Source organism: Rutidosis leptorrhynchoides, chromosome 3 (genome assembly GCF_046630445.1).
Source record: "Rutidosis leptorrhynchoides isolate AG116_Rl617_1_P2 chromosome 3, CSIRO_AGI_Rlap_v1, whole genome shotgun sequence".
Lineage (NCBI taxonomy): Eukaryota > Viridiplantae > Streptophyta > Magnoliopsida > Asterales > Asteraceae > Rutidosis > Rutidosis leptorrhynchoides.
The window spans coordinates 56182908-56246488 of record NC_092335.1 but is presented as its reverse complement, the minus strand read 5'-3'; the positions used below and the strand labels follow the sequence as shown (position 1 = coordinate 56246488).

Genomic DNA, 63581 nt, shown 5'->3' with positions numbered 1-63581 from the left:
CATGGTGGAATACCTATCTAGAGCAAGTGGGACAAGACGATGCGTACGCACTACCGTGGTCAGCATTCAAGCACTTGATGAACGAGAAGTACTGTCCCAGAACCGAGGTCAATAAGCTCAAGACAGAACTTAGAGGGTTACGAACCCAAGGATTTGATATTACCACGTACGAAAGACGATTCACAGAATTGTGCCTATTGTGTCCGGGAGCATTCGAAGATGAGGAAGAGAAGATCGACGCGTTTGTGAAAGGATTACCGGAAAGAATCCAAGAAGATATAAGTTCACACGAGCCCGCCTCCATACAACAGGCATGTAGAATGGCTCACAAACTAGTGAACCAGATTGAAGAAAGAATTAAAGAACAGACTGCTGAAGAGGCCAATGTGAAGCAAGTCAAAAGAAAGTGGGAGGAAAACGGTGATAAGAATCACCAATACAACAACAACAATAATCGCAACAATTATCCCAACAATCGCAACATCAATCGCAACTACAACAAACGGCCCAACAACAACATCAACAACAACAACAATAGCAACTACAACAATCATCCAAACAACAATAATAACCGCAACAACAACAACAATCAGAAGCAGCTATGCCAAAGGTGTGAAAAGTATCACTCGGGGTTCTGCCCCAAATTTTGCAACAAGTGTAAAAGAAATGGTCATAGCGCGGCGAAGTGTGAGGTCTACGGACCAGGGGTTAATAGAACGAAAGGAACAAATGGTGTCGGAACGAGTAATGGCGGAGCAAGTAGTGTCGGAGCAAGTTATGCCAATGTAGTTTGTTATAAATGTGGAAAACCGGGCCACATTATTAGAAATTGCCCGAACCAGGAGAACACGAATGGACAAGGCCGCGGAAGAGTTTTCAATATTAATGCGGCAGAGGCACAGGAAGACCCGGAGCTTGTTACGGGTACGTTTCTTATTGACAATAAATCTGCTTACGTTTTATTTGATTCGGGTGCGGATAGAAGCTATATGAGTAGAGATTTTTGTGCTAAATTAAGTTGTCCATTGACGCCTTTGGATAGTAAATTTTTACTCGAATTAGCAAATGGTAAATTAATTTCAGCAGATAATATATGTCGGAATCGAGAAATTAAACTGGTTAGCGAAACATTTAAGATTGATTTGATACCAGTAGAGTTAGGGAGTTTTGATGTGATAATCGGTATGGACTGGTTGAAAGAAGTGAAAGCAGAGATCGTTTGTTACAAAAATGCAATTCGCATTATACGAGAAAAAGGAAAACCCTTAATGGTGTACGGAGAAAAGGGCAACACGAAGCTACATCTTATTAGTAATTTGAAGGCACAAAAACTAATAAGAAAAGGTTGCTATGCTGTTCTAGCACACGTCGAGAAAGTACAAACTGAAGAAAAGAGCATCAATGATGTTCCCATTGCAAAAGAATTTCCCGATGTATTTCCGAAAGAATTACCGGGATTACCCCCACATCGATCCGTTGAATTTCAAATAGATCTTGTACCAGGAGCTGCACCAATAGCTCGTGCTCCTTACAGACTCGCACCCAGCGAGATGAAAGAACTGCAAAGCCAATTACAAGAACTTTTAGAGCGTGGTTTCATTCGACCAAGCACATCACCGTGGGGAGCTCCTGTTTTGTTTGTCAAGAAGAAAGATGGTACATTCAGGTTGTGTATCGACTACCGAGAGTTGAATAAAACTTACCATCAAGAATCGCTACCCACTGCCGATAATCGACGACTTATTTGATCAACTACAAGGCTCGTCTGTTTATTCAAAGATTGACTTACGTTCCGGGTATCATCAAATGCGGGTGAAAGAAGATGATATTCCAAAGACTGCTTTCAGAACACGTTACGGTCATTACGAGTTTATGGTCATGCCATTTGGTTTAACTAATGCACCAGCTGTGTTCATGGACCTTATGAACCGAGTGTGTGGACCATACCTTGACAAGTTTGTCATTGTTTTCATTGATGACATACTTATTTACTCAAAGAATGACCAAGAACACGGTGAACATTTGAGAAAGGTGTTAGAAGTATTGAGGAAGGAAGAATTGTACGCTAAGTTTTCAAAGTGTGCATTTTGGTTGGAAGAAGTTCAATTCCTCGGTCACATAGTGAACAAAGAAGGTATTAAGGTGGATCCGGCAAAGATAGAAACTGTTGAAAAGTGGGAAACCCCGAAAACTCCGAAACACATACGCCAGTTTTTAGGACTAGCTGGTTACTACAGAAGGTTCATCCAAGACTTTTCCAGAATAGCAAAACCCTTGACTGCATTAACGCATAAAGGGAAGAAATTTGAATGGAAGGATGAACAAGAGAAAGCGTTTCAGTTATTGAAGAAAAAGCTAACTACGGCACCTATATTGTCATTGCCTGAAGGGAATGATGATTTTGTGATTTATTGTGACGCATCAAAGCAAGGTCTCGGTTGTGTATTAATGCAACGAACGAAGGTGATTGCTTATGCGTCTAGACAATTGAAGATTCACGAGCAAAATTATACGACGCATGATTTGGAATTAGGCGCGGTTGTTTTTGCATTAAAGACTTGGAGGCACTACTTATATGGGGTCAAAAGTATTATATATACCGACCACAAAAGTCTTCAACACATATTTAATCAGACACAACTGAATATGAGGCAGCGTAGGTGGATTGAATTGTTGAATGATTACGACTTTGAGATTCTTTACCACCCGGAGAAGGCAAATGTGGTAGCCGATGCCTTGAGCAGGAAGGACAGAGAACCCATTCGAGTAAAATCTATGAATATAATGATTCATAATAACCTTACTACTCAAATAAAGGAGGCGCAACAAGGAGTTTTAAAAGAGGGAAATTTAAAGGATGAAATACCCAAAGGATCGGAGAAGCATCTTAATATTCGGGAAGACGGAACCCGGTATAGGGCTGAAAGGATTTGGGTACCAAAATTTGGAGATATGAGAGAAATGGTACTTAGAGAAGCTCATAAAACCAGATACTCAATACATCCTGGAACGGGGAAGATGTACAAGGATCTCAAGAAACATTTTTGGTGGCCGGGTATGAAAACCGATGTTGCTAAATACGTAGGAGAATGTTTGACGTGTTCTAAGGTCAAAGCTGAGCATCAGAAACCATCAGGTCTACTTCAACAACCCGAAATCCCGGAATGGAAATGGGAAAACATTACAATGGATTTCATCACTAAATTGCCAAGGACTGCAAGTGGTTTTGATACTATTTGGGTAATAGTTGATCGTCTCACCAAATCAGCACACTTCCTACCAATAAGAGAAGATGACAAGATGGAGAAGTTAGCACGACTGTATTTGAAGGAAGTCATCTCCAGACATGGAATACCAATCTCTATTATCTCTGATAGGGATGGCAGATTTATTTCAAGATTCTGGCAGACATTACATCAAGCATTAGGAACTCGTCTAGACATGAGTACTGCCTAACATCCACAAACTGATGGGCAGAGCGAAAGGACGATACAAACGCTTGAAGACATGCTACGAGCATGTGTTATTGATTTCGGAAACAGTTGGGATCGACATCTACCGTTAGCAGAATTTTCCTACAACAACAGCTACCATTCAAGCATTGAGATGGCGCCGTTTGAAGCACTTTATGGTAGAAAGTGCAGGTCTCCGATTTGTTGGAGTGAAGTGGGGGATAGACAGATTACGGGTCCGGAGATTATACAAGAAACTACCGAGAAGATCATCCAAATTCAACAATGGTTAAAAACCGCCCAAAGTCGACAAAAGAGCTATGCTGACATTAAAAGAAAAGATATAGAATTTGAAATTGGAGAGATGGTCATGCTTAAAGTTGCACCTTGGAAAGGCGTTGTTCGATTTGGTAAACGAGGGAAATTAAATCCAAGGTATATTGGACCATTCAAGATTATTGATCGTGTCGGACCAGTAGCTTACCGACTTGAGTTACCTCAACAACTCGCAGCTGTACATAATACTTTCCACGTCTCGAATTTGAAGAAATGTTTTGCTAAAGAAGATCTCACTATTCCGTTAGATGAAATCCAAATCAACGAAAAACTTCAATTCATCGAAGAACCCGTCGAAATAATGGATCGTGAGGTTAAAAGACTTAAGCAAAACAAGATACCAATTGTTAAGGTTCGATGGAATGCTCGTAGAGGACCCGAGTTCACCTGGGAGCGTGAAGATCAGATGAAGAAGAAATACCCGCATCTATTTCCAGAAGATTCATCAACACCTTCAACAGCTTAAAATTTCGGGACGAAATTTATTTAACGGGTAGGTACTGTAGTGACCCGAACTTTTCCATGTTTATATAAATTAATTAAGATTGATTACATGATTAAATGTTTCCAACATGTTAAGCAATCAAACTTGTTAAGACTTGATTAATTGAAATATGTTTCATATAGACAATTGACCACCCAAGTTGACCGGTGATTCACGAACGTTAAAACTTATAAAAACTATACGATGACATATATATGGTTATATATATAGTTAACATGTTTTTATTATAAGTATGTATCTCATTAGGTATTTTAACAATGAGTTATATACATAAAAATGAGACTATTAATTTAAGAAACTCGAAAACGATATATATAACGATTATCGTTATAACAACGTCTTACTAGGTACATATGAATCATATTAAGATATTGATACACTTGGTTAATTATGTTAAATGATAAGTAAATATATTATTAAGTGTATTAACAATGAAATACATATGTAAAAATAAGGCTACTAACTTAATGATTTCGAAACGAGACATATATGTAACGATTATCGTTGTAACGACATTTAACTGTATATACATCATACTAAGATATATTATATATCATAATATCATGATAATATAATAATTTAACATCTCATTTGTTATAATAAACAATGGGTTAACAACATTCAACAAGATCGTTAACCTAAAGGTTTCAAAACAACATTTACATGTAACGACTAACGATGACTTAACGACTCAGTTAAAATGTATATACATGTAGTGTTTTAATATGTATTCATACACTTTTGAAAGACTTCAAGACACTTATCAAAATACTTCTACTTAACAAAAATGCTTACAATTACATCCTCATTCAGTTTCATCAACAATTCTACTCGTATGCACCCGTATTCGTACTCGTACAATACACAGCTTTTAGATGTATGTACTATTGGTATATACACTCCAATGATCAGCTCTTAGCAGCCCATGTGAGTCACCTAACACATGTGGGAACCATCATTTGGCAACTAGCATGAAATATCTCATAAAATTACAAAAATATGAGTAATCATTCATGACTTATTTACATGAAAACAAAATTACATATCCTTTATATCTAATCCATACACCAAAGACCAAAAACACCTACAAACACTTTCATTCTTCAATTTTCTTCATCTAATTGATCTCTCTCAAGTTCTATCTTCAAGTTCTAAGTGTTCTTCATAAATTCCAAAAGTTCTAGTTTCATAAAATCAAGAATACTTTCAAGTTTGCTAGCTCACTTCCAATCTTGTAAGGTGATCATCCAACCTCAAGAAATCTTTGTTTCTTACAGTAGGTTATCATTCTAATACAAGGTAATAATCATATTCAAACTTTGGTTCAATTTCTATAACTATAACAATCTTATTTCAAGTGATGATCTTACTTGAACTTGTTTTCGTGTCATGATTCTGCTTCAAGAACTTCGAGCCATCCAAGGATCCATTGAAGCTAGATCTATTTTTCTCTTTTCCAGTAGGTTTATCCAAGGAACTTAAGGTAGTAATGATGTTCATAACATCATTCGATTCATACATATAAAGCTATCTTATTCGAAGGTTTAAATTTGTAATCACTAGAACATAGTTTAGTTAATTCTAAACTTGTTCGCAAACAAAAGTTAATCCTTCTAACTTGACTTTTAAAATCAACTAAACACATGTTCTATATCTATATGATATGCTAACTTAATGATTTAAAACCTGGAAACACGAAAAACACCGTAAAACCGGATTTACGCCGCCGTAGTAACACCGCGGGCTGTTTTGGATTAGTTAATTAAAAACTATGATAAACTTTGATTTAAAAGTTGTTATTCTGAGAAAATGATTTTTATTATGAACATGAAACTATATCCAAAAATTATGGTTAAACTCAAAGTGGAAGTATGTTTTCTAAAATGGTCATCTAGACGTCGTTCTTTCGACTGAAATGACTACCTTTACAAAAATGACTTGTAACTTATTTTTCCGACTATAAACCTATACTTTTTCTATTTAGATTCATAAAATAGAGTACAATATGAAACCATAGCAATTTTATTCACTCAAAACGGATTTAAAATGAAGAAGTTATGGATAAACAAGATTGGATAATTTTTCTCATTTTAGCTACGTGAAAATTGGTAACAAATCTATTCCAACCATAACTTAATCAAATTGTATTGTATATTATGTAATCTTGAGATACCATAGACACGTATACAATGTTTCGACCTATCATGTCGACACATCTATATATATTTTGGAACAACCATAGACACTCTATATGTGAATGTTGGAGTTAGCTATACAGGGTTGAGGTTGATTCCAAAATATATATAGTTTGAGTTGTGATCAATACTGAGATACGTATACACTGGGTCGTGGATTGATTCAAGATAATATTTATCGATTTATTTCTGTACATCTAACTGTGGACAACTAGTTGTAAGTTACTAACGAGGACAGCTGACTTAATAAACGTAAAACATCAAAATATATTAAAAGTGTTGTAAATATATTTTGAACATACTTTGATATATATGTATATATTGTTATAGGTTCGTGAATCAACCAGTGGCCAAGTCTTACTTCCCGACGAAGTAAAAAAATCTGTGAAAGTGAGTTATAGTCCCACTTTTAAAATCTAATATTTTTGGGATGAGAATACATGCAGGTTTTATAAATGATTTACAAAATAGACACAAGTACGTGAAACTACATTCTATGGTTGAATTATCGAAATCGAATATGCCCCTTTTTATTAAGTCTGGTAATCTAAGAATTAGGGAACAGACACCCTAATTGACGCGAATCCTAAAGATAGATCTATCGGGCCCAACAAGCCCCATCCAAAGTACCGGATGTTTTAGTACTTCGAAATTTATATCATATCCGAAGGGTGTCCCGGAATGATGGGGATATTCTTATATATGCATCTTGTTAATGTCGGTTACCAGGTGTTCACCATATGAATGATTTTTATCTCTATGTATGGGATGTGTATTGAAATATGAAATCTTGTGGTCTATTATTATGATTTGATATATATAGGTTAAACCTATAACTCACCAACATTTTTGTTGACGTTTTAAGCATGTTTATTCTCAGGTGATTATTAAGAGCTTCCGCTGTTGCATACTAAAATAAGGACAAGATTTGGAGTCCATGCTTGTATGATATTGTGTAAAAACTGCATTCAAGAAACTTATTTTGTTGTAACATATTTGTATTGTAAACCATTATGTAATGGTCGTGTGTAAACAGGATATTTTAGATTATCATTATTTGATAATCTACGTAAAGCTTTTTAAACCTTTATTGATGAAATAAAGGTTATGGTTTGTTTTAAAATGAATGCAGTCTTTGAAAAACGTCTCATATAGAGGTCAAAACCTCGCAACGAAATTAATTAATATGGAACGTTTTTAATCAATAAGAACGGGACATTTCAATAGTTGTATTCGTGTGGTGTAATATATGTAATATAGTGTGCTTATGCTTTATGATATATGTAAAAATTGCTTGTATTAATAAGTATTTTTTTTATGAATCTAACTCTTGTCTATTTTACAGTATAAAAATACAAAATGGATAGACAACCCAATATTTTAAGAGACCTACCCGGAGACATGATTGATGAAATCTTGTCTAGAGTCGGTCAGAATTCCTCGGCACAACTATTTAAGGCGAGATCAGTTTGTAAGACATTCGAAGAACGTTACAAGAATGTCTTGGTTTATAAAAGACTTTCGTTTGAAAGATGGGGGATATCACACTGGGAAATCCATAAGTTACGATGTGTTTACTTTGACGCATATATTGCGGGGAACCCAAATGCTATTTTACGTAACGGGTTAAGAAATTATTTTGACTCAATATATCCGAATATAGGATTTTGTGATTTAGAAAAAGCGGCTAACATGCAACATAAAGAATCATGTTATGCTTACGGGTTAGTAATGTTCGCTTCTCACCAAAGTGAGAACAAGAACATCGGGCTACAACTATTAAACAAAACATTCCCACAAGTGACGGAGTCGGTAATTGGGGTAAGAAATGAGGTTTTTAGGTTATTACGAGACTGTTGGTCATTACGTAACCTTCATCCTTTTGACGACGTTACAACACATTGTCTTACTATCGGTCACAACAGTTATGTTCCACAAAACCAAGGATGGGAAGTGGTATTAGTAAAACCAGAATGCATGACTTGTTTCTGGACGTATGAAGTGTCTTTATTGCCTTTGCTGAACGCCTTATTTATTAACTAGAATTATCTTTGCAACTACTTTGTATCAAAGTTTTATGTGCTATATTTCATGCTATATGTAAAATAGCGGTATTGTAAGTTTGCAAGTTATTGAATAAAGGTTTGAATATCATTTTTTTTTTTTTTGTGTTTAGTTTTTCATATAGAATTGTAGTAGTTGAAATGGTATGTTAGCTACTAAGTATGAACTTAAAGGGTAGGTACTACCCGAATTAAAGAGTATAAAACGCTAATATGAAGAAAGAGCTTTTATAAATAAGTTCATATTACGCTATGAAATACTATTGACTACTCTTGATATTCTATATGATTAACTCGTTTCATTTGACTATTTTGAAGGAAATGGCACCGACTACTCGACACACCTTGAATATGAGCGAAGAGGAATTTCGTGCCTTTCTTGCTTCAAACATAGCCGTAGTACAGGCCGCGCTACATACCAACAATAACTCTGAATCTAGCAATACAGCTAACGGCGCAAGAAATCGTGTAGGATGCTCCTACAAGGTATTCACTGCCTGCAAACCTTCAGAATTTGATGGGACCGAAGGACCAATCGGATTGAAACGGTGGATCGAGAAAGTTGAATCAGTATTTTCCATAAGTAAGTGTGCTGAAGGAGACAAAGTGAAGTACGCTACGCATACCTTCACAGGTATTGCGTTAACATGGTGGAATACCTATTTAGAGCAAGTGGGACAAGATGCTGTTTACGCGCTATCGTGGTCAGCATTCAAGCACTTGATGAACGAGAAGTACCATCCCAGAACCGAGGTCAATAAGCTCAAGTCAGAACTTAGAGGGTTACGAACACAGGGATTCGATATTACTTCGTACGAAAGACGATTCGCAGAATTGTGCCTATTGTGTCCGAGAGCATTCGAAGATGAGGAAGAGAAGATCGACGCGTTTGTGAAAGGGTTACCGGAGAGAATCCAAGAAGATATAAGTTCACACGAGCCTGCCTCCATACAAAAGGCATGTAGAATGGCTCACAAACTAGTGAACCAGATTGAGGGAAGAATTAAAGAACAGGCGGCCGAAGAGGCCAACGTGAAGTTAGTCAAAAGAAAGTGGGAGGAAAACGGTGATAAGAGTCACCAAAACAACAACAACTATCCCAACAATCGCAACATCAATCGCAACTACAACAAACAGCACAACAACAACAACAACAACAACAACAACAACTACAACAATCATCCCAACAACAGTAACAACCGCAACAACAACAACAATCAGAAGCAGCTATGCCAAAGGTGTGAAAAGTATCACTCGGGGTTTTACACCAAATTTTGCAACAAGTGTAAAAGAAATGGTCATAGCACGGCGAAGTGTGAGGTCTACGGACCAGGGGTTAACAGAACGACAGGAACAAATGGTGTCGAAACGAGTAATGGCGGAGCAAGTAGTGTCGGAGCAAGTTATGCCAATGTAGTTTGTTATAAATGTGGAAAACCGGGCCACATTATTAGAAATTGCTCGAACCAGGAGAACACGAATGGACAAGATCGCGGAAGAATTTTCAATATTAATGCGGCAGAGGCACAGGAAGACCTGGAGCTTGTTACGGGTACGTTTCTTATTGACAATAAATCTGCTTACGTTTTATTTGATTCGGGTGCGGATAGAAGCTATATGAGTAGAGATTTTTGTGCTAGATTAAGTTGTCCATTGACGCCTTTAGATAGTAAATTTTTACTCGAATTAGCAAATGGTAAATTAATTTCAGCAGATAATATATGTCGGAATCGAGAAATTAAACTGGTTAGCGAAACATTTAAGATTGACTTGATACCAGTAGAGTTAGGGAGTTTTGATGTGATAATCGGTATGGACTGGTTAAAAGAAGTGAAAGCAGAGATCGTTTGTTACAAAAATGTAATGCGCATTATACGAGAAAAAGGAAAACCCTTAATGGTGTACGGAGAAAAGGGCAACACGAAGCTACATCTTATTAGTAATTTGAAGGCACAAAAACTAATAAGAAAAGGTTGTTATGCTGTTCTAGCACACGTTGAGAAAGTACAAACTGAAGAAAAGAGCATCAATGATGTTCCCGTCGCAAAAGAATTTCTCGATGTATTTCCGAAAGAATTACCGGGATTACCCCCACATCGATCCGTTGAATTTCAAATAGATCTTGTACCAGGAGCTGCACCAATAGCTCGTGCTCCTTACAGACTCACACCCAGCGAGATGAAAGAACTGCAAAGCCAATTACAAGAACTTTTAGAGCGTGGTTTCATTCGACCAAGCACATCACACTTGGGAGCTCCTGTTTTGTTTGTCAAGAAGAAAGATGGTACATTCAGGTTGTGTATCGACTACCGAGAGTTGAACAAACTTACCATCAAGAACCGCTACCCACTACCGAGAATCGACGACTTATTTGATCAACTACAAGGCTCGTCTGTTTATTCAAAGATTGACTTACGTTCTGGGTATCATCAAATGCGGGTGAAAGAAGATGATATTCCAAAGACTGCTTTCAGAACACGTTACGGTCATTACGAGTTTATGGTCATGCCGTTTGGTTTAACTAATGCACCAGCTGTGTTCATGGACCTTATGAACCGAGTCTGTGGACCATACCTTGACAAGTTTGTCATTGTTTTCATTGATGACATACTTATTTACTCAAAGAATGACCAAGAACATGGTGAACATTTGAGAAAGGTGTTAGAAGTATTGAGGAAGGAAGAATTGTACGCTAAGTTTTCAAAGTGTGCATTTTGGTTGGAAGAAGTTCAATTCCTCGGTCACATAGTGAACAAAAAAGGTATTAAGGTGGATCCGGCAAAGATAGAAACTGTTGAAAAGTGGGAAACCTCGAAAACTCCGAAACACATACGCCAGTTTTTAGGACTAGCTGGTTACTACAGAAGGTTCATCCAAGACTTTTCCAGAATAGCAAAACCCTTGACTGCATTAACGCATAAAGGGAAGAAATTTGAATGGAAGGATGAACAAGAGAAAGCGTTTCAGTTATTGAAGAAAAAGCTAACTACGGCACCTATATTGTCATTGCCTGAAGGGAATGATGATTTTGTGATTTATTGTGACGCATCAAAGCAAGGTCTCGGTTGTGTATTAATGCAACGAACGAAGGTGATTGCTTATGCGTCTAGACAATTGAAGATTCACGAACAAAATTATACGACTCATGATTTGGAATTAGGCGCGGTTGTTTTTGCATTAAATACTTGGAGGCACTACTTATATGGGGTCAAAAGTATTATATATACCGACCACAAAAGTCTTCAACACATATTTAATCAGAAACAACTGAATATGAGGCAGCATAGGTGGATTGAATTGTTGAATGATTACGACTTTGAGATTCGTTACCACCCGGGGAAGGCAAATGTGGTAGCCGACGCCTTGAGCAGGAAGGACAGAGAACCCATTCGAGTAAAATCTATGAATATAATGATTCACAATAACCTTACTACTCAAATAAAGGAGGCGCAACAAGGAGTTTTAAAAGAGGAAAATTTAAAGGATGAAATACCCAAAGGATCGGAGAAGCATCTTAATATTCGGGAAGACGGAACCCGGTATAGGGCTGAAAGGATTTGGGTACCAAAATTTGGAGATATGAGAGAAATGGTACTTAGAGAAGCTCATAAAACCAGATACTCAATACATCCTGGAACGGGGAAGATGTACAAGGATCTCAAGAAACATTTTTGGTGGCCGGATATGAAAGCCGATGTAGCTAAATACGTAGGAGAATGTTTGACGTGTTCTAAGGTCAAAGCTGAGTATCAGAAACCATCAGGTCTACTTCAACAACCCGAAATCCCGGAATAGAAATGGGAAAACATTACCATGGATTTCATCACTAAATTGCCAAGGACTGCAAGTGGTTTTGATACTATTTGGGTAATAGTTGATCGTCTCACCAAATCAGCACACTTCCTGCTAATAAGAGAAGATGACAAGATGGAGAAGTTAGCACGACTGTATTTGAAGGAAGTCATCTCCAGACATGGAATACCAATCTCTATTATCTCTGATAGGGATGGCAGATTTATTTCAAGATTCTGGCAGACATTACAGCAAGCATTAGGAACTCGTCTAGACATGAGTACTGCCTATCATCTACAAACTGATGGGCAGAGCGAAAGGACGATACAAACGCTTGAAGACATGCTACGAGCATGTGTTATTGATTTCGGAAACAGTTGGGATCGACATCTACCGTTAGCAGAATTTTCCTACAACAACAGCTACCATTCAAGCATTGAGATGGCGCCGTTTGAAGCACTTTATGATAGAAAGTGCAGGTCTCCGATTTGTTGGAGTGAAGTGGGGGATAGACAGATTACGGGTCCAGAGATAATACAAGAAACTACCGAGAAGATCATCCAAATTCAACAACGGTTGAAAACCGCCCAAAGTCGACAAAAGAGCTATGCTGACATTAAAAGAAAAGATATAGAATTTGAAATTGGAGAGATGGTCATGCTTAAAGTTGCACCTTGGAAAGGCGTTGTTCGATTTGGTAAACGAGGGAAATTAAATCCAAGGTATATCGGACCATTCAAGATTATTGATCGTGTCGGACCAGTAGCTTACCGACTTGAGTTACCTCAACAACTCGCGACTGTACATAACACTTTTCACGTCTCGAATTTGAAGAAATGTTTTGCTAAAGAAGATCTCACTATTCCGTTAGATGAAATCCAAATCAACGAAAAACTTCAATTCATCGAAGAACCCGTCGAAATAATGGATCGTGAGGTTAAAAGACTTAAGCAAAATAAGATACCAATTGTTAAGGTTCGATGGAATGCTCGTAGAGGACCCGAGTTCACCTGGGAATGAGAAGATTAGATGAAGAAGAAATACCCGCATTTATATCCAGAAGATACGTCAACACCTCCAACTGCTTAAAATTTCGGGACGAAATTTATTTATCGGGTAGGTACTGTAGTGACCCGAACTTTTCCATATTTATATATATATATTAAATGAAATTGTTATTTACATGATTAAGTGTTTCCAACATGTTAAGCAATCAAACTTGTTAAGACTTGATTAATTGAAATAGGTTTCATATAGATAATTGACCACCCAAGTTGACCGGTGATTCACGAACGTTAAAACTTGTAAAAATTATATGATGACATATATATGGTTATATATATAGTTAACATGATATTATGATAAGTAAATATATCATTAAGTATATTAACAATGAACTACATATGTAAAAACAAGACTACTAACTTGATGATTTTGAAACGAGACATATATGTAACGATTATCGTTGTAACGACATTTAATGTATATATATCATATTAAGAGATATTCGTACATCATAATATCATGATAATATAATAATTTAAAATCTCATTTGATATTATAAACATTTGGTTAACAACATTTAACAAGATCGTTATCCTAAAGGTTTCAAAACAACACTTACATGTAACGACTAACGATGACTTAACGACTCAGTTAAAATGTATATACATGTAGTGTTTTAATATGTATTCATACAATTTTGAAAGACTTCAAGAAACTTATCAAAATACTTCTACTTAATAAAAATGCTTACAATTACATCCTCGTTCAGTTTCATCAACAATTCTACTCGTATGCACCCGTATTCGTACTCGTACAATACACAGCTTTTAGATGTATGTACTATTGGTATATACACTCCAATGATCAGCACTTAGCAGCCCATGTGAGTCACCTAACACATGTGGGAACCATCATTTGGCAACTAGCATGAAATATCTCATAAAATTACAAAAATATGAGTAATCATTCATGCCTTATTTACATGAAAACAAAATTACATATCCTTTATATCTAATCCATACACCAACGACCAAAAACACCTACAAACACTTTCATTCTTCAATTTTCTTCTTCTAATTGATCTCTCTCAAGTTCTATCTTCATGTTCTAAGTGTTCTTCATAAATTCTACAAGTTCTAGTTTCATAAAATCAAGAATACTTCCAAGTTTGCTAGCTTACTTCCAATCTTGTAGAGTGATCATCCAACCTCAAGAAATCTTTCTTATTTACAGTAAGATATCTTTCTAATATAAGGTAATACTCATATTCAAACTTTGATTCAATTTCTATAACTATAACAATCTTATTTCGAGTGGAAATCTTACTTGAACTTGTTTTCGTGTCATGATTCTACTTCAAGAACTTTCAAGCCATCCAAGATCCTTTGAAGCTAGATCCATTTGTATCTTTTCCAGTAGGTTTATCCACAAAACTTGAGGTAGTAATGATGTTCATAACATCATTCAATTCATACATATAAAGCTATCTTATTCGAAGGTTTAAACTTGAAATCACTAGAACATAGTTTAGTTAATTCTAAACTTGTTCGCAAACAAAAGTTAATCCTTCTAACTTGACTTTTAAAATCAACTATACACATGTTCTATATCTATATGATATGCTAACTTAATGATTTAAAACCTGGAAACACGAAAAACACCGTAAAACTGGACATACGCCGTCGTAGTAACACCGCGGGCTGTTTTGGGTTTGATAATTAAAAACTATGATAAAATTTGATTTAAAAGTTGTTCTTCTGGGAAAATGATTTTTCTTATGAACATGAAACTATATCTAAAAATCATGGTTAAACTCAAAGTGAAAGTATGTTTTTCAAAATGGTCATCAAGACGTCGTTCTTTCGACTGAAATGACTACCTCTTACAAAAACGACTTGTAACTTATATTTCCGACTATAAACCTATACTTTTTCTGTTTAGATTCATAAAATAGAGTTCAATATGAAACCATAGCAATTTGATTCACTCAAAACGGATTTAAAATGAAGAAGTTATGGGTAAAACAAGATTGGATATTTTTTTTATTTTTGTAGCTACGGGAAATATTAACAATTCTATACAAATCATATCCTAGCTAACTTATATTATATTATACATGTATTCTAATATATTATGTAATCTTGGGATACCATAGACACGTATGCAAATGTTTTGACATATCATATCGACCCATGTATATATATTATTTGGAACAACCATAGACACTCTATATGCAGTAATGTTGGAGTTAGCTATACAGGGTTGAGGTTGATTCCAAAAATATATATACTTTGAGTTGTGATCTAGCCTGAGACGTGTATACACTGGGTCGTGGATTGATTCAAGATAATATATCGATTTATTTCTGTACATCTAACTGTGGACAACTAGTTGTAGGTTACTAACGAGGACAGCTGACTTAATAAACTTAAAACATCAAAATGTATTAAAAGTGTTGTAAATATATTTTGAACATACTTTGATATATATGTACACATTTGTTATAGGTTCGTGAATCGACCAGTGGCCAAGTCTTACTTCCCGACGAAGTAAAAATCTGTGAAAGTGAGTTATAGTCCCACTTTTAAAATCTAATATTTTTGGGATGAGAATACATGCAGGTTTTATAAATGATTTACAAAATAGACACAAGTACGTGAAACTACATTCTATGGTTGAATTATCGAAATCGAATATGCCCCTTTTTATTAAGTCTGGTAATCTAAGAATTAGGGAACAGACACCCTAATTGACGCGAATCATAAAGATAGATCTATTGGGCCCAACAAGCCCCATCCAAAGTACCGGATGCTTTAGTACTTTGAAATTTATATCATGTCCGAAGGAGGATCCCGGAATGATGGGGATATTCTTATATATGCATCTTGTTAATGTCGGTTACCAGGTGTTCACCATATGAATGATTTTTATCTCTATGTATGGGATGTATATTGAAATATGAAATCTTGTGGTCTATTGTTATGATTTGATATATATAGGTTAAACCTATAACTCATCAACATTTTTGTTGACGTTTTAAACATGTTTATTCTCAGGTGATTATTAAGAGCTTCCGCTGTCGCATACTTAAATAAGGACAAGATTTGGAGTCCATGCTTGTATGATATTGTGTAAAAACTGCATTCAAGAAACTTATTTCGTTGTAACATATTTGTATTGTAAACCATTATGTAATAGTCGTGTGTAAACAGGATATTTTAGATTATCATTATTTGATAATCTACGTAAAGCTTTTTAAACCTGTATTGATAAAATAAAGGTTATGGTTTTTTTTAAAATGAATGCAGTCTTTGAAAAATGTCTCATATAGAGGTCAAAACCTCGCAACGAAATCAATTAATATGGAACATTTTTAATCAATAAGAACGGGACATTTCAGTATGCATGTATGCTTGACCCCAAGCAAGTAATCAAAGTATGCAGAAGCAAGTATCAAGTAGCCAAGTATGAACCTGAGAAACATATAGAAAACTGTCAACGAAAAACGTTGGTGAAATCATAGGTGTATTTGTAAATGTATGTTTTTGAACCACAAGATTTAGTGTAAAGTGATTATCAAAGCGTATACATCCCAAAAGATGTTGTCTGTATCACGAATACCCAATTACCAAAGCTTAACTGAATCTTACCTCTGCATAATAGTGTTAGAACCTACACTATATACAGAAATTACGTTTCATGCATCTGGATGAGGGTTCGTCAAACCCGTATGGCCATACAACATAAGTTCTCGCTTACACCCTACAAGTGTAACTAATGATAATTGGACTTGGGGATTTTTGTTCTAACTCGTATGTATCTTTGCTTTTGTATTTGTGTTCAAAGTATAAAAGTTTAAACCGTATATGTTTCTCATCCCATGTTTTAAAAGTATAAAAGTTGTTGAAAAGATGAGACTATGATCTCACCGTGGTTGCATGCCAAAGTACTTGTAATTAAACGTTGTGCAAATGAAAGTTGCTTAGCCTTGACCTAAACAAATAACTCGTATCAATTACGGGTTACGACACAAGGTCGGTCGAAATGTGTTCAATTAGTCCTATGGCTCGTTACGACTCGATTAATATAGCATGTGAATCAAGTTGTCAAGTTTCATGCAAAATATAAGTATAATAGCACGTTAGAACGATTGCATAAGTGTTTGGTTAAGTTTGACTAAAAGTCAAACTTGGTCAAAGTCAAAGTCAACGGGGTCGGGTTGGGTCGGGTATCCGACAATTTTTCTTCAATTAGTAATCATATATGAACATGTTGGCCAAGTTACATGTTAATCGTAGGTGCGTAGAATAGTTAGATTTAAACGGTAAATGACCAAGTTGATCAGAATTCTGCAGTTCATTTGGACGGCATCCAAAATGGCTGGACGGCGTCCAGCAGTGAAGGCCTGGACGGCATCCAAGGTTTTGGATAGCATCCAAACACCTGGGCAGCTGAAGTTGCAGAAAATTCACAAGACCACGAACCAAAACTCATTCAAACACAAATTATGAACCGCAAACACTTAAAAAGCATATCATGTGACGACCCGGGAATTTCCGACCAAATTTAAACTTAATCTTTATATGATTCGACACGATAAGCAAAGTCTGTTAAACTGAATCTCAAAAACTTTGAACTGTGTTCATGTATACATTTGACCTATGACTACTCCTGACGATTCACGAACAATTCTTGTAAATGAATATGCATATATATATATATATATATATATATATATATATATATATATATATATATATATATATATATATATATATATATATATATATATAAATTAAGTAATTGAGTAATTGAATTAAGTATACATAATAATCTAAAATTTTAAAATATAAATTAAGTAATTGAATTAAATATGTAACACAAGACATGAAATAATTAAATTATACTTAAACTAAAATTATATTTAAATATATGATTTCTACAAGATAACTATTATTAGAAGTATACTGTAATATATATATATATATATATATATATATATATATATATATATACAATTTATGAATATTAGATATTCAATATAGGTCATTATATCAAATTAAAAATATAGTTATTATAGTAATACTATTATTAGTTACATATTATTATTAATATTATTATTATTAATATTATTATTAGTATAATAATAATTAAAAGGTTATGTTTATCAAAAACAATGAAAATATAAGAATGAATATCTTTGAAAATCTTTCATCCCCCACACCTTATACTATAAATATTATTATAAGAATGAATAAAAAGATAATTTTAAAATATTATTAATATTATTTAACTCTATTATTATTATCTTTATCGATATTAATATTATTAATATCATTAATATTATTATTATTATTATTATTATTATTATTATTATTATTATTATTAGAAAGTAACACAATTTAATATTATTATCATAAATAACATTGATATTTCTATTATTATTATTATTAGTACTTTTATTATTATGAATATGTATTATTAGTATAATTATCATTAATTAGTATTAATATTACTAATATATATATATATATATATATATATATATATATATATATATTAATAATAATTATTATATAAAACAGTAAATCAAAGAAAATTTTGTACGAATCAGTTTAACTTATCTTTCATTCTGTAGCCAAATTTGTTTCTTATCTTTAAAAGCGTACGAATCTGGATTCAATCACAGAATTGTCAAAAATCTGTTGCAAGTCATTTTCATTTATTTATTTATATATATATTTTTTGTTGTTTTACTTCCCTGCTCCCATGAATAATATCGATCCTGCTGTCGATCTCTTTTGTCAATACCAAACAAATAAATCATATCATAGATACTGCCTCAAATTATTCGATTACCTTTAATATATATTGCCATCCATTACTGCTTTTCAGATTATAAAACCAGAAAATTAGAAAATAGCTTGAAACCTCTGTACGTTCACCTTTTTTAGCCAAAATTTGAATTCGAGCGAATTTCCAAAATGTGTTAATGCAATTTTGTTAGGAATCCTCCAAGAAATCTTTCTGCAAAATCCCAAGTTTCAATTCTTTAAAACGAGTTCGAATTATCGAGTCAAAGTTTATTTTCAAAAAGTCAAAGTTTATGTTCATCGCGAAATTCGTAATCATTTCGATGTTTTCAGTTAAATTGACGATTCCAATAGATTATAGGAGTGATTTGAAACTACTTTCTTGTTGTAACAATTGTCCAAATCCTTATAAAATTTGAAATCAATTTTTTTTAAAAAGCTAGCGACGAACACAGCAGGGGCTGATATGATTTTTTATTTTTTTGTTTCGTTGTTAATTAATTAAAGGATTTATATAGATTGATTATATAATGCTTGAAAGTCCTAAATCTATTTAGTTAAGTCGTTGATAATTGGAACTTGGGGTCTGGTTGTTACGATCTTGATGAAGAAAGAGGTTAAACAGAAAACTAGATAAATAAATATAGGATTCTTATAATGTTAGATAAATGAGGTAGAGCAGATGGTTAAGGTGTTGACGGGTTATTAAGAGGTCACGGGTTCAAGTCTAGCTTGGAGCAATTTTTTTTAAAGGGCTTATATGCGGTAGTCTCTTTTTTTTTTTTAAAAAAAATTGTATTAATATTATTATTAATAATATTATTATTATTATTATTATTATTATTATTATTATTATTATTATTATTATTATTATTAGTATTGTTATTATGATTATTATTATTGTTATTATTATTACACTATCATTATTGTTATTATTATTATTATGAAGTATTGGAATTATTATTATTAATTACTATTAGTAATAATTAGTATTATTATTTAATGTAATTATTATTATCATTATCTTAAATATTATCATTAACTCAGTTATTATTAATAGAATAAGTATTATTATTATTATTATGATTAAAATTAAGATTATTATTATTATTATATATTTATTAATATTATTATTATCATTATTATCTATATCAAAAATCAATATATGTAATTTTATTTAAAATCTTATAATTATTAGTACTATCAATATGGGTATTATCATTATCAATATGATTATGATTATTATTATGAGAATGATACAAATTATTATTAATTTAATTAATATTAATACTTGTATCATTTTATAATTATTAGTATTATTAATATTGACACAAGTATTATTATTAATATTATCATTTTCATTATTGTGGGTATCATTAACAATATTGTTATTATTAAAAATTTATATAATTATTACTAAAAGTATCATTATTTTTAATCTATCATTATTGTCATAAAAACTATTATTAATACTATCATTATTATTAGTAGTAGTATTAAAAGTATTATTTTTATCATTATACCTATTCTAGTATTATTATAACTATATTTTGTAAACAAAAGACTGTTTATATAAAAAGATATATAATACAAAACTTAACTATATTGATATTGTTATTTATTTAAATATATAAAATAACATATATAAATTATTAATATAAAAATTTCATCATTAATAAGTTATAAGTTATATATATAAAAACAAATTCGATTACGATTATGTGTATTAACATATACACAAATGATATGGGTTCGTGAATTCGAGGCCAACCCTACATTGTTCAGTATCGTCGTATGAATATTTTTACTATAAAATATTGTATGGTGAGTTTCAGTTGCTCCTTTTTTAAATGCTTTTGCAATATATATTTTTGGAACTTAGAATACATGCGCTGCTTTTATAAATGTTTTACGAAATAGACACAAGTAATCGAAACTACATTGTATGGTTGGATTATCGAAATTGAATATGCCCCTTTTAGCTTGGTAGCCTAAGAATTAGGGAACAGTACCCCTAATTGACGCGAATCCAAAAGATAGATCTATGGGCCTAACAAACCCCTTCCGAGGTACGGATGCTTTAGTACTTCAATTTTTATACAAACGAGAGGATTCTGTTATACAGACGAGAGGATTCTGTTTTGGGGATATTCTATACGCATCTTGTTAATGTCGGTTACCAGGTGTTCATCATATGAATGATTTTACCTTAATGCAGACGAGAGGATTCTGCTTGAGGATTATGTTTATGAAAAAATGAAAATCTTGTGGTCTATTATATTATTGGAAATGATTTTTCCTTTATGCAGACGAGAGGATTCTGCTATTGGAATTATGTTTAATAAAAATCTTGTGGTCTATTAAAATAATGGAAATGAATGTTTATGATAAACTAATGAACTCACCAACCTTTTGGTTGACACTTGAAAGCATGTTTATTCTCAGGTATGAAAGAAATCTTTCACTGTGCATTAGCTCATTTTAAAGATATTACTTGGAGTCATTCATGACATAATTCAAATGACGTTGCATTCGAGTCATTGAGTTTATCAAGATTATTATTAAGTCAATTATAGTTGGATACATTATGAAATGGTATGCATGCTGTCAACTTTCGATGTAAATGAAAGTTTGTCTCTTAAAAACGAATGCAATATTTGTAAAATGTATCATATAGAGGTCAAGTACCTCGCGATGTAACCAAATGTAATGTATTCATCCTGATGGATTAGGATGGGTCCTTTCAGTTGGTATCAGAGCAGTGGTCTTAGCGAACCAGGTCTGCATTAGTGTGTCTAACTGATAGTCGTTAGGATGCATTAGTGAGTCTGGACTTCGACCGTGTCTGCATGTCAAAAAGTTTGCTTATCATTTCGTGTCAAAAATTACCTGCTTATCATTCTTAGAGAATCAATTGCTTATCATTCTTAGTCTTGACACATCTTACTGCATTAATTGCATGAATAGTGTATAAAAAAAATTTATATCTTAGCGTATTTGCTAATTCATATCTTAGCGTATCTGTTACTGTAAACTTTGCCTGACATATTCCGTAAATTCCTCAGTAATCTACGAAATCTTTTGTTCTATATATATATATATATATATATATATATATATATATATATATGTAATTAGAATACCATCCGATAGCCGAAAATCATTTCATATCGAAAAACCCTTTACTCAATTGTACGAAATGAAACTCGCCACTAGTTCGAGTTCCTCGAATTCCGAAAGCTATTCCGACATGGATGTTCACCTAAGCTCCGAAAGCAGCGTCATCAGAATGAATCAACCAATCAGTCATCCCCAATTCATCGGATGGGTTCGTAGCCTACTTAACCATTGGAGACAAGAAGAAAGTGATCCCTTCCATCCACCACATTCCCCTCTTGACGAAGTACCTGAAGCACTTACCGGCGAACCTGTTCGTGATACTATTTTCTCCCTCATTTCCAGGGTATCTCGTCATGACTATATACTATCTCAAATTCTAGACCTTATTCATCCGCTCGTCTGAACCGACAATCATCCCGGTGTAATAGAAGAAGTCAACGAACTTCGTGCTCGAGTAATCAATTTGGAGAATATGGTGCAAAATTTACCAGCTTCAGCAACATCATCGGCACCAATATTACCATCAGTAACAGCACCAGTACCATTAACAAACCATGCGTCAACATCTCATTCTGTATCTCGAGTATAATCATCGTTCTACGTATCGTTCTACATCAATTATCTTCGTTCGACATGATGATTATGTAATCTCTAATGTTTTAGAGATTATGTACTCTAATTCTAACCAAAAAGCAAATGAGTTTAATGTTATATTAACTCATTAAATCCATAATTACATCTGAAGAAAATATATATGTATATATATTTTCATAAAGATTGTAATTAAAAATTCTTTTGTACAAACTGTTAATGGTGAAAATATTTTAACGGGTAGGTAATACCCGAGGAATATTTATATTTCACATTAATAAATTACACTGTACATTATTCGAAGCTGATTCAACAGTCACTCACTATCCTACTTACAACCACCGATATACGTATCCGTTCACCGCAGAACAATCATTTTCATCCAATTTCATATTTGGATTTTGATTTACCAGAATCCAACAAGTGGCATAATGAAGAAAACATTGGACAAAATAAAATTTGTTATAAATAAACAAATTAACTATGAGAAATTTTGTTAAGAATCCACGCTAACTGTTCCTAGCTAACTGTTCCTAGCTAACTGATTACATTTTATTTATCGCAATTTAATTATCGCAATTTATATTCTCGCAATTTTATTTATCGTCATTTAATTTCTGTTATTTAATTTACGCACTTTAAATATCGGGACACGTATACAAGGTTTTGACATATCATATCGACGCATCTATATATATTATTTGGAATAACCATATATACTTTATATGCGGTAATGATCGAGTTAGCTATACAGGGTTGAGGTTGATTCCGAAATAATATATATACTTTGAGTTGTGATCGAGTCTGAGACATGTATACAATGGGTCACGATACGTAGTAATTAATTCGAATATTATATATTAAACTATATATGAATTATTAAATTGCTAACTATGGACTACAAACTGTAGACTACCAACATTGGACAATTAAAATGAATTAAAATATTGATTATAACATATGAAACTAAACAATTTTTCAAGTTTGCCACTTGATTTCATCTTAAACCTCATTTGTATCTTGAAGATTACAATCCGCGTTCAAACCTTTCATGATTCTTGAAACACCTCAATCGAGAGGATGAACCAACCGCACTTCATCTACAGAAGGAAAGATTTATGCATATAGTATTGCACCTGAAAATCTCTCGGAAACTGAGTAAACGTTTAACGCGTAGCTGTGCTAATTCCTTTAGCGTTACTATTACCGAAAATAACTTTGCAATCTCTTTCCAAATTAGCCAATTTTGTCACAGCTCCAACAAGTCAACTTCGACTTTTTGTTCGAAACAACCTTATTATAACCTTGATATATATGTGTACTCTTTTATTGTTACCGGAGAACCTTTTATATTCCACCATATTACCATCTGCGTTTAATCATCTAAAAACACAATTCTCTTAAAACCAACTCGGATTGATAACCGATGACCCAGATATGGTAGCATTAAATGCAGAGGAAACAGCAAAATCGTAAATGGTCTAAACAGCCAAAAGTTTGATAATAAAGAATAGAATGTTGGGAACGCTCGATAGAAAATTTGGTACTGAAAAACAGATTGAGCTAACCATGAAGGAGACCAAGGACAAATACAAGGACCAAACCCTATATTCAAAGAATCCAGGTAATTCTGGATCCGATGAAATCTTTAGAGAATATCCTACTCCGAAGTCATGTTACAATCTTACGGAAAAATTTTCCTTATCAACTTTCGAACTTAGAAATTCTAAAATATCATCATAAATATCTTCGATACTTCTGAAGATATTTTCATAAATATTCTCATTCGAAATTATATACCTCTTCGTGCTATCTGTAATACATTATATTGGAAATTTCTGTAAAATCTAAATTTAAACTATGAATGAATTCTAAAGTAGTGTTGGGAACTGAAGCATGAGTTAGTATAATATAATGACACTTGATCAACGTGATTATATTACAGTAAGTCATGCTGAGTTTCTAATGGAACGTGATGATTCACAGATCATAACGTCATCATGTGCCATGTTACATAACTCTTTCATTCTGCTTAACTTTTGAACATATAAAGAAAGTATATTCTTGATAGTTCTATTCTCAGTGATTCTGGTAATTTGATAAATCAAATCGTGCTATTACGTTCTTTCTTGTTTAGAACATTAAGTTCATTCGAAACACCAAGCTTACGAATTCTGGACCATTACTCGCTTTACTAGAGGTCGATAAGAGAATAAAAAGGCAAAGAACTCCGAAATATAAAGCAGGATATAAAGCCCGATAACAACACATAAATTACAAACCGTGTATATCAATGTTTATCGCAACATAAAGACACGGGATAATTAAAAACACTATAACCCCAAGGGTGAAGTAGAAGAAAACAGATTCCTTCGGTGGAAGTTGGAAAATGAGAATGATTGTTACGATAGTAAGGATAAGGACAACGATCAGAACTGAATTAAGCATTTCACAATCCTTTGGATGTATGAACTAAGAAAGAAAGTATAGGAATGGTGAAAATAATGGAACGGAAAAAGTTTAATTTATAATGAGAATATCAGACAGAATAATCGAGGCAGATCACCGTATTTAATTATAGAGATCTTAATTTCCTTATTCGCTGAAGAATCAAATCCTTTAGATTTCAAAGATTTCCTCTAAATCCCTTCAATTCCGGAATTCAACCATGACTATCAAAAGTTATAATGAAACTTGTCTTTCTCATTTCACTATTTAGTGATAGCTTCATTCGTACTCTTCGATTGATCGAAATATCCTATTCATATTACTCCATGGTGATAAAACTCTATTTATCGACACATATTCGTCATGAAAACATTTTTATTGTTAGCCATGACCATCCCAATCAAATTTCGGGACGAAATTTCTTTAACGGGTAGGTACTGTGACGACCCGGGAATTTCGACCAAATTTAAACTTAATCTTTATATGATTCGACACGATAAGCAAAGTCTGTTAAACTGAATCTCAAAAAACTTGAACTGTGTTCATGTATTCATTTGACCTATGACTACTCCTGACGATTCACGAACAATTCTTGTAAATGAATATGCATATCTATACATATATATATATATATATATATATATATATATATATATATATATATATATATATATATATATATATATAAGTATACATAATAATCTAAAATTTTAAAATATAAATTAAGTAATTGAATTAAATATGTAACACAAGACATGAAATAATTAAATTATACTTAAACTAAAATTATATTTAAATATATGATTTCTACAAGATAACTATTATTAGATGTATATTGTAATATATATATATATATATATATATATATATATATATATATATATATATATATATATATATATATATATATATATATATATATACACACACACAATTTATGAATATTAGATATTCAATATAGGTTATTATATCAAATTAAAAATATAGTTGTTATAGTAATACTATTATTAGTTACATATTAATAATAATATTAATATTATTAATATTATTATTATTATAATAATAATTAAAAGGTTATGTTTATCAAAAACAATGAAAATATAATAATGAATATCTTTGAAAATCTTTCATCCCTCACACCTTATACTATAAATATTATTATAAGAATGAATAAAAAGATAATTTTAAAATATTATTAATATTATTTAACTCTATTATTATTATCGTTATCGATATTAATATTATTAATATCATTAATATTATTATTATTATTATTGTTATTAGAAAGTAACACAATTTAATATTATTATCATAAATAACATTGATATTTCTATTATTATTATTAGTACTTTTATTATTATGAATATGTATTATTAGTATAATTATCATTAATTAGTATTAATATTACTAATATATATATATATATATATATATATATATATATATATATATATATATATATATATATATATATATAAAACAGTAAATCAAAGAAAATTTTGTACGAATCAGTTTAACTTATCTTTCATTCTGTAGCCTAATTTGTTTCTTGTCTTTAAAAGCGTACGAATCTGGATTCAATCACAGAATTGTCAAAAATCTGTTGCAAGTCATTTTCATTTATTTATTTATATTTTTTTGTTGTTGTTGTTTTACTTCCCTGCTCCCATGAATAATATCGATCCTGCTGTCGAACTCTTTTGTCAATACCAAACAAATAAATCATATCATAGATACTGCCTCAAATTATTCGATTACCTTTAATATATACTGCCATCCATTACTGCTTTTCGGATTATAAAACCAGAAAATTAGAAAATAGCTTGAAACCTCTGTACGTTCACCTTTTTTAGCCAAAATTCGAATTCGAGCGAATTTCCAAAATTTGTTAATTCAATTTTGTTAGGAATCCTCCAAGAAATCTTTCTGCAAAATCCCAAGTTTCAATTCTTTAAAACGAGTTCGAATTATCGAGTCAAAGTTTATTTTCAAAAAGTTAAAGTTTATGTTCATCGTGAAATTCGTAATCGTTTCGATGTTTTCATTTAAATTGACGATTCCAATAGATTATAGGAGTGATTTGAAACTACTTTAGTGTTGTAACAATTGTCCAAATCCTTATAAAATTTGAAATCATTTTTTTTAAAGCTAGCGACGAACATAGCAGGGGCTGATATGATTTTTTTATTTTTTTGTTTCGTTGTTAATTAATTCAAGGATTTATATAGATTGATTATATAATGCTTGAAAGTCCTAAATCTATTTAGTTAAGTCGTTGATAATTGGAACTTGGGGTCTGGTTGTTACGATCTTGATGAAGAAAGAGGTTAAACAGAAAACTAGATAAATAAATATAGGATTCTTATAATGTTAGATAAACGAGGTAGAGCAGATGGTTAAGGTGTTGACGGGTTATCAAGAGGTTACGAGTTCAAGCCTAGCTTGGAGCAATTTTTTTTTAAAGGGCTTATATGAGGTAGTCTCCTTTTTAAAAAAAAAAAAATTTGTATTATTATTATTATTATTATTATTATTATTATTATTATTATTATTATTATTATTATTATTATTATTATTATTATTGTTATTATGATTATTATTACTGTTATTATTATTACACTATCATTATTGTTATTATTATTATTATGAAGTGTTGGAATTATTATTATTAATTAGTATTAGTAATAATTAGTATTATTATTTAATGTAATTATTATTATCATTATCCTAAATATTATCATTACCTCAGTTATTATTAATAGAATAAGTATTATTATTATTATTATTATTATTATTATTATTATTATTATTATTATGATTATGATTAAGATTATTGTTATTATATATTTATTAATATTATTATTATCATTGTTATCTATATCAAAAATCAATATATGTAATTTTATTTAAAATCTTATAATTATTAGTACTATCAATATAGGTATTATCATTATCAATATGATTATGATTATTATTATTATTATGAGAATGATACAAATTATTATTAATTTAATTAATATTAGTACTTGTATCATTTTATAATTATTAGTATTATTAATATTGACACAAGTATTATTATTAATATTATCATTTTCATTATTGTGGGTATCATTAACAATATTGTTATTATTAAAAATTTATATAATTATTACTAAAAGTATCATTATTTTTAATCTATCATTATTGTCATAAAAACTATTATTAATACTATCATTATTATTATTATTAGTATTAAAAGTATTATTTTTATCATTATACCTATTCTAGTATTATTATAACTATATTTTGTAAACAAAAGACTGTTTATATAAAAAGATATATAATACAAAACTTAACTATATTAATATTGTTATTTATTTAAATATATAAAATAACATATATAAATTATTAATATAAAAATTTCATCATTAATAAGTTATATATATAAAAACAAATTCGATTACGATTATGTGTATTAACATATACACAAATGATATAAGTTCGTGAATCCGAGGCCAACCCTGCATTGTTCAGTATCGTCGTATGAATATTTTTATTATAAAATATTGTATGGTGAGTTTCATTTGCTCCCTTTTTAAATGCTTTTGCAATATATATTTTTGGGACTGAGAATACTTGCGCTGTTTTTATAAATGTTTTACGAAATAGACATAAGTAATCGAAACTACATTCTATGGTTGGATTATCGAAATCGAATATGCCCCTTTTAGCTTGGTAGCCTAAGAATTAGGGAACAGTACCCCTAATTAACGCGAATCCTAAAGATAGATCTATGGGCCTAACAAACCCCATCCGAGGTACGGATGCTTTAGTACTTCGATTTTTATACAGACGAGAGGATTCTGTTATACAGACGAGAGGATTCTGTTTTGGGGATATTCTATATGCATCTTGCTAATGTCGGTTATCAGGTGTTCACCATATGAATGATTTTACCTTAATGCAGACGAGAGGATTCTGCTTGAGGATTATGTTTATGAAAAAATGAAAATCTTGTGGTCTATTATATTATTGGAAATGATTTTTCCTTTATGCAGACGAGAGGATTCTGCTATTGGAATTATGTTTAATAAAAATCTTGTGGTCTATTAAAATAATGGAAATGAATGTTTATGATAAACTAATGAACTCATCAACCTTTTGGTTGACACTTGAAAGCATGTTTATTCTCAGGTATGAAAGAAATCTTCCGCTGTGCATTAACTCATTTTAAGGATATTACTTGGAGTCATTCATGACATATTTCAAAAGACATTGCATTCGAGTCGTTGAGTTTATCAAGATTATTATTAAGTCAATTATAGTTGGATACATTATGAAATGGTATGCATGCTGTCAACTTTCGATGTAAATGAAAGTTTGTCTTTTAAAAACGAATGCAATGTTTGTAAAATGTATCATATAGAGGTCAAGTACCTCGCGATGTAACCAAATGTAATGTATTCGTCCTAATGGATTATGACGGGTTCTTTCATATCATACATCGTTGGAAAGGTATTTTAACGAGGAATATAACTAAACACATTTCATAAATCAAATTTATCATTTACAACAACAAAATCCTCGTCGAATGACTGTTAAAAGTTCATTATCAAAGTTTCAAGTTCGTAAAACGCATTTCATGATTCGGATGTTGAACGTACACATATAGAATTCTGTTTTGAAGGTAATTACACATACAATACAACTAAACACTTACCAACAACATTTCAAAGCATTTGATGCATCGAAAGTTCGTTTTAAAACCTATCAAACCCTAACCATGAATCATGAAATCAATAATCATGTTAATGAGGTCTTACTAAGCCAACCAACATATCAAATTGAAGCTAATGATGCTAGTAACACATTTAACACAATAGGTTTAACATCTAACAACATTTAATCAATCAAAATCAAAGATTAAACTAACCCATTTCAAGTGTTCATGCTAGTTACACCAAATAACAAGATCGAGCATACAAATTACATACACGACATCACAATGAGCCATAGACACTAATTAACACCATTTCAAGTCTAAAGGTCTAATTTATGAAAATTAGAGATTTTGAAAAGCTTACCCCAAGCTATGAAATTGGTACCAAATTGAAGAGGATGATGCAAGGATCACGAAAGTACAATTCGTTTTGATGTTCGATTGCTAGATTGGAAATGGATGATGAATCTTTGTTTAAAGAAAATGAGAGAAAATGGAAGTAGTAAAGAGGTGGGAGGTGGAAGAAATGAATGATGGAGATGGTGGGTTGACTAGTTGACCTAGTCAACTAGTTTGCCCACTAGTCAACTTTGGTCCCTCGAGTTTAAAACGGGCGCGTGAATTAACCAAACGAATTATTTTAAATATGCGAGAATAAACGGAAGATGTTATAATCCAATAATGGGAATATTAAGAACGTTAGTTAATGGAAGGTACGAATTTAGATAACGAAAGATATTACCTAAAAAAAAGACGGTGTTAAGATAAATTTAACGGGAAAAGGCGGGATGTTACATTACCTACACCTTAAAAGAAATTTCGTCCCGAAATTTAGTTAGAAGTAGTAGTCGTTGATTCTTCCTCGAGACCTTGCGTTGCAAATTCTATGAATAAGTAAGGGTACTTCCTTTGCATTTGATCTTGGCATTCCAACGAACTTTGACGATCGGGATTTTACGTTATTTTAGAGTTTGGTTTCACAATTCATAATTTCAATCGGTTCTCCTAGGAAATGGAGTTTGTCATCGATTTTAAGCTCATCGAAAGGAATAACAAGTTCTTGTTCGACAAGACGCCTCTTTAAGTTTTATACATGGAATGTAGGATGAACGGAATTCGATTGAGTCGAGAGATCGAAACGGTAAGCAACGGGTTCAATACGCTCCAAGATTTTCAAAGGATCAAAATATTGCGAATTTAGCTTTCTACGTTTCCCGAAACGGATTACACCCTTCTAAGGTGCGACTTTTAACGTTATGCGATTACCCACTTGGAATTCGAAAGGTTTACGTCTAACATCGGCATAAATCTTTTGGCGACTACTGGCCAATTGAGCCTTTCTTGGATTTGAATGATCTTAACGGTTATTTCATGAATGAGTTCGGGTCCGGTGGTTTGATTGTCGCTTACTTCGGCCCAACAATTTAAGAGAATGACATTTGCGGTCACATAAAGTTTCGAAAAGGTGCGGCGTTAATACTCGAATGATAACTATCGTTGTGAGAGGAATCAATTAAAGGCAACAATACAAGTTCGTGATATTTTTTTCCAAGATTTGAATCACATGTTTACTCGGTCCGTCGGTTTGTGGATGATACGCGGTGCTCATGAATAATCTGGTTTCCAAAGTTTATTGTAAGGCACCCCAGAATCTAGGAGTGAAATAAGCATCTCGATTCGAAACGAGGTACATTCCTTTAAGATATATTTGAACAAGTTTGCTAGGAATTGGAAACGTTTGTTGGAACAAGTTTCTTATCGGTTTCTGAAAAATGTTTGTTAGGACTATTCACCCTCGTGGAGAATACTAGTATAACGTGAAGAGTCTCTCTCTCCATTGAGAATTTAGATAAAAGATTTCCTTACACGAAAGTATGAGTGTAATGCGAGAGAATTTTCCGCCTCGATGTGAGCATGTCAAGCGTTTCGTAGTTCGTCGATAAAAGTGTGCGAAGACGAGATAGTATACACGTGTAACATATGTTTTGAAGTTGAAAAAATTGGTCATTCGTTCAAAAGCATAAATAGGATTTGGAAATATCAAGATGTGTCCCTGGTATGGTTGTTATCAATATTCTCGAAGTTTTCGGATGGCAACAAAGAAAAATAAAGTCATGTACATGGAACATGATGGTGATTAGGTTGATCTAGTCCAATCACCATCATGAGTCATTAGAACTTTGGTATTACTTACCATAATATAACTACGTTGATCGAGTGTCGTTATATTATGCTAACTCATACCTCGATTCCCACATCACTTCATAGAATCAAGTTCGTGTAATCGTGAAGATTTAAAATAAATAAAGTGTAACGGCATCTCTAACGTGACTCGTATTAAATCGAAAGAATTAGTACAACTCTGAAGAAGCGTTTTCCGAGGGAGTGTATAAATAATTGTTCACGTCAATGCGGTTCAAGTCTAACAATAATGTCTTTAGGCACGAAAAGAGTAACGAATTATGATAACGAGTAGTACGCAACCGTAGTGATGAGTAGTGATGACGATACCCACCTAGAGTAGTGGCGGTAGTAACAAGAAGTGGTAGATAGTGAAGAACACCGGTGTAACATCGGTAGTGGCTAATGATTGCCATAGTGGTGGAAACTTTACAGCACTTGTGGATAGTAAGCCGGGATGGTGGTGAATAACAATCTGGGAGGCAGAGTTCCCAAACTAGTGTAACTAATGAAGTCGTCGTCATCCTTGCGCCTATGAATCTCGAATTTACGTGTGTTACCAGTAAGTGGCAGAATACGGATTCGTATGATGAAAGTTTGGTACCATTAAAAGTTTACCTAAGAAGATTCAAGTATAAATGCACAAGTAGTCAGGTAAGTGCTATCTATAGCAAATGCAAGTCAGAATGCAATGGTTAACTATCCGGTTGTAGTCTAGATTCACTAATGCGTCCTAACGACTCTGTCAGACACAATAATGCATATTCTAGTTCTCTACAACCAACGCTCTGATATCATCTGTAACGACCCGCCAAAATCGTCATTGACGGCACCGTTAACTTAGGTCCCGTTACGTGGTCGTAGTCCCTAAATGAGACGCGTTTGACCAAAATTATGTCGCATTCTTTTGAAACGTACAAGACTTACAAAGTTTAGTTTACCAAACGGTTCGACAACAAGTTTGAGTTTACAAAAGTTGTAAAGTATAAATGAAATAACCCGCGACATAATAAGTTGAAAATCACGGTTGCTATAAATAGCATAAGTATGTAAACAATATGCTTGAATCCAAAGGTGCTATCACTAGCGTATGCATGTATGTTTGACCCCAAGCAAGTAATCAAAGTATGCGGAAGCAAGTATCAAGTAGCCAAGTATGAACCTGAGAAACATATAGAAAACCGTCAACGAAAAACGTTGGTGAAATCATAGGTGTATTTGTAAAGGTATGTTTTTTAACCACAAGATTTAGTATAAAGTGATTATCAAAGCGTATACATCCCAAAATATGTTGTCTGTATCACGAGCACCCAATTACCAAAGCTTAACTGAATCTTACCTCTGCATAATAGTGTTAGAACCTACACTATATACCGAAATTACGTTTCAACCATCTGGATGAGGGTTCGTCAAACCCGTATGGCTACACAACATAAGTTCTCGCTTACACCCTACAAGTGTAATTAATGATAATTAGACTTGAGGATTTTTGTTCGAACTCGTATGTATCTTTGCTTTCGTATTTGTGTTCAAAGTATAAAAGTATAAACCGTATATGTTTCTCATCCCATGTTTTAAAAGTATAAAAGTTGTTGAAAAGATGAGACTATGATCTCACCGTAGTTTCATGCCAAAGTACTTGTAATTAAACGTTGTGCAAATGAAAGTTGCTTAGCCTTGACCTAAACAAATAAGTCGTATCAATTACGGGTTACGACACAAGGTCGGTCGAAATGTGTTCAATTAGTCCTATGGCTCGTTACGACTCGATTAATATAGCATGTGAATCAAGTTGTCAAGTTTCATGCAAGATATAAGTATAAAAGCACGTTAGAACGATTGCATAAGTGTTTGGTTAAGTTTGACTAAAAGTCAAACTAGGTAAAAGTCAAAGTCAAAGTCAACGGGATCGGGTTGTGTATCCGACAATTTTTCTTCAATTAGTAATCATATATGAACATGTTGGCCAAGTTTCATGTTAATTGGAGGTGCGTAGCATAGTTAGATTTAAACGGTAAACGACCAAGTTGATCAGAATTCTGCAGTTCATTTGGACGGCGTCCCAAATGGCTGGACGGCGTCCAGAAATGAAGGCCTGGATGGCGTCCAAGGTTTTGGACGGCATCCAAACACCTGGGCAGCTGAAGTTGCAGAAAATTCACAAGTGCACGAACCAAAACTCATTTAAACACAAATTATGAACCACAAACACTTAAAATGCATATCTTACATCGTTGGAAAGGTATTTTAACGAGGAATATAACTAAACACATTTCATAAATCAAATTTATCATTTACAACAACAAAATCCTCGTCGAATGATTGTTAAAAGTTCATTATCAAAGTTTCAAGTTCGTAAAACGCATTTCATGATTCGGACGTTGAACGTACACATATAGAATGCCGTTTTGAAGGTAATTACGCATACAATACAACTAAACACTTACCAACAACATTGCAAAGCATTTGATGCATCGAAAGTTCTTTTTAAAATCTATCAAACCCTAACCAAGAATCATGAAATCAATAATCATGTTAATGAGGTCTTACCAAGCCAACCAACATATCAAATTGAAGCTAATGATGCTAGTAACACATTTAACATAATAGGTTTAACATCTAACAACATTTAATCAATCAAAATCAAAGATTAAACTAACCCATTTCAAGTGTTCATGCTAGTTACACCAAATAACAAGATCGAGCATACAAATTACATACACGACATCACAATGAGCCATAGACACTAATTAACACCATTTCAAGTCTAAAGGTCTAATTTATGAAAATTAGAGATTTTGAAAAGCTTAACCCAAGCTATGAAATTGGTACCAAATTGAAGAGGATGATGCAAGGATCACGAAAGTACAATTCGTTTTGATGTTTGATTGCTAGATTGGAAATGGATGATGAATCTTTGTTTGAAGAAAATGAGAGAAAATAGAAGTAGTAAAGAGGTGGGAGGTGGAAGAAATGAATGTTGGAGATGGTGGGTTGACTAGTTGACCTAGTCAACTAATTTACCCACTAGCCAACTTTGGTCCATCGAGTTTAAAACGAGCGCGTGAATTAACCAAACGAATTATTTTAAATACGCGAGAATAAACGGAAGATGTTATAATTCAAAAATGGGAATATTAAGAACGTTAGTTAACGGAAGGTACGAATTTAGATAACGAAAGATATTATCTAAAAAAAAGACCGTGTTAAGATAAATTTAACGAAAAAATGCGGGATGTTACAGCTGTTCTAAATTAGGGCAACGAAGGAACAAGAAGGTGTGTGCTTTTGTTAAGAACATTGTACTGTTATTATAGATGCTTAAAAGAAATGAGGAATTAAAACTCATAAAATGAAAGAAATTGGAGTTAAAGTTTCAAGAAGTTGGTCAGGGAAATTAAAAAAGAAGAAAGGCTAAGCACGAGAACGAAGAGAGAGAATAGGATGATATAATCAAAAAGTTAATTGCTTCATGGTTAGCAAAAAAATTCAACACAGATTGATGAATCATCTAACATCATATGTCATTCGGAGGTTAAAACCAAATACACTGATCGACAATTTTTTATGAACTATTAAATTAAGAGGTAAACAAACACCCCAAGTATATACATGATTTTAATAAAAAAATTAAATAATTTCAATGAAGAAAAGTATATACATGATTGCACATGAAGAGAATCTAATAACAAAATTTAAACATTTATTAACAATACTCATGGCGTGTTGACAAATTAGTATCCGGTTTCATTGGAGGAAAGCCATTTAAATACATCTTATTGAGTTTACATGTAACAAAAAAAAAAAAAAAAAAAAAAAAAATTCTTAGTTAACAAATGGAGTAGTACTATATATATAATTTACTAATGTATAATAAAATATATGAACGAAGATCCACGCAGTTTTTACTATCAAAATTTAGATCTAGTTTTATTTTCAATCATTTTGTTTGATAATAAAGCCACGAACGAATTGTTTCTATTGATGTTAATATAAATTTAGGCATAACAGAGATGTTTAATTTAAGGTATACCTTAGAGTACACATACGTAAAATACCAAATTACTTTATTATTTTTAATATTTGAACTAGCCTTTTATAACCGAAAGATCTAATAAAAACTTTTGTATGCTACTTAAAGTTTCCACAACTTATAACTTTATAAAAGCAAATGACCATGAAAAATCAAGACTTACAAACAACAAACAAATGATATATCATGTGATATATGTAGAGATAAAACTAGAATATTAGAATAAATAAAATAAAATTAAATTAAATATAGCAAATTCATTTATGCTACAGAAATAAATACTACGGAGTAGTAATGATGATGATGATACGGTCATACGGAGTACATAAATAAAAATATGGGCATCCACTACTCATACACACTGTATTATATTTCAACATTCCTCCTCTTCCTTATTATATATACGCTAAAGATAGATATAATCTATTATATATATCACCCCCACGTACGTACACCATTCCTCCGCCGTCCACCTGAAAAATATGACGGCATCCTCACAATTACCTGACCTTCAAAATCTCCAACCAATCAAAGTTCTCGGATCCGGAGCCACTGGTACCGTTTTTCTCGTACACAATCTCATCATCGATCCAACAGCTCATTCTCCATTCGCACTCAAGGTTGTCGAGAAATCATGTTATAACTCCGGCCGCCGTGCGCGGTGGGAAGTCTCCGTACTCAACAACCTTAATCACAACCCCCACCCTTTCCTCCCTTTCTTAATCGGGTCATATGAGACTCCCGAATTTATCGCGTGGGCCATACCGTTTTGTCCAGGTCATGATCTTAACGTTCTCCGTTATCGTTATCCAGATCACGTCTTCTCCGTTAACATTATCCGTTTCTATTTAGCGGAAATAGTTTGTGCGTTACAACACCTTCATGATATGAACATTGTGTACCGTGATTTAAAACCTGAAAACATTTTAATTCAAGAGTCAGGTCACGTGACTCTCACGGACTTCGACTTGTCACGTGAGTTGCACCCGGAAAAATTTCATTACGAGGTGAAGAAACCGAAGAGCTCACGTGTTTCGCCTATGACACGTGGCGAGCGCTCTATGTCGTTTGTTGGAACGGCAGAGTATTTGGCTCCGGAAATGGTGCGTGGTGATGGTCATGAGTTTGCTGTTGATTGGTGGGCGTTAGGAATACTGGCGTACGAAATGCTGTACGGTACGACACCGTTTCGAGGAAAAAATAGAAAGGATACATATGGGAGGATTTTAATGATGCAACCCAAGTTTAACGGTAAAACGACGTCGTTAACTGATTTCATCACTAAGTTGTTAGAAAAACAGCCCACACGCCGCCTTGGGTACAGATCAGGCGCGAGTGAAATTAAAGATCATCCATTTTTCGGTGGGTTACGATGGAATAATTTAACGGAAGTTGTACGGCCCCCGTATTTACCGTCAAGAGATAACGTTGAGTTGACGGGGAAACGTTTGGGAGTTGGTATCAAGGAGTATTTTCAAAAGATGAAGGAACCGGGATCATCGTTTGAGTTGCCGTCGTGTAACGTGTCATTAACGGAGTTCTAAACTAACCACTCGTGTGGTGAGATAGCTGTATATATGACATTAATATGAAAATAATTGTACGGATACTGTTTAATCTTTGTAAATTATGGTGGATGGAATTTAAAATATGTGAATGATTCTCACACACTGTTTTTTTGATCCTAACACACCCTTTTACCCTATTATTAGGGAGGAGTTTAAGTAAATTGGTGTGTGAGGATCAAAAAACAGTGTGTGAGAATCATCCCTTTAAAATATAGTCATGTAGGATGGCATAATTGCCATTTGTTGTGAAGAATAAAGAAATTAAACATATAAAGTTATATGGGTAATTTTCTATATGATTGGAAGTGACTATTATTTTATTTATTTTCCACTAATAATAATGATAACGGGGTAGTTTTAATTATTTCATTATTTAATTTGTTATAAGTTAAGTAAAACATTAAGGCGAGAAATAATTACCGACAAGAACTTGTAAGTCACTCGAAACTATACCTCGTTATAATCCATTTTGGGACAAAACAAACAAACCAAATATAATTTGTCGTAGATCTTACGCACTTCAAAAAGGCGCAAATCTAGCCTACATTTCAAGCTTTCTTTATTCCCAGTTTCCCACTAGATAATGACAAGAAGCTAAACCAGATTCTACTTTGTTACAAACTTTGCAAGCCCATAAGTGGCCCAATAGAAAACATAAAGGCCATGATGTATAAGTTAGCAAATGATCATTTTTTTTTTTTTTTTTTTTTGGTACATAAGATAACTAGAACCAAGTAACAACATTTTGTTCAAGTGTCTAATAAGCAAATGTAGCCCAAAGAGGCCGATTTAATACATTTGTTCTTATCTGAAATCTGCATTAGTAAATGATATATCAAACAGATTGATAGCATTGGGCCAATCACCACTGTACCCGTTCGCAATAAACGAGCTATAGCCCATCTTCTCAATTATCAGGCCGAAGTTTCAAGAATAAAGCCCACATCTTCTCAATTATCAGGCCGATGTTTACCATGTTTCCTTATTTATTTGGAAGTAGTTGTTACGGAGTACTTTTTTCTTTTTTTATTAAAAAATGAAAATTCATATAGAAACGAAAATCGTTTTTTTTTTTTAAGAAAACGTCTTCAACCAAAGATACATATTCAAACCGGTGAGGCTCGTACTATAAAGCGGATAAACAAACTAAGTATCTATAACTAAGCCTCATCCGACGGAATCCAAACGAAAACCAATCAAAATACAAATGAAACAAAACTAACCCGGAAACGTGAAACTACGACCTAAAAACAAAAACATGCAACGTAAAGTAACTAAGCCTCATCCGACGGAATCCAAACAAAAACCAAGCAAAATACAATGAAACAAAACTAACCCGGAAACGAGAAACTACGACGACATGCGACGTAAAGCAGTGGTTAGTTGTATGCATGTCATGTTGAGTTATCAATCGTCAATGTTTTTTTATATATATAAATTTCGTATGTTTTCTTTGAATTAGGTTATGAATTAAAAAATTTGGTTTAGCCAAAGTCTCTGTCTCTCTTTAAATTCTATAGAGTTAATGGTCGAATCGAAGAGACCGTATCGAACGATCCAATATATAATGTATTACATGTCTACTTATCCTAAATTCTACTTATATAAATTTTCATGGTGTTGTAAAAGTTCAAAGTTGTCCAAGTCAAATTACCGGTTAAGCTTTCGGTAACTGAATTGATTTTGTGAAACCTAAGGACATAACTTGCATGCCTCCGCTCATCATGTATAATGATTGGAGGCCAACAGTTAGGAACCTAAGGGGTGATTAGGGTGGATCGGATAATGAGTTTATAAAAACAACGAGCTTTATGATTCGGGATGGAACAAGCTAATACCATCCTGTTAGCTTTGTGGCTAAAGGGGGTTTAGCAGAAATTTCCTTTTGTGACCATCTTTTAGTTTGAGTGATGAACATTATACCATCTACTTCAACATTTTAGAACATAAGATGAACATTATACCGTCTACTTCAACATTTTAGAACATAAGAATAAATTAGTTGTGAAAATCAAATTAATTCCAGGTTTATGTTTCTATAAATTCAACTATTATCATGTGCCAACATTTAGTAATGTTCTGCATAAACTAGTACACAATTGCAAACATTTTGTAGGGGTACAAATATCTAAAAAGTATCTTTAGTCATGTGATAACCAAAAAATATCTTCTAACAATTCGTGTATGCATTATCAGGGAACAACCTTGTTTGGTTAAATGTTACGGAGTAGTATGTTACTACTATGTTAGTCTATGCAAGCTATTGTTACAGTATGGTTCTGTAAACCATAGAGACACAATTAATAATGCAAGCATCAAAATAGAAGGTGAATGATGGGCTTTTAGTTAAATAAAAGAGTACTATATATGTAGATGGGCATTCAAAATAATATCCTTGATGATGCATGTGAGAACATAATGTATGGCACACTGCCAACTACATGTGACCATGGGTCTCACTTCTTCTTGTAGGTCCTAGCATGGCCCCTTAACCTGTCAACAAATCAATTGTATAATATCTTGCATGATTCATATAATCAGATCGGTTCCTATCATATCATTTAATCATTAGATATCACAATTTGTAAAAAAAGAAAAAAAATAGATACGAACTTTTTAATGACATTATTTGAATTGACAAAGTTATTCAAACGTTACGTACATACATAATTACTAATCAGAACAAAATATTCTATAGTACAATTAATTGATACGCATTGATACCATTATATGGGTATATCCATGTCTCATTCTCCATAACATGTATCGAAGGAGTAAAACGACGTCGCATGTACGACCAGCTTAAACTCCCGCCAAACCTTCAATTAAATAAAACTTAACAAGTTTTAAGAGGCTTCCCACACAAACAATCATTATCAATAAACGACGACGCTTCAAGGTGCTCGAACCACGATCCAACCGGAATCGCACCACACAGATGATTATGGCTCAAATCAAGGTGTCCGATATACGAAGCCGACGAAATCGACTTCGGTATCGCACCTTTCAGCTTATTATAACTCAAATCCATCATCATGAAGTAAGATCTCGGTCCAAACACATCAGGTATGTTACCTTCAACAGCATTTCTACTTAAATTCAATATACTTATACTTGAATTCATCAGCGTAGCGGGTAATTCACCGGTAATCATGTTTCCGTCGAGATTCAACGTCGCTAACACCGCCATTTTTCCGATTGATTCAGGAATTGAACCGGAAATCCGGTTCAGTGACAGATCTAGGTCAGATAAACGATAGATATATGAAATCGTGTACGGAATCGGTCCGTATATACGATTACCGCTTAATAACGCTCGGCTGAGCATTCGAAGCTTCCCGAAGTCTTGTGGTATAGTTCCTGAAATCAAATTGTTACGAAGATCTAAATGCATTAACGACGATAATCTCGTTATAGATCTCGGCATTCTACCGGTGATTTGATTATCAGCGAAGTTGAGAACCGATAAACGGTTAAGTTTACCGATATCGTACGGAATTTCGCCGGAAATTTTGTTTCCGATGAGGTCGAGAATACGAAGAAACAGTAGAGAAGTGATACATTTAGGTATAGTACCAGAAATACCCTTCCAATCGGCGATAATTACACTTGATAGCCTCTCCATCTGGCAAATAGCTGGAGAAATAGTTCCATTCATAAACCCGGTCCGATGCGTTTTTACAAAAATCGGGTCTTCTGACTCTCCACGTAGATTTATATCCGCAACCCGATTTGTAGTCGGGTCACAGCTTATACCGTACCATTTATGACAACAATCGTTCCCCTTCCATGACTTGAATATGCCTAAGTACGGCTCGTGTAACGCAGCTTTGAAAGCCAGCAACGCTGCCCGGTCTGAAGGCGGGCAGCCGGTCACAACAATCGTAACAACCGATAGCAAAATAGCTATTGTACACAATGAGGTAGTAGCCATACTCTCTCTCTCTTTTTATGTTTTTTCTCTCTAATGGAGTTTTAATTTGTTTGCTTGCTTTTTTTGTTTTTAGTGGTTTGTGTGAAATGTGAATTGCAGTGGGATGAGGGGGAAGGAGGGAATTTAAATAGTGAAATTGGTGGGAGGTGTCAAATGACGGGAATGACCCTCACGTGTGGTGTGTGAAACAGGGTGAACAGGTCAACATGGGTAGGGATAAGATGGGGATAGGCAAATTATGAAGAGAGAGTGACAGCAGGTAGAACATTGAACTGCGTGGCATGTGCTTATCCAGTTACTAGTACTCTATTTAAATCGAGTGCACGCTTTTTACTATATACTCCGTATAACACGTACTATACATATGCAAATAACGATATGTAAAAAAATTACTCCGTATTAGTAGTATATAAATTTATGAAAGAGTGAATTACATGGATAGTCCTTTTAATTTATATCAAATTATATACTGTGATCCTTATTTATTGTGGGAATGAGTATATACTAAGACGAATCAAACACAAACGAGGACTTTAAATTGCATTTCAATTCTTGTTTGCCTGAAGCTACTTCAGACTTAGTCAGAAACCAACTCGTATTCTAGCTTCCTTGTTTTAGTTGACTCACTATTCCATCTTCATTTCCTTATTTGATTTGAACTTCACACTCTAACATGGTAGGCGTATGGGAATTCATGGACATAGATAGTATGGATCTTGTTAAAAATCAATATATGTCCTCACTAACATCCTCAGTCTTAATTCAATATGTGTTGTTGCATCCTAATCTCGGATTTGGTACTGGATTTCTTTCTAGGGGAACCATTATTCACTTCTCTTCCCAAGTAAAAAAAAATAGATTGTGTTGATTGCATACGTTTACTATGAACCTCAAAGTTGTCATGATTTACGCAACAAAATATGACATTAGTCAAATTATATAATCTAAAAGTAGAACTCTTATTTCCTACTCCGTATTTAGCTATCAACTTAATTTAATTTGACTACGAACCAAAACTATGTATTTTACTCTCTCATTCTCATTTTAAGTGTTTACTGTTAACTTTTCAAAGGTATTTTTTGTCAACTTTGACGGCAAATATTTTTATTTGTGCTACATAATATTTAATGGAAATTATATTAATGAATTAAGTTTTAAATGTGTTTTCATTCCATATAATATTCATCAAATATTATATAACACAAATAAAAATATTTACGGTCAAAGTTGACAAAGAATGAATTTAAAGAGTCAACAGTGGACACTTAAAATGGGACGAAGGAAGTAATATTTTAATAAAATGAAATTTATCAAATATCAAATTACTCATTAATAATATCCTCATCAGTAAATGTAGTTTGTCAAGAGAAGTGTTAAGTTCTAAAATGATTATGAAAATTCATTAGTTCAATTGTTACATTTGGGTAAAAACCACATAGAATTATTTGAAAATATTAAAAGTTTACTAATATGCGAATAAAATCAAATGCATATCATTTTATGCGAATTACTTAAGTATATAACATCGCTAACAGTAAAGGTTTGTAATTGAAATTAACTATGAAATACGGAGTAACATTTTAAGTTTTAGTATCTGATTTCGCAATTTCTGGAACTTATATATCTTGATCTAATTATTAATTTTGTCCACGTTATAAAATTTTTACTATTATGACGAACACTTAACGTTAGTTGTAAAGAAGAGATTAGATCTTAAGATTTGATTAGTTGAACCGACGTCATGGTTTACGAGAAAACCAGAAATTAGTCCGCTGAACCTAAACCTGTTGGTTGTAATTAGTTGCCCATGTTATGATAATTAATAAGGTGGACATGCCCATAAATTACATCGGGGTACTGTTTCTTTACATATCCACAATGGCCGCGAGTGATGCTAGACCCGAAATTATGTGCTGAAATCCTTATGCGATCGTTTTTTAATCATAAACTACTAAATCTATCTATCTATCTATCTATCTATTTATATTATAATAACAAAACTAAAAATAGATCCTAGCCTTCCATTTTTATTAATATCCATGATCTAAACCATTCAATTTTTTTGATCAAGATTATAATCTCATAATCACCTTCAATAATTGTCTGATGACTAAATTACCCTTATATAATCCGAATTAGTGATCTCTCTTACGCTTATCCTAATTAGTAATTAGGTTCCTTATTCAGTATCCATCGATTCACGTAATTACTTTTATCACAATTATACCATTTGAAAAAAATCTTCACCATGAAATCCTTGATCTCTAACAAATATTTTTCATCGTTATATTTAGTTGTGGAAGTCACGATGAACAATTGATTCTCAAATCAAATTTTTATACTTTTTCAATTCTGATTTCAATTGTAAAATAAATAAAAAAACCCTAATTTGATTTCTTGCCCTTATTTCGATAATCAATCATTCGATGTATATTACGTTTCAGTGTTTACTGCATGATTATATGGACGACCTATTCATAGCAGAAATCGAGGTAAGTATCTCAATCAATTAGGGTTTTTATTGGGTTTTTTTAATTAGATTTCATATCTTGAATTTTTTTTATTTTTATTTTTTTACACAAATTGAACTTGACCATCATTTTGAAAAATTACTTAGTAATCAAAAATTGTCTCTTTGGGCCTTATATGAGTGTTCAGTATGTTATTGTAGTAATTATTAACTTGTTATTGGAAATCGTTGTTAAAAGTTCTTAGACATGATTTATTTTTTCAGTAGCTTCAATAATATATTAAGTTTGACAGTGTTACAGAATATGTAGATGGTTTATTATATATGTTGTGTATGTTGTGATTAAGTGAAGTGTAAGAAAAGAAAGAACTGTGAGATTTAGATTTGTTTTTAAACATGGTATCAAAATACCAAACTGTGTTATTTTTTAATCTGTATCTCTGTTATTGAATTTCAAAACCTGGACGTTGTCAAGTATGTAATTTTGAACTGATACAACACTTAATATATTTATTTACTTATTATCATTCTTTTTCAGGATTTCATAGTTCACAAAAAGCAACTCCAACAGAGAAGCTAAATGGTACCAACGAAAAACAAATGCTACTCCGGATATAACAAAAAGTTAGTTATATTACTACAAATAAATTGCATTACATTTTGTATTTAATTTATGTCACATATTATCTCAACAATTGAAAAACTGCATTTATATTACAGATTGTGACTATTCGACCACAAGTAGTATTATAAGTAAAAGACGTGGAAGGCCTCCAAAGTACCTTTCAGAAAATTACTTCGATTTGCCTAGCAATTATCAATCACAATGTGAAGATAATACATCAGGTAACTTTATTTAATAATAAGGAATCTCAAATACCTTATAGTATTGAATATATCAACATTAACTAATTCATTATGTTTAATACATTTATCTTACCTTAGGAAGTTCCACACTAAAAAACATATCCAACAAGAGGGAACAAATTTCACATCTTACAAGAACGCTACAAACAATGGGTAAGGAAAATAATGACATTAGGTTTTCTATTCTTATGTATCGTTTAATGTGAGAGGTGTCTGTTAGTATTAGGATTATATATGTTAGGATTATCGTTTAATATATATTGATTTATTTCTCTGTTTTGATTGTTCATTCAGTAAGCGTTTAGTTAGCTTTATTATTCAGTAGTGTTATATGAATTACTTTCCATTTGTAATCTGTTATACAGATTGCTCAAAACTTGAATTGTAAGGGCATTGTTTGTGTGTTGTAGCTCCTCTTTTTTATCGTCTTCAAGGTTGTTACCGCGTTGCGGTAATTAAAGGATTGATTATTGCATCTTCATGTTTAGTTTATTGCATCTTATGTATTTATTGATTATGAGTTTTACCATGGTGTGTGTGTTTATACAGGTTTTCTCCTTGCCTTTCAGTTCAGCCTCTATTATTGTAAGGTGAGCCTGATATTTTGACTTCGTAGTGAGATATCACCTTATGAAAAACAAAGAAGAAGTATATTTTATTAATGTATGTTAATAAATTAGACCATATCCCTACTTAAGTCATCTTAAACAAATCCTCTTTTCTTAGTTTTCCATTGGGCCTGAACCAATTTACATACATTTGATATGATGTGCTAGATTACTTTATTGCCATTGGGGCTGTTAGTCAGTCCTTTCCTAAATCATTAGTCGGTTGTTGGTAGTTTATAAGAGCATTTGTTGTTGTTCATGCATTGAATATGTTTTGATGATTGTTGCAGGTTTATATAATGGACAACGTACTAATTCTCGGGGAACTTCAAGGGACAAGCAAGAAGATAGTGGCCCGTTGTGACATTCCAGCTTTGGACCAACTGGTGTTACTGTATTTCTGCATAGTCCACATGTGTAGCGACCCGACAAAATCGTCATTGACGGCGCCGACTACTTAGGTCCCGTTACGTGGTCGTAGTCCCTATATGAGACTCGTTTGACCAAAATTATGTCGCATTCTTTTGAAACGTATCATGCTTGTAAAGTTTAGTTTACAAAACCGTTCGACGACAAGTTTAAGTTTACAAGAGTATAAAGTATAAATGAAATAACTTGCGACATAATTAGTTTAAAATCGTGGTTGCTATAAATAGCGTAAGTATGTAAACAATATGTTTGAATCCAAAGGTGCTATCACTAGCGTATGTATGTATGTATGCTTGACCCCAAGCAAGAAATCAGAGTGTATGCATGCATGCTTGACTCCAAGCAAGTATGAGTGTACGCGGAAGCATGTATCAAATAGCCAAGTATGAACCTGAGAAACATATAGAAAACTGTCAACGAAAAACGTTGGTGAAATCATAGGTCTAGTAAGTGAGTATGTAAGTAAAATAAGTTGAACCACAATTTATAGTATAAATCGATTTTCCAAATCGTTTGAATTTCCATAAGTATTGTTGTTTACCGAGCACCCAATTATCAAAGCTTAACTGTATCATTTACCTCAGCATAAAAGTGTTAGAACATACACCGTACCAGAATATATTTCATTCGCTTAACGGTAGCGAGCCGTCCGAATGAGGGTTAGTCAAACCCGTATGGATCCACACAACATAGTCTCGCTTACACCATCTGATGTAACTAATGATAATTGAATTGAGGATTTTCGTTCAAACTCGTCCGTATCCTTGTATTCACAATTGTGTTCAATGTATAAAAGTATGAAAAAAATATATATACGTGTGAAATGTATATAAGTACGTAATGTATATGTTTCTCAGCCCACGATTTAAAAGTATAAAAGTTGTTGAAAAGTGGGACTATGATTTCACCTTTGATTGCAAGAGTAAAAGTACTTCAACAAGTAATGTGCGCAAAGGACAACGCTAGCCTCGACCTAAACAAATAGGTTGTGTCAATTAACCGGTTACGACACAAGGTCGGGCGAAATGTGTTCAATTAGTCCTATGGCTCGTTACGACTAGATTATATAGCATGTGAATCACGTTGTCAAGTTTCATGCAAGAATCAAGTATAAAATAAGATTAGAACGATTGTATAAACGTTTGGTTAAGTTTAACTAAAAGTCAAACTTGGTCAAAGTCAACGAAAAAGTCAACACGTTCGGGTCGGGTCCCGAACTATTTTTCTAAGCTTAGAAGTCATATATGAGCATGTTGGCCAAGTTACATGTTAATCGGAGGTGCGTAGCATAGCAAACATTTTTCGAAATTTGACAAAGTAGGTCAGAACCCAAACAAGGCTATTGCCGCGCCGCGGCCATAGGTGTCGCGCCGCGACATTAGGCGTGGCCTGGTACCTGGTCAGTTTCAAAAGTTCAAGTCTTGATCCAAAATTCAATTTAGCACAAAACGCAAACCGTAAACACTTAGAATACGCATCTTATCTCATTGGAAAGCTCTTTTGGCAAGGAATACAATTAACTACCTTTCACCAAGCAAAAACATCAATTACAATAACCGAAAACTCGTCAATTGATCAAGAAAGGTTTATTTTCAAAGTTTCAAGTTCGTAAAACGTATTTTATGATTCGGGAATCCAATTTACACATACGATATGCCGTTTTGAAGGTAATTAAGCATACATTGCATCTAAACACTTGCTAACATCATTAACAAGCATTCAACACATCAAAAGTTCATTTCAAAGTCTATCAAACCCTAACCAAAATCCGCAAAAATCAATATTCATGTTTTTGAAGTTTTCTTAATCAACCTACGCATCAAAATGAAGCTAGTGATACTAGTAACACAATTAAAACATGAACTTTAACAATTTAACAACATTTAATCTTCCAAAATGCAAGATTAAGCAAACTCATTTCAAATGTTCAAACTAGTTACTCAAAACAACGAATCGAGCAAACAAAACATATATTCATGTTATACACGAGCCATAGACACTAACTAACACCATTTCAAGTCAAAAACACGAATTTAGAGAAATCTAGAGTTTTAGAAATGTTACCCAAACGAGATGAAATTGGTACCAAAATGTAGAGGATGAAGAGAGGATCACGGAAATGTAATTTGTTTTGATGTTTGCTTCTCCAATCGGATTTAGATGATGAATTTGTGAGTTGGGTGTTTATGGTTCAAAAATGGAAGAGAGAAAGGAGGTAGAAGGAGAAGAGGAAAATGAATGGATGAGATGGGGAGGTGGTGACTAGTCACCAAACATTTGGCCAAATGCCAAGATTAGTCCCTCGAGTTTGTTGTCGGGTGCGGGAGTTAACCAAACGAATATTTCTTAAAACGCTCGATTAAACGAGTGATGTTATAATTAAATAACGGGAATATTAAGAACGTTAGTCATCAGAAAATACGAATTTAAATAACGAAAGATATTTATTAAAAAAAAAAAGACAGTGTTAAAAATAAATTTAACGGAAAAAGGCGGGATGTTACATTACCTACACCTTAAAAGAAATTTCGTCCCGAAATTTAGTTGGAAGTAGTAGTTGTTGTTTCTTCTTCGAAACCTTGTGTTGCAAATTCTACGGATATGTGAAGGTACTTCCTTGGGCATTTCAACGAACTTTGACAGTCGGGATTTTTACATTGGTTTAAAGTTTGGTTTCACGATTTATAGTTTCAACCGGTCCTCCTAGGGAGCGAAGTTTATTGTTGATAGTAAGTTCATAGAAGAGGATAACAAGTTCTTGTTTCGCAAGACACACCTTTAAGTTTGATACACAGAATGTAGGATGAACGGAATTTGTTTGAGTCGGAAGTTCGAAACGGTAAGCAACTGGCACAACACGCCCCAAGATTTCAAAAGGATTAAAAATATCGCGGATTTAGCTTTCTACGTTTCCCGAAATGAATTACACCTCCTCAAGGTGCAACTTTTTTTTTCATTACGCGGTTTCCCACATGGAATTTGAAAAGTTTACGTCTAACAGTGGCATAGCTCTTTTGGCGACTACGGTCGTCTCGAGCCTTTCTGAGGTTAAAGAAGTTTCTTGGTTGTTCCATGAATGAGCTCGGGTTCGGTGGTTTGATTATCATTTACTTAGTTCTACAAAAGGAGAATGACGTTTCCGGTCACATAAGATTTCAAAAGGTGTGACGTTAAGACTTGAATGATAACCATCGGCGTAAGAGAATTTAGTAAAGGCAATGACTTTTCTCAAGAAATTTTGAAGTCGATAACACGAATTCGTTTTATGGTTTCCAAGGTTTGAATCGTATGTTTGCTCGGTCCGTCGGGTTATGGTTGATGTGCGGTACTCATGTCTAAACGTGGTCCCGAGACTTTTTGTGAGGCACTCCAAAATCTAGAAGTGAAACAAGAATCTCGATCTGAAACTAGGTACATCTCTTTAAGGTATATTTGAAAGAGTTTGTTAGGACGTGAAAACGTTTGTTGGAACAAGTTTCTGTTTCTCAAGAATTTCGCGCCGCGGAAGATTTATCGGTTTCCGAAAATGTTCGATAGGACTATTCACCCTCGAGGCGAATACTAGTATAGTGTGAAGAGTCTCTCTCTCCATTGAGAATTTAGATAAAATATTTCCTTAAACGGAAGTACGAGTGTAAGGCGAGAGAAGTTTTCGCCTCGATGTGAGCATACCAAGCATTTTGTAGTTCGTCTATAAAAACTATAAGAAAACGAGATAGTATACACGTATAACATACGTCTGATGTTGAAGAATTTGCCATTCATTCGGAAGCATAACTATGGTTCGACAATAATCGAAGATGTGTCCCGGGTACGGTTGTTATCAGTATTCTCGGAGTTGTCGGATGTTCAAACAAGAAAAATAAAGTCATGTACATGGCACATGGTGGTGATTAGGTTGATCGAGTCCAATCACCATCACGTGTCACTAGAACTTTGGTGTGAATTACCGTAATATAACCAAGTTGATCGAGTGTCGTTATATTATGCTAACTCATACCTCCATTCCCACATCACTCCATAGATTCGAGTTCGTGTAACCGTGAAGATCTAAAATGAACAAAGTGCAACGGCATCTCTAACGTGACTCGTATTGAATCGAAAGAATTAGTGCAACTATAAAGAAGCGTTCCCCGAGGGAAGTGTATAAATGATTGTTCACGTCAATGCGGTTCAAGTCAAACAATAATGTCTTTAGGCGCGAAAAGAGTAACGAATCATGATAACGAGTAGTACGCAACCGTAGTGATAAGTAGTGACGACGATACTCACCTGGAGTAGTGATGGTAGTAACACGATATGGTAGATAGTAAGGAACACCGGTGTGACACCGATAGTAAGTTGAAACGGTGGCGAATAACAATCTGGGAGACAGAGTTCCCGAACAAGTGTGACTAATGAAGTCGTCGTCATTCTTACGCGCATGAATCTCGAATTCACGCGTGTTACCAGAAAGTTGCAGAATACGAGTTCGTATGATGAAAACTTGGTACCATTAAGAAGTTTGCCTAAGAATGATTCTAGTATAATGCACAAGTAGTCAAGTAAGTGCTATCTATAGCAAATGTATGTCAGAATGCAATGGCTAACTATCCGGTTGTAGTCTAGATTCACTAATGCGTCCTAACGACTCTGTCAGACACACTAATGCACATCCTAGATCCCTACAACCAACGCTCTGATACCATCTGTAGCGACCCGATAAAATCGTCATTGACGGCGCCGACTACTTAGGTCCCGTTACGTGGTCGTAGTCCCTATATGAGACTCGTTTGACCAAAATTATGTCGCATTCTTTTGAAACGTATCATGCTTGTAAAGTTTAGTTTACAAAACCGTTCGACGACAAGTTTAAGTTTACAAGAGTATAAAGTATAAATGAAATAACTTGCGACATAATTAGTTTAAAATCGCGGTTGCTATAAATAGCGTAAGTATGTAAACAATATGTTTGAATCCAAAGGTGCTATCACTAGCGTATGTATGTATGTATGCTTGACCCCAAGCAAGAAATCAGAGTGTATGCATGCATGCTTGACTCCAAGCAAATATGAGTGTACGCGAAAGCATGTATCAAATAGCCAAGTATGAACCTGAGAAACATATAGAAAACTGTCAACGAAAAACGTTGGTGAAATCATAGGTCTAGTAAGTGAGTATGTAAGTAAAATAAGTTGAACCACAATTTATAGTATAAATCGATTTTCCAAATCGTTTGAATTTCCATAAGTATTGTTGTTTACCGAGCACCCAATTATCAAAGCTTAACTGTATCATTTACCTCAGCATAAAAGTGTTAGAACATACACCGTACCAGAATATATTTCATTCGCTTAACGGTAGCGAGCCGTCCGAATGAGGGTTAGTCAAACCCGTATGGATCCACACAACATAGTCTCGCTTACACCATCTGATGTAACTAATGATAATTGAATTGAGGATTTTCGTTCAAACTCGTCCGTATCCTTGTATTCACAATTGTGTTCAATGTATAAAAGTATGAAAAAAATATATATATGTGTGAAATGTATATAAGTACGTAATGTATATGTTTCTCAGCCCACGATTTAAAAGTATAAAAGTTGTTGAAAAGTGGGACTATGATCTCACCTTTGATTGCAAGCGTAAAAGTACTTCAACAAGTAATGTGCGCAAAGGACAACGCTAGCCTCGACCTAAACAAATAGGTTGTGTCAATTAACCGGTTACGACACAAGGTCGGGCGAAATGTGTTCAATTAGTCCTATGGCTCGTTACGACTCGATTATATAGCATGTGAATCACGTTGTCAAGTTTCATGCAAGAATCAAGTATAAAATAAGATTAGAACGATTGTATAAACGTTTGGTTAAGTTTAACTAAAAGTCAAACTTGGTCAAAGTCAACGAAAAAGTCAACACGTTCGGGTCGGGTCCCGAACTATTTTTCTAAGCTTAGAAGTCATATATGAGCATGTTGGCCAAGTTACATGTTAATCGGAGGTGCGTAGCATAGCAAACATTTTTCGAAATTTGACAAAGTAGGTCAGAACCCAAACAAGGCTATTGCCGCGCCGCGGCCATAGGTGTCGCGCCGCGACATTAGGCGTGGCCTGGTACCTGGTCAGTTTCAAAAGTTCAAGTCTTGATCCAAAATTCAATTTAGCACAAAACGCAAACCGTAAACACTTAGAATACGCATCTTATATCATTGGAAAGCTCTTTTGGCAAGGAATACAATTAACTACCTTTCACCAAGCAAAAACATCAATTACAATAACCGAAAACTCGTCAATTGATCAAGAAAGGTTTATTTTCAAAGTTTCAAGTTCGTAAAACGTATTTTATGATTCGGGAATCCAATTTACACATACGATATGCCGTTTCGAAGGTAATTAAGCATACATTGCATCTAAACACTTGCTAACAACATTAACAAGCATTCAACACATCAAAAGTTCATTTCAAAGTCTATCAAACCCTAACCAAAATCCGCAAAAATCAATATTCATGTTTTTGAAGTTTTCTTAATCAACCTACGCATCAAAACGAAGCTAGTGATACTAGTAACACAATTAAAACATGAACTTTAACAATTTAACAACATTTAATCTTCCAAAATGCAAGATTAAGCAAACTCATTTCAAATGTTCAAACTAGTTACTCAAAACAATGAATCGAGCAAACAAAACATATATTCATGTTATACACGAGCCATAGACACTAACTAACACCATTTCAAGTCAAAAACACGAATTTAGAGAAATCTAGAGTTTTAGAAATGTTACCCAAACGAGATGAAATTGGTACCAAAATGTAGAGGATGAAGAGAGGATCACGGAAATGTAATTTGTTTTGATGTTTGCTTCTCCAATCGGATTTAGATGATGAATTTGTGAGTTGGGTGTTTATGGTTCAAAAATGGAAGAGAGAAAGGAGGTAGAAGGAGAAGAGGAAAATGAATGGATGAGATGGGGAGGTGGTGACTAGTCACCAAACATTTGGCCAAATGCCAAGATTAGTCCCTCGAGTTTGTTGTCGGGTGCGGGAGTTAACCAAACGAATATTTCTTAAAACGCTCGATTAAACGAGTGATGTTATAATTAAATAACGGGAATATTAAGAACGTTAGTCATCAGAAAATACGAATTTAAATAACGAAAGATATTTATTAAAAAAAAGACAGTGTTAAAAATAAATTTAACGGAAAAAGGCGGGATGTTACAACATGTGCGATAGTATCATTTCCTTGCTGATTCAATTTGGGTCTTGACCCTTTACGTGTAAGGTGGGCAACTGCAAGCACAACCATAACACCAACAAGTGATCACCAACGGAAATTGGTAATAACAATAATTTAAACTCCATACTCTTTTGTATTCTTACGATTCATAATTTTACCTCTATATACAACACCACCACCCAACTAAGTGTACGTCAACTTAAAACACCAACAACATATGAAAAAGTCGTTGCTAAATGTGTACTCTTCCAATGGGAAGGTAAACAAACTAAACATTGGCTTAAATAAAATGGAGCTATTAAACCTCCATCTAGATAAGCTTCTATTCATGTTAATATATGTAATGATATGAAAAAATAGCCAACGATTTGTTGTCATTGATTCTTTAATCCGGTAATCATAGCTAATATGAATCCATGTGTTTATGGGATAAACTATAGGCTTTTATGTTTTTGGGTAAGGGTATGTACCCGGTAAATTTTATAAAGAATCAAATAATGTTACAATACATTACATATGTAAATGGGTCAAGAGACATGCCTCACGACCCAACAACCAAACGAGAAACCACTAACCAAAAAACGAACCAACCCATGTACAAAAAACACGGACACCACCAACTCGACAACAAGCGTTACAGGATTTTCCAATTAGCCTTCATAATTCTAACTTGAGACGAGTTCATAATTCTATAGGCTTTTATGTTACTATGTGCTAAATGTAAAGTTTGTATATATTTACATGTAGCCATTTCATATGATATGTATTTGTTTCCAGGAAGTGTTGAAGACAACACAAAAAAGGTTTGGAAGTTATCATATTAGACGAAAACGGTAACGACTACCACCACAAATAATGTAGTGTACAAAGAAGTGTTGCAGATCAGTCTAAATCACAAGTTTATTATTTCACATATGATATTTTTCAAACTATGTTTTTTGTATTATTATTAAAGATGATAAGGTTATAAATTATCGATAATTAATTCTGAATTTATCTTGTTATGCAGCTGTCATCTCACATGTTAATGGGTATGCAATAAGTTAGATTTGCTATGCCTTTAACCTCACTAGGTGTAACCTGATTAAGAACGTATTTAATGGTTATACATGGATTTCAGAATTTATATTTTGGGCTACAAAGATGATGAGGGAGTTACAAATAAGGTATGTTAGTTTTTGGTTATATTTTGACATTTTGAACAAGGGTTTGTTCTAATTTGACTTTCAAAGATTTCAAGTCTACCAAGGTTCTTAGTTTTGCTATCATTCTTAGACATTTTAAAAAATTCCTTACAAGTTCAAGAAAGTTGTGCAGTAAAATCTCTGTTCTTCACTCAAAATTGATCAAATGTAAGTCTCTTATGTATGTGCCAAAATGGGCAGTGACAACACTGGTCATAACAATAACTTTTATTTCCCATCATATACTTAAAAATAGCTTAAGGCTATTTCTTAGCTTATATCTATATAAAGATTAAGATAATTTTATGGATGAGTTATACAATTGACCCATTTCACTTAACCTAAATGTCTGCAAAGAAATAAATAAATAGTTTTAGCAATTATTGTATCAAAGTTGTAGAAATTCTAATTTGGGTGTGTACTAGATTTGCCAAAATTTTCTCAGTCTCTATATGCACTTTTAGTTGGTTGAAATACTTAACTTTAATGCAACAATATGTGAATTTGTACAAGATTATATTCAAACTTATTATTCAGGTACTCTATATTATAAAAAGTACATAATTTTAGCTAAAAGTCTACTATAGTGATTGAATTTTGTTTATGCTTATCACAAATAACAGTATAGTGGGGTTTGATTGATTATGTTGTGGAGCTGTTTATGCTCATGTAAATACAAATATGTATAGTTGTTGGAGACTTACAAATTTGGCTAATATCGATCGAGGTGATGATATGTTATCAATTTGTGGGAGTGTGGCTCTTCGGGAGCTTTCATCTCATGCTCAAAGGGGCGGTTTCTTTACTATTACGAACGATGGAAGGTACATCATAAAGATATTGAAAAACAACATGAGCATAAGTGGGTCTATTTTAGTCTACTTAAGTTTACCTACAACTAGATATAATTAGTTTTATGTTATGAATACTTAAGATTGTTTCTAAATATTGCAGGTACTAAAAAAGATGTTTTCAGCATATTTAGAGCTTGTAAAAGCATGCGAAAACACTCTAATTGATTATATATTCTTACTTCATATATTGTACAAAGTATTGCTATCATTATGAGTCAGTTAAAAAAAAATTGACTTTTAATTTTAAGATAGAAAATAATTGTAACTATAAATCTATAATTGGTTCTTTTTCATTTGAACAACAAAAATAAACAAATAAAAATAATATATGCTATGGAAGTATCTATTTTTTTTTTTTTTAGGTTATAATTTGCTTGCTTTATTATCACTAATTTAATATTACGGAGTACTACTTAAACTGTTTTAGTTTCTTAACAAAGTAACAAATATTATATATAATATAATTATTTTGACAGTTCAATTTTTGTTTAGTCCTTAGAAGAACCCCGCGAATTCGCGGGTCTTAAGCTAGGATGTTTTAAAGTAGAAATTTTCTAATGACAACGATAAAAGTTGTCATTAAAAAATTAAAATATGTAAGTTTTGTTTGTACATTTTACTAACCACTAGGGATGACAATAAATCGGATATGGAGCGGGTGCGCCTATATCCATATCCATTTAATTTTTAAAATCCATATTCATATTCTTCTAAATATAATTCATCCATCCATATTCATATCCGTTGGATTAAGCGGGTTATCGAGTATCCGTTGGATGTTAAATTTTTTTATAAATATTCCTATTAAGAAATGAAATCATCAAAATATTTTTAACAAAGATGAGAGATATATGAACTTAATACAATTCGCATAGTTGTAATTTCACAATTTATATTTTCGATAACATTTTAATAGTTTATAGTGTACATATATAAGGATATTTAAATATATTTTCATATATTTAAGTAACTATGTATATATTTATATGTATATATGTATTTCGGGTGGTAAATGAATATATCCATGAATGATAAATTAACATTCATATCCGATCCACTAATTTTTCACATCATCCATATCTATATTCATATCCATTTATCATCCGTTTTTTTTTTTAACGACGATTTTTTTTGCATCAGTAGATCATTTATTTCAACGACCCTCATCATTTGCACGTATCACACACGTTCGGGCAGAAACCCGAACCCGATCGACGGTACCCGAGAACACATCCATTCGGGCAGTGTTCCTGGGTAGAGGTCCGTGAACGAATCCGGTAAAACCTCCCTATATGGTCAATATATACCACCATTATTGGTGTTCAATTATTTTAAAGAAAATCATGTCATCCCTAAGGATCGAACACATGACCTCTCCCTATCCTATGACACAAAGTACATAGGGGAACCGTTGGACTATGCCCGCAAGTGCCATTTCTCATCCGTTTAGATCATCCATATCCATTTAAATGAACCGGATCAAATGAATATTCGATGAATCAAACATCCATTATCATCTAATAACCATCCACTCTTGAAATTATATACCCTAATGTGTACTACTATTTTATGAAAAATTTATCTCTTAATCACAACCATAAATTTTTTTTAAGTATTATACTACTCTGTAAATAAACTTTGAAGTGCATTTTGTTACCCATGACTAAAAATAACTGTGAAAATGATCACTTTCTCTAATTATTTACTCCGTATATTCTGAAATTTAGTTCAAGAATAATAATTACATATTACTTAAATTGCTGTAAATAAATACAAATATATTTATAATAATAATAATATAGTTGGTTTTTATTGACATATTCTTGATAAGTAACGTGAGTTACTTGGTGGGCAAGATGGTTTAGAATAGTTTAGATTCATTCCTTATTGTATGTAATTGTGTTTAACTTTTGTTGTTGTAATCATCATTGATAAATGTAAAATCCTACAAGGATGTGAAAAATATTCTTTATATGGTATCAGCCATTATTTCATCCCTGACATTCTCCTCTCTCCTATCGTCCATTTTCTCTATATTTTTTTCTTTCTGCTATGTCGAGTACAAACAACGATGATTCTCTTCCCCTAAACACCGTTCTTCACATGTTAAATGTCAAACTCACATCTTTCAACTCTTTATTGTGGAGGCATCAAACCTTATCACTTCTTGCCTATTAAAAATTGAGGGGATACATTGATGGTACCCTTCTTCGTCCATCATCTAAAACATATTCATCTTAATCTTTTGCTACTTCGGACACCAACACAACTACGCCTGCTACTTCTTGAACTCTTTTTACCTAGCTTGATGGAGATCAACGAGCCTAGCTTATCTTGCAGTCTTCACTTATGGAATAAGCCATGTCGATTGTGGTAGGTTTAACATATGCTCGTCAGGTCTGTCAAGCACGTACTTGAAGCTTCTTATAGCCATAACTCCACTGATAGGTTTCTTCGAGATTCACTCAAGAAATTACAGATAATGATATGCATTACTGTTTGTATCCGGAGAATTACATTTTATACCAAATATGTGTTCACGGCATAACCGGGACCGACAAGAGTCTTGGATGTTGCCGGTTCCGACAGTAATAATGACGTAATGTCAAGAGGTGTAGGATGGAAGGTGTCGGGTATAATAACAATAATATAACAAATAAACGAAGGACAAATAAGAGTTTCGGAGAAGAAGAAGTAGATACCGGGAAGAAACACTTAAGGAATAACTCAAGTTGTATTTTCCAGTTTGGACAGGTCATGTTTGCTATCCCGTAGCCGGCACACGTGTCCTAAAATATATAGGCAGTGGTACACTAGCCGAGCATTTTTGTGCCACATCAGCCCGACTATTTCGAAGAGTTTGTTATTCTCACAAAGGGTGCGTGTGTCATGTCATTCATCACAATAACTGACCCTCCTGCCTATAAATAAACCCAATGGGCTAGTCAAATGAACAACACACACTTACTCCAAACTTACTTTGCCAAATGCGAATTCCAAATACAAGTTTGCTCACCTCCTATTGAATTCTGATCATCATCGAAGTTCAATGGTCTCAGATATTAATTACTCGATCTCATCGAGTAGATTAATCCTATTGATTATTCACACCTTCACGAATTTCCAGATTTCGATCGAGTTTGCACGATTGATTGTCAGAGATAAAACAATTGAACATTCCCTTTTCCCTCATATATAACACTTAAATATGTTCCTAGCAAAATAGGTTTAATCAACAGAAGTTAAAAATCACAAAGTATATGTGTTTACATACACAAATGTGCACATTTAGATAAAAAAATAAAAATTTGATTTCATTCGTAAATGTTAAAGTTATAAATTGCCATGGAACAACTGTGAACATGTTATATACAACAACAAAATCCAATCTCACGTGTGTGCGGTATGGGGGAGGTAAGATGTAGACAATCCTTCTCCTATTCTAGAATAAAGACAAGTCATTTCTCCACCCATAGTGAAACAGTCTCAAGAGTAGAGAAAGTCATCCCTCTCTCTATTCGACGGATAAAGAGGTTGCTTCCAAGAGGACCTCTGGCCTTTATGTAGGAAAAAAAGTTAAAGAATTAAAAAAAAGACGTCATAAAAATGGTAGAATCAAATTTTTATGAGTTTTAAATCTTGTTTGAAATTCAATTTAGGCTCTAAGTGGCAGTCAAGTCGCCAATAAATAGCTTTGCACGTTTGTTTGATCATTGCATGATGCTACTAGTAGTACAAGTCTGGAGATTCTATTGGTGTGCTAAGTTGTAGAGTTGCAGTGCAAAGTTAAAGATAGTAGCTGCCCAGATTAGAAGGCTCGGTTACTTTGTGCATCACGTGTCAGGTGTATTCTAAGCAATGTACCTGGTACGGGGCTTAATACATATTGGCACATAGGTAGGACATAGTTATAACTGAGTTCCATACTTGAGAGATCATTTCTGCCTTGACTCATTCTTAAGGGGTCAATTTGTAACATTTGAAGAGTTCAAGTTTAAAAGCAGATTAAGGTTTCTTTTTATTGAGGCAGTCCTTTTGTATTCATCGTTTTTGTTATTTTTCTCTCTAATTAGAATAGTGTTTGTGATCTCAGTTTTTATTCAGATTCAGTTTGATTTAGTTTATGGTGATTTTGTTTATGTTTCTCGTGATTTTCTTTAGTATATTTAAGAATTTTTAATTACTTTACTTTTAGAATTAATCCACATACGAGGAGTTTACATGAATCTCAAAGCACTAATAATTATCCTAAGTAAAGGGAGTTTTAAGAAAGTTTTTATTAAACAAATATTAAACTAAGAGAGATTAACAAATAAAAAAAAAACGTTCCACTCGATTGATACACTCTTTGACATGGATAGCCCTTTACACTTAGTTAAACATCAATGTCCAAAACATATGGTCTCATTCCAATTCGTCAATCTTCATAAAACCTCAATCAATTAAAGTTCACTAACTCACGTAAACTCACTTCAAAACATTAAAACTATGTTGAGTAAAATCATTGAGATTTGACCTTGAATTAAACTCACATAAAATTATTAACCAAAACAATCACTTGAAAAGGTTAACATCACTATGTTGACTAAAAGCCATTTTGAAAACCAATTAAGTCAATGATACAATCACTTGAAACCTAATTCCTAATTGTCTAGATCACCTAAGTGTTGAAGCATGAATTATATCCCAAATTTACTCACATAAATAGATTTACAACTCATGTAATCAAAATAGAGCTTAAAACAAGCATATCAATTGGTCTTTCAATCAAACTCGACAATATTGACCCATTTCAAACATCAATTTCATAAATTAAAATACAATCATCAAGTTTCATAATCAAGTGAACACAAACAAATCTAGCCTAACATATCTAGATAAACAAGAACAAAATCAAAGAAATAACAAGCATTCATCATTACAATCAAAATAGAGAAGAACTAGTACCAAAATGGAAAGGAAATTACAAGAAATGGAATGGATGATGGAATCTAGCTTATATCTTCTATAATCTTCATGGAGCATCATCAGTTAGGCTTAGATATTCATGGAATCATGTAACGGACCCTTTTAGGGTTCCATTTCGAACCCAAATCGCAGCTCTCCCAAAAACCCTATCCTCTAGTCTATTTATACTCGTCCCAAAAACAGAGCTGGAAGCGACGAGGTGCGCCGCACTTTCACAAAAGTGCGCCGCATTAAGCATACAGTGCGTCGCATTTTCAAGTGTTATTTTAACTGTTTTTGTGAGGATCACTTTTACACTAAAAATGTGCCGCATGTATATAAAAAGTGCGCCGCATTTCTCTGATCCTTAACTCAGTTTTACCCACGAAATCAGAGTGCATTCCAGCTTTATTTTCTGTTTTGCATTTTAGCTCATTCTAAGGTTCAAGACTTGGTCAATTTTGCACCACTTTGGACTTTTAGCCTCATTTAGCCTTGAACCATCTTTTAAGCACTAAACCAACATTTCCAATCACTAAACTCTTCAAAACTCAACAAATATAGGAAGATATTGCGAGGCTAATCATGTATAATTCAAGCAATATCACTTCTTCATCATAGCTCTCAGCCACACCAACAACATCATATTTTCCTCAATTAGTCCTAACACTTACTCTCAAACTTTCGCCCTGCACTTTGGCCTTTTTCAACTTTTTTGTAAACTGTGAGTTGTACGGTTAGCCTTCATATTTGTAGATTAGTATTAGATTAATTAAACTAGTGACGAGTGAGCGTTAATTTTTGGAGGAAATATGTCAATGATAACAGTGCTTCATTTAAAGTAAAATGTTGGTGTGAGTTTTCTGTAGGGCATTAGTATTAGAGAAGCAGATTCTGTAGGGCATTTGTTTTTTAAATGTGAGTTTCTGTGAAAATTTGGAGATCTTTGAAGAGTAAACTCTTGTATAGAGGATTGCCTGATGAGTTGCAGGGAATTATTCAAGGCATTGCTCTGTATCCTTTCAAGAGGAATGTTTGGTGTATTTTCAATAGATTGGTGGTTGCAGCTTGTGTATACTTTGTGTGACAGGAAAGGAATTACAGAAATTTCAGAAAAGAATCAAGATCTGTTGATGTATTATGCGGGGTAATTTGGAGTTTTATTTAAAGTAAAATGTTGACTTTTAAGGTCAAATAGTCAAGGGCAGTTAAAATGGTGGAAGATATTTGGGAGATCAAATGGTAGTTGTAGTGGTTTTTGCTTTTGTATAGAGGCTGAAGCTTTTGTATTTGAGTTTGTTTGTATTTGGGGTTGTGGGTATATCCTGCCCTTTTGTATGTTTTGAAAAATTAATATATTGTTTTGGTTTGCCGGTAAAAAAATAAAATAAAATAACAGTGCTTCATTCCTCATTCATAAATGAGACACAAAGTTAAAGACGTATTGACATGATGTTAACATATAATGTTATTATTTGAAGATTTTCATGAACAGTACGTGAACAAATTCTATTTTCTTCGATTACCTTTATTTAGCTAGCAACTCCATTTGACCAATAAAAGTCAATACACTAATACTACCATCTACACAATGAACTACGTCGTCAAACATGCCTACCTTGTAAAGCATAATGTAAATAATTAATTCTGGAACTATAAATGTACGAATGCTATAAAAAGATTTGTCGTATTGAATTGATAGGAGTAAATGTCTGCATCTATGACCAAATATGCAGTAGGGTATATGAATCAGAAGGGTGGTTAGCAGTCATGAAGAAGTGAAAACAGGTGGCCAAAAGATGCATGTTTCTTCTTTATCTATAAAAAAACATGCATCAGTTTACATAAAAAGAATAATAAAATACAAATGTAATTGTATCTATATTCTAATGTTAAAGTAGGAAAATCATATAGTTTTTTATTCAACATTTTAATTCAGTGTAAAACATGGTTCTCAAAAAATATTCTAAAGTTTAAAATCAAAATTACTATTCATTCGGTTCTTTTTTGTCATTTAACACTTGCAACTTCAACTTTAGTTTATATGTAAACTGATGCGATGGCAATCAGCTAAACTTTTTGTACTTAAGATGTGAGGGCAATGACCTAAACTTTTTGTTATCAACGGTAAAGTTGCGTTTAAAAATTAAAATTGAAAAAAAACCGCAAATCTGAAGGAGTTTGATGCTCGTTCGAAAAAAAATTGGGACAAACCGTCTACGGCTGTTTGCCAACCAATTGATCTCAAAAAAATATACGATTTATAAAAAAAATGGTGACTAAATCGAAGCTATGAGCCAAATGATACGTCTATTCAAAGTTCTCACATTTTGACACCAAGCACCGCGCACCGTCGGTGGTGCTTGATGCGTGGTGCGAGTTTGCGAGCAAAAATGGTTGTCTCGTTGAATATCTCCTACACATGCATCACACGCGGGCTTGCGCATATATTGCATGGTGCGTGATACGTGGACACAAGGCATTTCTTACAATTTCAATTTTTTTAGGGATATTGTTAAACACTTCAATAAATGGGGCATTTTGACCAATTTCTGGATGATAAATTAGTTGAAGGAAAAAAATATTTATGTTTGTGTATGTGTTTCTAAAACATTACATAGGCCAAAGTGAGAAGATGAGCTAAATGTTTGATAATTTTTTATGGTTTCTAATAGGCCTGTTTGCATTAAAGGAGGGTTTATGAGCTGAGCCCACTAATATAAGGCCCACATGTGAGCATGTTGATTTATATTGTGTTTTTGAGGAGTAGATATAAGATCAAAACTCAAAGGTGTTTGGAGGTGAAATACTTAATTATATTTAGTATTAGATTAACCTTATTTATTCACTACTGATAAGCAAATTGATAAATGCCCGGTATGTCGAACTCATTCTCGATTTACTTCAAACAGATAACTAAAAAAATTTGTGGAGAGTTATCGTTTCATGAATTTTAAAACATTATGGTTCTTCTGAAAAAATATAAAATGTATGTTTGTTATTTATGGAGAGTCGGAGTCCTTATTAGAGAAATATGAACAAACATTGGAACAGGTACACGATCAAAAAACGTATGTTTCCGGTTTGTGTATATTAAATCATGAAAATGTTTCAGGCAACATAGTTTGCCTATTCATACTCATATTATGTTGATTAGACTTGAATTTTGGCATCATGGTTTGGTGCTAATGATAAGGGCGAGGCCATATATTAATGCCTTTGGGAAAGGTAATGAGTTAGCTGATTAAAAATTGCATTTTTTTTAT

The 63581-nt window shown here is 33.1% G+C and overlaps 2 protein-coding genes across 2 annotated transcripts; one reads left to right on the top strand and one right to left on the bottom strand.

Annotated features, from left to right (window-relative positions):
• Positions 1-36613: 36613 nt before the first annotated feature.
• Positions 36614-37879, top strand: LOC139896146 (serine/threonine-protein kinase UCN-like). Its single transcript, XM_071878733.1, has one exon. The coding sequence runs from the start codon at positions 36716-36718 to the stop codon at positions 37775-37777; it is 1062 nt and encodes a 353-aa protein (XP_071734834.1). The 5' UTR covers positions 36614-36715; the 3' UTR covers positions 37778-37879.
• A 2470-nt stretch (positions 37880-40349) lies between these two features.
• LOC139896144 (uncharacterized) lies at positions 40350-41816 on the bottom strand. Its single transcript, XM_071878732.1, has one exon. The coding sequence runs from the start codon at positions 41733-41735 to the stop codon at positions 40638-40640; it is 1098 nt and encodes a 365-aa protein (XP_071734833.1). The 5' UTR covers positions 41736-41816; the 3' UTR covers positions 40350-40637.
• Between the last annotated feature and the right edge of the window lie 21765 nt (positions 41817-63581).

Excerpts from the sequence above, each read along its gene's own strand:
- LOC139896146 (XM_071878733.1), top strand. The coding sequence starts at position 36,716 with ATGACGGCATCCTCACAATTACCTGACCTTCAAAATCTCCAACCAATC.
- LOC139896144 (XM_071878732.1), bottom strand. The coding sequence starts at position 41,735 with ATGGCTACTACCTCATTGTGTACAATAGCTATTTTGCTATCGGTTGTT.